Genomic DNA, 72,089 nt, shown 5'->3' on the forward strand with positions numbered 1-72,089 from the left:
GTGCTATGTGGCATGTGTAATAAGGAAAGTGGGTAATAGTGGCAGATTTTAGCTTAATATGTGCCCTCCTACATTCCTCCCTAGTTATCTGGGTCTAATTCAATTGATATGTCCTTTCCCTGCTCTTTGCTAGCCTAATACTCCCCATCATTTTTAATGCTTTGTAAATTAGAGAAGCTTTTTGCTTCCCATTGATACGTCTCATAGAAATTTTTGGCTCTATGAAAAGTTTCATGAAATTGGACCTCTTACAAAGAGGATTTTTAATTCAATCTTTTTAAGTATAGCTATTAATGATAAAAACAGCCAATAGGCACAGGTTTCAAATGTAGCCAATTGCTCACTTATGCTTAGATATCCTAGAATATGGTTGCCAAATGCTTGGGGTGCATCTGTACTTTTGAACATTAGAGGAAACTTTTAATTACAGGAAGGGAGAATGAAAAGATACCACATTTTCATTTATAGTAAATATATGAAATGTTTGAAATTTGGGGAAGTTATTACACAGAGGGATTCCAATTCTTAGCAAAGGGGTCTTCCCACCGGCCCAAAGAAAAAAATGTCACTAATTACATTCAAAACCACTTTGCCTCTTTCCCCCTTACCTCAGCTGTACTGAGCCCATTGGTCCAGCTGAGATATTGGGTATCAGCTCAACTCAAGATGATATTATAGCCATTGGGCAAGATTTAACTCCAATGGTGTGGGGGGACCTACAGAAGCGGCTGCTCTCAGTGGAGGATTCAGTGCTGGTATCATCTTCTTATGGGTTTGGCAGAGGAGAGGTAACTATAAATTCCTCACTGGAGTTCTGCCAGCAGAGGCTCCCAGTGACAGGCACTGAAAAGCTCTTGGCTACCTTCATCCCATTGCCCTCTATTAGGTCTTACATCTAGCATATTTTAATTCTCATTCCAAGTAGTGGGAGACTATTTAACTGGCTCTCCCTGTCTTTAATGATATTAACTATTGTATATGGAATAGTTATTCTGTGTAAAAACTGCAGTATATTGAGCTACAACTCTCATGAGCAGGTAAGGTGACCAGACAGCAAATATGAAAAATCAGGACAGAGGGTGGGGGATAATAGGCGCACATGTAAGAAAAAGACCCAAAAATCGGGACTGTCCCTATAAAATCAGGACATCTGGTCACCCTATGAGCAGGTTTATAGAACAATTTAGTTATCAGCACTTCCAGTGGTAGAATGGCTCTATGAAGTATCAATGTTTGTTTACTTCTATATAAGTTTTACATGTGTGCTTCGTGTGTGTGTGTGTGGGGCTACTGGAACTGTTCTGACCTCCTGGACTGAAGCTGATCAGCACTATCTAATGTTGAGTGAGTATGGGCTAAACTTACACTTAAACTCGCATCAAAACTCATACCTTTGCCTGAGAAAAAGAGGTGTCTTCTTCAACTACGATAATGTCCCCATTGCAGCGTCTGTTGATGTCTTTTTCTGCTCTTCTACTGCCACATATACCTCATGCCCTTAAAGTAAACATTTACAACACAGCAGATTTTGACATTCCTGCAGAAATTCCTATATTTAAAAAAAAAAATAGTGGAAGCATTGTCTAGTAACGAGTGCACTAACCTGGGATTCAGGAGATGTGTGTTCATGTCCCTGCTCGGATCTTTCTGTATAATGTAAGGAAAGTCACTTAGGCCCAGATCCTCAAAAGTACTTCAGTGGTACAATGTTGAGTGGAGAAAATGTCTAACTCCTAGGACCCCTGCTGCACAGTGGAATCCTCAGCCCTGAATTTGACATCCAAGCTCCCCATTCAATACAGTGGGAGATTTAGGTGCCTAAGGAGGGGATCCTCAGAAGCCATCAAGCTGAGCAGGGAACTGCCTAACCTTGCCAGGAGTGAAATACAGAGGGAAAGGATGTCTTAGGGCTCAGATTCACAAAGTATTTAGGTGCCTAGCTGACAGGCCAGAGGGAGGTGTCTATCTCTGCTCAAGATTCTTGTCTGTGAATCCTTTCCTGAAATTAGATGCCTAAGCCAGATCAGCTGCATAAGTAGCCCATTCTGTAGCAGGAAAAAAAACATTTAGACAACACTGAAACGTTTTGATTTTTTTTTTTTTTTTTTGGGGGGGGGGGAGGGCAAAGCAGGGAGAGGTTGGCCAAAGGCCTGGTGATTAGAATCAAGGAGTCCAACCTATGTCTCCCGCATTGCAGTTGGGTGCCCTAACCACTGGACTATAGAGTTACTTTCACTCTCCTTGAGAATATTTAATTATTTATACAAAGTGGAACAGCTCTAATGGGAGAGATTGAGAGAACCAATGCCAGAATCACCAATAGCCCAGTAGTTAGGGCACTTACTAGGAATATGGGACATCTGGTGTGGGTCCCTGGTCTGAGTCAGGCGGTGCAGTGTAGCTTTATCTTTCGATTATGTATTAATTATATTGATTACTTAAGAATTCCCAGTTATCACTTTGAGGGTTGACAGGGTCTCGTCCCAAGATCAGGCCCAATACTATTAACATTTCTGTATAGTTGGGAACCACAATGTGCACAGTTGCAACACTCAGACTACAGGAACCCTTCAAGGTTTACAATAGTTTATTAATACATTTAGCAAAGTCACAAACACTGTAACTCAGTAAGGTTGATAGAGAATGTATATCTGAACATCCATACTCACACCATCCCTTGCAGAACAAACAGAAATGTTAGCCACTATCTTTCCCATTGTCATCACCTTCCTCCTCATCTCCAGTGGCCATCATTCTGGCACCTCCCAAGAGTTACATCTCTCTCTCTCTCTCCCCTGCACACAGACTGGGATAAAACTTTTGGAATATGTTACACTGACGTCACTATGTCTAATGTATGTTCAGTAAGCAGTTTCTGCCTCCTTCCTTATTCGTATTTCCTTGCCCTACTAATGCTGGGGTGCTTTCCTCCTATATGTTAGTGTATGAATGATCTCAGTTTATTATTATATACATCAATTTGTTGCCATGGCACTCTTGTGGTCAGATATCTGCGGATGTTAGCTCATGTTCCTGTGATTGGCTGGTGTCTTCATGGCAAAGTCAGACAAAATTCCCCCTTACATACACTATTCTCAGTTCCCCAAAACTTGGGTGTTATCATTGGGCCATTTATCTGTGCTGAAGGTCACAGGCCTCACGCCTTATGCTAACTGCTGAAGCTAATGTATGACAGGGTACAGACCTGTAGGTTCCTTTTATTACAGCTGAGTATAATAATGGCAGAATATAATGAAGGCAAGGCAGTGAATATAATAAAGGTGAGCAGGGTTTTGAATTTGGGGTCAACTGAGTGCCCTAACCACCAGGCTACCCTCTCCCACAAATAAAACAGTTTAGTCCAAAAAATTTCCAATGTGCTCGCCCCTGGCTTTCTTTTGTATGGGTGCTGTGCTGCTTCCCTAGCTATCAGTTGCCTACATCTGGCTCTCCTGCTATGGGCTCTGACAAGTATCAGGTCTTAGGTGTGATCAGACCATGCCTACAGGATTGAATCACACTGGCAAGACAGATGTTCCACTACTTCGTTTGAGAATCCTGCTCCAGGAACATCTATCCAAGGAGCTTGTTAGCTGTGGGTGGTATCCCTACTTACATTTCTGGAAGTCAGCATTCACAAAGCTACATAGGTTTCAGAGTAGTAGCCGTGTTAGTCTGTATCCACAAAAAGAACAGGAGTACTTGTGGCACCTTAGAGACTAACAAATTTATTACAGCATAAGCTTTCAATGAAGTGGGTTGTAGTCTCTAAGGTGCTGAAAGCTACATAGGTGTGTTGTGGGGTGGTCAGCCGCTCCTGCCCTGAAGGACTTGAAATCAGCCCTCGGAGCGGGCTGAGGCTGCGAGAGGGCTGCTGCTAGGGAAAGCAGAAAGCCTCAGCTGATTGGGGAAACAGCCACAGCTTCGGCCACGCCGTAGTCAGGGCCCAGCTGGCTTTATAAGAGGGCAGTGGGCCAGGCAAACACTGTCTCTCTCTAAATGTTGAGAGAGAGGGGCCTGACTGCTGGGAGCTGTGCAGGGTACCTAAAGTGGAGTAGGGCTGGGGCAAGGCCAGAGGAGCTGGGGAACTCTGGACTGGGAAACCCCCAGGCTGCAGGCCTTGTAGAAGGCCTAAGAAAAGGGTACTGGGGTGGCAGAGGTCAGCCCAAGGGTAGGCAGAAGCAGCAGGTCCAGACCCTCCTTGCTGATGATGAGTGGCAATTATACTGCAGTCCACCCCAGGGAGCGGGGGCTAGGTGGTGACTGGCAGTATCCAAAGACTGAGGCAAGGTGGGAATAGAGGGTGGGAATTCCCTGGGGCTGGGGGGAGACCCAGATATATGGGGGTACTGCCAGGGGGCAGTACCTGGCATGAAAGGGGCACCAGGGTCCAGGAGGGACTCGGGGCCCAGCGACAAGCGGGACACCGGCCTGCAGAAGGCGCTCCAGAGGCTGGAAACACTAATTCCCTGGATGACCAGCAGGAGACACTGCAGGAGTGAGTCATGCCCCGCTACAAGGTGGCTTAGTGGGGGATGGAAACATATATTATTTGTTGGTTTTTTTAATGTATATATTTGTGACCAGAAAAAAGAGTGTCAAAAAATCCCCATACTCAGTGACTCCTTGTTGGAGATAAAATTAAGAACAATAGGATGAATAAACTTATTTAGATATAGATAAAAGCTGTTCTAAAGAGCCTGTACACTCTCAACTTAATAAAGCTTTCACTTTATAAGTTTCCATAGGATTTTAATACCCTTGTGTAAACTGGAATACAGATATGCCACCTAAGAATGGAAAAATACAGGCCCAGCTACAGGTCTCATCACATCCCTTTCTTCAGAACTTTATTTCTAAAAGCATATCCTCAAAACTGGAATGAATTATTTCATACTACCTGATAATAACTACCAAGGCCTCTCCAACTTCAGCTAGCTAGAGAGGAAGAGGAAATGTGTTTCCCATATGGTAGCTTCCTTCGCACCAGCTTCCCCTTTCCTTTTTAATAACCCTGCCAGCATCATCCTTGTTTTAGGAAGGAACACGATAACCCCTTAACTGCCAGAGTGCTCATCATATCTCAGTTCATCTGGAACCAGAAATAGCAAAATATCAGAGAAAGTCTGTTCTCAAGATATTTATGGTCTAGCTCATGTCCATAAATACAATACTAAATGTCTCATTTGAAAGCCAAGTTTCATGAGATTTCTAGCTCAAAAACATTCAGTTAAGGTTAGATAAGCTTTGGAGAAAAATCTGAAAACTTGGATGCTTATCTGCTCTTCATCTCTCAATCATGAGAGTTTAGTCCTCTTATCTTCTGAACCATTTTCTGTGTCTTTCAAATTATTTGTATCTATTATGTTCTTATAATAAAGACTTGGCTTCATCTGGATCTTCTAATAGCACAACAATTTTATCAAAGGAAGGGATCCTAAATTTTGCAGGGCACAGAATTGTTTCCAAACCAGTCTATGAAAAGTGAAATAACTTTCTCAGCTAAATACACTACTTCTTACATTTTCTTCTTGGTCATCACATATCTGGAAACATAAAGGTATATGTCCTTTGGTTTTGAAAACATATTTCTCTTTTCTACTTAAAGAACATTGTGCTTTTCAAATATATTGCAAGTCCACCAACAGAATCTTCATCACTTTTGTTTCTGGTTAAAGGAGTTGAATTTCTTTTGGTTATTTGTTGAGATACAATATGCTTTATCAATTGCAGAGACATTCTGCCTTCAAATTTGCAGTACAATCTGAAGGAAAGTCTGAAACAAATAAAAAAAGGTTATCATCCTCAAACTCTGGTAGGGAACCCTAGGCAATTGGCTTTTCCTTCTGAATTTTCAACTAGTAATTATGTTTTAAATTGTGAACCTGCTCGTACTCTCATTGAAGTTGACAGTAAAAGTCCAACAAGAGTGACATCAAATTATATCTTCTGTCTTTTATCTTCTAATTTACAGAACATAATAAATTAGGAACAATATTGTGAAGTATTATCCGTAATCTTCAAATTCACGTAACTGAATTTTCATGTATCAAAGCACCATGTGATTTCTCTAGGTTCATAAGATTATCTCCCCGCAGCCCACTTTAGCATTTTCCACCACTTGAAATCTAGCATCAGAAAGCCCAATTATATTTATCACTTATGTACCATTTACCTCTTTTATGTGCTACACAAACTTTAATCTATGAATAAGTCCCTTTGTTTTCAGTTTAAACCAACTTTTACCTGAAAATTCCCAGGTTTCACAAAATATTATTCATTTTTTTTCTGATTTTCACCCTACTTTTGTATCATTTAAATATATGAAAAATAACTTGTCTTATTAGGAAAATACAATACATTACATGAGGTATATGTATTACAATACTACATTAGTCTGTGTATATGCAAAGCTGCCTGTTGAAGTAAGGTCATGTATTAGTCTAGAAGATACACACAGTAAAGAGGCATGCATACCTGTTCTGAAGTGCATCTGAATGTACTGATGAATCTCACACCCACAACATACACATTTCAGGCTGTCTGGAGATACCAGTTTAAAGATTTGACATGCTAAAATGAGAAGAAAATGAAAATCTGAATCAGAATACATTTCAGAACACAAAAAAGTATTCAAAAGTTTTTAAAAAAACAAACAGGAGAAAAGGATGAAGTTGAGTATGCGCTGCAAATCGTGTGGCCTAATTGTTAAATGTAAATATTTATAGGCTAATAGTTCTAAGTCTACAACAGTTTATTTGTGAATTAGCGATATATTGTTTTCTTAAACTTAGAGGTGGCATTGTATTTTGAGTTTTTTTAGTTCTGCAGCAAACCACAGTGATGAACGGAATTCAAAGCATTAATCTACTGAATACCTTTTCCCTGTCTTTCCATCCACTAAAATAAACCCCTATATTTACCCAAAAAAGTTATTAATAGTTTTTTGCACTGATTTTCACCTGTTTTTGTTCTTGTGATAAACACTGAAATTCTTGGGGGAAAAATAAAAACTGAAAATGAAGGGCCCTACCTATGATTCATCATAATGCCCCTGTGGAGAATGGAATACAGTTTTCTATAAAAATCATAAAGGGTTTTTTATTCTTCAATTTATGTGAATAATTTCTGGTCTGTAGATTGTTCACAAATTGAATAGTGAATTCTCATAAGAAATGAAGTCCAAAATTCATGCTGTTTTTGACTGGACATACAGGACACATGGTATGTTTCAGTTCTGTGATTTGAAGTCTGTAACTCTCATATTCAGATTTCTGAGAGTAAATACTTCCACTCTGAATTCACTTACTGTGGATAAACTACAATATTTGCTTAAAATTTGCTCAATAATTCCTTAAAATCTTTCCTTTCCTATCACTAATAGGAATTAGTGGGACTAAACTGCAACATTGGCTCAATGAGTTTCATGAAAACCTTGTAGTCATCACTGTGTCCACCCCCCCGCCCCCACTTTTTGCGGGGGGATTAACAGCCTTGTTTTGAGTTTTTAAAGTCAAGTGAACCCATGTTAAAGCACAGAAACCACCACCATTTAAAGTTCTGCTTGGCTTTAGGTTCAATTTTATATATTCAAAAAGGTCAAGAGCGATAACCCAGGTAATTATAGGACATCATTCCCAGGGGAAAATAATGGAAAAACAGATTATTGAATAAATAAAGAATTAAAGGCTGAAAACTAACTACTACCAGTCAACATGGTTTTATGGAAAATGGGTCTTGTCCAACAAACCTGATTTCATTCTTTGATGAGCTTAGTCATACCCTGCTGAAATTTATTTAATACCAATCTCCTGTCTTCTATTGGTCAATTCAGTCAAAGTCATCCATTTTGATGTCTCTAATATAAAATAATTGTGGTTGCCATTTTGGATTTCTAGCTATAAACAATCATTATTACTTATCAAAAGCCTTAAATCTTAAACTAACCATATTTTTATGCAAGTTAAAGTGTTATGATACTGTCACCATCTTTATGATTTTAATTGGGAGAGGTGATTTTCTACAATTTTTTTTGCTCCTCTTTGGCTGTTTAAAGCTATATATATTTGCATGTCTCTGTCCTGGGTGATGTATTTCTTATACAGAACCAAGGAGCTAAAAAGCCTCTTGTATCTTGATTTTGCATAAGGCTTTTGAGATAGTCCTGATACATCATCTCTACTGCTTCTCCCCTAACCACTAGGCCAGTAACCCTGTCAAAGAAGGAAGTTAGGTTGGTTTGGCATGACTTGTGCTTGACAAATCAATGCTAGTTCTTTATATACCTATTATCCTCTAGGATCATACAAATTGATTTAATCATTTGTTCCCCTGTCTTTCCGGTATCCAAGTAAGGATGACCGGTCTATAATTCCCTGGGTCCCCTTTGTTCCCCCTTTTAAAGATAGGTACTATGTTTGCCCTCGCCCAGTCCTCTGGGCCCTCATCCATCCTCCATGAGCTCTTGAAGATAATTGCTAATGCTTCCAAGATTGCTTTAGCTAGTTCCTTAAGTACCCTAGGATGAATTTAACCAAGCCCTGCTGACTTATCCTTGAAAACAATGACTCTGAAGAAGATTTTAGGGGTCATGGTGGAGAAAGAACTCTACATGAGCTTTCAGTCCAATGCTGTGATAAACAGGGCTATGTGATCCTTGAATGTATAAAGAGGGAGTAGGAAGTAGGAGTAGGAAGGTGATTTTACATCTGTGAACAGCATTGGTGAGTTCAATACTAGAATACAGCATCCAGTTCTGGAGTCCATATTTTGAAAAGTGTGTTCAAAAATTATAGAAGATGCAGAAAAGAGCCACAATTACTTGAGGGCAGGATAAAATGCCTTCAGTGAGAGACTTAAAGAGCTCAATCTGCTTAGTTTATCAAAAAATTGAGTGAGAGGTGACTTGATTACAATGTGCAAGCATCTTCATGGGGAGACAATACTGGGTACTAAAGGCCTGTTTAATCTGGCAAAGAAAGCAGAACAAGAACCAGTGGCTTGCAGCTGAGTTTACCTGCCAGGCAAGTTCAAATTAGAAATGTGGCACAATTTTATAACAGTGCAGTGATTAATGATTGAAATAACTACTGAGGAAAGTGGCAGATTCTCCATTTCTTCAAATAAGGCCTTTTTGGAAGATACATTTTTGTCAGACACATTATTGCGTTCTTTACCAAGGTAGCTGGGTGAAATATGCTGCTGTGTCATATAGCAGGTCAGACTAGATGATCTAATTGTCCCTTCCGGCCTTAAAGTCTACAAAAACCAGTTGTAATTAAAGAGTTCAGCATTTTTTTCATTCTAAAAATTAAATTGGCATGGGTTGTTTTGAAGCACAGCATGGATTTGCAAACGACCATATTTTCTGTGAAAGTTTTGGGTTTGTAATTGTGTGTAGGTCTGCTCTGCACTGCCCCCTATTGCTCTCTAGATCAGCAGCACTTTTCCTCTATTCTTCTCTCCCCCCCATTCTCTTCAATATAAAACCAGGACCAGAGTAATCAACTACTTCTCAAGTCTAGTTTATTAGCACATAAAATAACTAAAACACAGTCTCTTTTCCCAACCCATCAGTGGGAGAAACACCATCTCTCCCAGTCTCTCTTCAGGCAAACACAGTTCCTCTTTACTGCGGTATCTTAAATCGTCTACAACCAAACATATACTTTAGCTTCCCCAGTTACTTCCCTCGCTCTCGTCCCAGGACCATTTTCCTAGACAACAGTTTCTCTTAGGCTACATCTAAACCAGGGATCAGCAACATTTGGCCCGCGGCCCACCAGGGTAAGGTCCCTGGTGGGTGGGGCCAGTTTGTTTACCTGCTGCATCTGAAGGTTCAGCCAGTTGCAGCTCCCACTGACCGCGGTTCACTGCTCCAGGCCAATGGGGGCTGCGGGAAACGGCAGCCAGCACATCCCTCAGCCCGCGCCGCTTCCTGCAGCCCACATTGGCCTGGAATGGCAAACCGCGGCCTGTAGGAGCTGCAATTGGCTGAACCTGCGGACGCGGCAAGTAAACAAACCGGCCGGGCCCACCAGGGAGCTTTTACCCCAGTGGGCCGCAGGCCAAAGGTTGCCGATCACTGATCTATACTATACACCAGATTCAGTGGAGTGGAGTATATGTGTAGCTATATCCCATAGTGAAAAGCATGCCATGTGCACACTGTGATGTATAGCTAGCTACACATCTCCATGAAAAACTGGCCGCAGCAAAAGGCTTGAGCAACTCCCTGCTGCCAGAGCCTTTCACTAAAGCAACCAAAGGCTCTGACAGGGGTGGGGGACAGCAGGAAAGCCTTTCCCTGCTGCCAGAGTCTTTCCCTACTGGGGGAGACATTACTTGAGACAGGGAAAGGGTCCAGCAGCAGGGACCTGCTGGAGTCTTTCCCTGTGGCCTCTCCAATGCAGGAGTCTTTTCCTGAAGCAGCAGGGAAAGGCTCCAGCAGCGAGAAGCTGCCACAGCCTTTCCCCACTGCCACAGTCCTTACCTGCAGTGAAAGAAGACCCCAGCAGCACTGAGGGAAGGCACCAGCAGCGGGGAGCAGGCAGAGCCTTCTTTCCCCCGACCCCCCTCAGACAGAGTCTTTTCTCACTAGGGGAGTCTTTTCAAGCAACAGGGAAAGTCTCCAGCAACAGGGAGGAGCAGGACACTAACTGGTTAAAAATAGCTGTGCAGACAGGGGGCATGGATTGAGCTAGTAGAAAGCCATGAATGGTACCTACTCATGTATATACTCACACCCTTCAGATATGTCTCTACTGTAGTTGCCTAAATCGTGCCTCAGCAGCTACACTGCTATTTATGTCTATGCTAGTGGGGCTACACGGGTATGTATACTACAAACCATTGAACAAAGCATGCATTATAGACACACCTTAAGTTTCTGGCCACTTCTTGAAGGCTTACCAGACTATTTTCTTTTAGGAGCTCAGTTCAGCCCCAGCAATGTTTTCCTATTATTGACTCCTGATTGTCTTTGAGTTCCTTTTGTCTTTGAGTTTCTAATTCCCTTCCCACAGCTAGCATTAGTTATTATAATTAAACTTCCCTTTCTAGGAGGTGCTCAGCCTCTTATAAAGTCCAGGTGCCCTCTTTTAATCAAACAGATAATTAGTCCAAGTGTACTGCCTTAGCTCCCACTTATGGGCCAGTCACTCTGACACGTAATGGAGCATTTAACAAACCAAATTTTATTTTATTTTGGTTTTCAATTTTATTACAAAATTTTCCACACATCTAGTGCACTACTCAAAACTGTAGCAATCTAAGATTTTAAAGCCCACTTTATCATTAGACACATTAGGTTAAATTCAACCCATGTGTAAGCAAGTATTTTCATCTACTTCCTTCAGGACTGAATTTGTTCCAGCATTAATACTGAATTAACATACTAAGACTGGCAGTCTGCTCTTGGGAGGCATTGGCCATAATATCACGGGGTATGGGCAATAAAAAGATGGGATTTTTTTTTACATATCCGGGACTTTTGTTGGAAAAACCCCAAAATTATTTACCCAGCTCTAGTTATGGGTTAGAAAAACCCACCTGCTGACTTTTCAGACCTCCTAGTACCCCATGGGGTTGTACCAAAGGCATATACAAAAGTCACCAGTCTTGTTTGGCCCTTGTCTGAAATCAAATTGTCTGAAGAGTTTTTGTGTGCTATGGTATAACTGGGAGTGTTAAATCTAGATTATCTTTATGATGGTGCTGTCAACTTAGATTTACCTCAGTGTGAGCACCCTCTGTTTGTGTACAGTATATTTATCACAGAGAGATAAATAGGGCTTGCTGTGTGTGTGACATTAATTACTAGGTTTCCAGCACAACATCACTAAATTATATTTTACTAGTGCAAATCCAAACAGACAGAAAATTTGCCATCAGCAATCTATGAAAAGACTTGGCTCCACTAAAAGTTAAGAAACAACTCTTTTCATGTGAAAATGACATGGTAATTTTTGGTATTCGTAAATTATCAAGCAGCAAACATATTATATACAGTGTTTGCTGTTGTAACTTAGCACATCCCGATTGTGTGCTTGACTAGAAAATGGAGTGTGGCATGCTGAGCCTCAGACAGTGGATGATAGAACATCAGCACCATAGGAATGCAGTATCTGCAGTTGTGGACTATCAACTGTCCCTTGCCCGTAACAGTTGCTCATTCTTTCATGCCGTTTTTCTGCCACTTGTTGAATTTGATAGCATTTATGTTTAAGTTGAAAATCATCTACTATCTTAGAGACTAACCAATTTATTTGAGCATAAGCTTCCGTGAGCTACAGCTCACATGCATCGGATGAAGTGAGCTGTAGCTCACGAAAGCTTATGCTCAAATAAATTGGTTAGTCTCTAAGGTGCCACAAGTACTCCTTTTCTTTTTGGGAATACAGACTAACACGGCTGTTACTCTGAAATCTAATATCTGTATTCAGTGGGGCTCCTGGAGGTAGATCCACTTCATTTAAATGACTTTTAGTGATGCAGTGGTGTTTCTTGCTACTTTGGATAGCTTTCTATATTAACATTTCAAGGCATTTAGCGCTATCTTTCTTAAACCAGGAGACTATATAATTTGCTTTTGCATTTCAAGCCTACCAATTTTTTAATTGTGAGCCCCCTGCTAGTAAATGGGTTAAACTGATTACAGTGAATTCTTGAGTAATTACAAGAAGCTCATTATCAGAAAGTTATGTTATTGATCTTGTTATGCACTATATTCATTAACAGTGTCTCAAAATGACCATTCCCCTGAAGACAATTTGCAGAACTCAGACATGCTTAATTAATTCTAACAGAAGGACAAACTCAGTCAATTGTTTAAAACACAAATCAGAAACAGACGGCGAAATGAGTTGAGATCCTTTTGTTCTGATGATGCAAAACAAGAACCGAGCATTAAAACAACTGTGAAATATCAAACCTACTTTATAAAGACGGAGCTTCCACATTTCATAATTCAAATAAATTAATCCACTGAGAGAAGTGAGTTTTCCTCATATCAGTAAGTCGATGAATTCCAGTCAGTGTTTTGCAGCTGTTATCCTGTCTGATAGTTATAGGCTGCCAACCAAAAAAGCCTGAAAGTAAATCTACTTTACATCTGGCAAATAGCAAAATGTTTGTTTTATTATATTTTTAAGTAACAAAAAGATCATGTGTAATTCACAGAATTAGATGGTCTATTTTGAGCTTTCAGCACTGAGATGTAATAGGGCTACTCCCATTATTTTCCAATCCTTCCATTTGCAGGGACCAAGGTCTGGAAGGTCTTTTCCATCTTTAGTTTCTAAGTTTATGTAATTAATACTAAAGGCAACTGATTCCTAAATCCTGATGCAGGAGACTGACATTTTATCTCTCAAGTGTTGAAAACAAATGGCATAAGAAAAACATGGGTCAAGATTTACATAGCTGCCCTGATTTGACTTAATTTTCAAGAGGACGTCCAGATCCCTTAGGCATCTTTGAAAATCTCAGCCTTAATTTTTGAGACAGCTATACATTTAAAGATGGGAAGGATCAAGTGGCAATATCAGTAACGTGGACTTTCTAATTATGAACTTCAAAATGGCAACTCTGACCACCACAAGCAATGGGTAATACAATTCTTACATCTACCTAACCCTACCACATGATTCCTGATAAATCTAGGGCCTAATCCAAAACCCACTGAAGTTTGGGAGAGTCTTTCCACTGATCAGGCTACTAATCTTTAGTAGAGATTGTGACACTGACAATTTCCTGCAATATCTTGAAGGAACCTTACTGAATTAAATTAAACTTCATAGAATTAGGCTAAGGTCCATTGTATTAAAATGCTACTGTGTATGTGTTGTTGTGGAATTGTATATATTTCCATGGGAAGAGTAACAAGGAAAATTGAAGTGGGTGATTAGATAAAATCACTTAGGATATAACATCTACATTGAAACCACACCCCTGGAAAAGTAAACCAGAAGTCCTGTTCACTTTCTGGATCAGTAAGAAGGCCCTGAGCCATTTTAAAATCTGGCTATTTATCCAAAATCCCATGCTTTGTCTATTCATAGAAACATAGAATATCAGGGTTGGAAGGGACCTCAGGAGGTCATCTAGTCCAACCCCCTGCTCAAAGCAGGACCAATTCCCAATTAAATCATCCCAGCCAGGGCTTTGTCAAGCCTGAACTTAAAAACTTCTAAGGAAGGAGATTCTACCACCTCCCTAGGTAACGCATTCGAGTGTTTCACCACCCTCCTAGTGAAAAAGTTTTTCCTAATATCCAACCTAAACCTCCCCCACTGCAACTTGAGACCATTACTCCTTGTCCTGTCATCTTTTACCACTGAGAATAGTCTAGAACCATCCTCTTTGGAACCACTTTTCAGGTAGTTGAAAGCAGCTATCAAATCCCACCTCATTCTTCTCTTCTGCAGACTAAACAATCCCAGTTCCCTTAGCCTCTCCTCATAAGTCATGAGTTCCAGACCCCTAATCATTTTTGTTGCCCTTCGCTGGACTACACAGTGAGGCAGAGATGTGCAGTCTGGGAATACTCTGGTCAGGAGAGAGATGCAGATCTTCACCCAGAAAGGCACCAGCTGGGGAGCTGGAAGCTGAGCATGGATGCCTTTGCAGGACCACTGAGGGAAATACAGATGAAGTTGCCCTGAACTGTGACAGAGATATTTACTAATAGGTGCTTGAGATGATCTCATACTTACCCTGTGATACTACTGGTGGCCAAGTAAATATTTATCTTTTAAAAATCATATTTCTGGAAGTCAAAAAAATGGAGACAATGCATGAACAGATTTGTTTGAACTCATATTAGTCCCTTTGAGTCCCTTTGTTGTTGAGTATCCTCAAACCAAATTAATTCAATGTGATTTCAGGGTGCTCAAACCTTGCATAATGAGCAGCTTTGTTGTTGCTGTTGCTGTTCAATAATGCTGTGTCCATTGGGATGTTCTGGGGAAGAGGCAAATCCTCTTGGTCGTCGACTGAGCTCTCACTTATTACTGGTTGTGCTTTAGGGGTAGACCAATTTGACACAATGTTTACTTATCAAAATTTGTACACATGTTTAATCAGTGCAATTATAATTAGTCTGCTGAGTTTCCTTAATGAAGCCTGTACACCTTTGAGCATTGTGTTGGTAGTGTGGATATTAGCTGTATAACCCCCTCTTTTAAACCACTCAGATATAAATTAAGCTTGCACTCCAGGGAGTTTTGCATGCTTCAATAACAATATTTTTAAAAACTCATATTTTTCAATTGTGGCAAAACTAAATGCAGTTGGCTGGATTATGCCTTCAGACACAATCCTGTGTAGGAGGTGGTGCATAAAATGTATTGCCCTTAAGGAGCCACCAGGCAGAATTTGGACTTGGTCACACTTTATCACTTGGTCACACTTTATCACCTGTCCCCTCTTGCTCTGGGCCCCACTCCCTCCGTCTCATGCAACAACCAGAAGAGCTGCCTGGGCACACAAGGGGAAGTAAGCTTCAGCTTCTTCGGAATCATGTGTCCACCCATTCCCAGCCCCATCCCACCCACTTTCAGGTGGCCTTCTCCTGTTACAGTTATGCAGGACAGTAAGTGACAAAGCTTTTTACAAACTGGCCCAATGTTAGTAAGTGCTACAACTCAGGATTATGCAGTAAATAATGCAGTAAGTGATGCAATAAATTATTCTAAAAAAATGACAGCTGAAAATGGGATGAAATTTGCATAACTATGAATTTATAATAGTAGCAAATTTCATGTCCTAAAACCTTGAGAACATTCCTTCAAAATGAAACAATATTTTTTCAAGCCCAGAGTACAGTCATGGACACATCACATTTTGGTGACTTAATATTTCAACAATTTGTTGTAGATAGAATACTTTAAAAGAATGAGTAGAACTTTGAGAATGTTCAAAGAACAAGCAGCAAAAACTTCACTGCAGTAATTCATTCTCTCTCTCTCTCTCTCTGGGTTTTATATGGCTGCCCATCACTGCAATATCTGAGCACCTTCCATGGAAAATGAATAGCAATAGCAAAGTCCTTCATGGAGTGTCTGGGATTTCTCCCTTTTCAAAGTAAAAACTCTGCTTGTGGTAGGGTTTCCTTTTCTGATCTCTCTCTCTCTCTCACTAACACACACTCATTTTACTTAAGTAACCCTACTGCCCGGTGGAGTCAGCAGCAAAAAGGGCCTGGTTCAATATCTAGGGCAGGGGGGAGTTTCTACATTTCCAAACTACTGTACCCCTTTCAGGAGTCTGATTTGTCTTGCAGACTCCAAGTTTCACCTCACTTAAACTACTTGCTTACAAAATCAGATATAAAAATTCAAAAGTGTCACAGCACGCTATTACTGAAGCATGGCTTACTTTCTCATTTTTACCATATAATTATGAAATAAATCAATTGGAATATAAATATTGTACTTATATTTCAGTGTATTGTATATAGAGCAGTATAAACAAGTCATTGTCTGTAAGAAATTTTCATTTGTACTGACTTTGCTAGTGTTTTTTTCTGTAGCCTGTTGTAAAACTAGGCAAATATCTTGATGAGCTGATATACCCGTGGAAGACCTTTTGCATACCCCCAGGGGTACACATACCCCTGGTTGAGAACCACTGATCTAGGGGTTCCTTTTGACAATACAACACAGAACAGGCTTGAGCCCTGTCAAGGTTCCTTCCCCACTCTGAACTCTAGGGTACAGATGTGGTGACCTGCATGAAAGACCCCCTAAGCTTATTCTTACCAGCTTAGGTTAAAAGTTTCCCAAGGTACAAACTTTTACCTTTTGTCCTTGAACCTTTATGCTGCCACCACCAAAGTGTCTAACAAAAATAACCGAGGAAGTGCCCACTTGGAAACGTCTCCCCTCAAAAATATCCCCCCAAGCACTACACCCTCCTTTCCTGGGGAAGGCTTGATAAAAATCCTTACCAATTTGCATAGGTGAACACAGACCCAAACCCTTGGATCTTAAGAACAATGAAAAAGCAATCAGGTTCTTAAAAGAATCACCTCTGTAAAATCAGGATGGTAAATACCTTACAGGGTAATCAGATTCAAAACACAGAGAATCCCTCCAGACAAAACCTTAAGTTACAAAAAGACACAAACAGGAATATACATTCCATTCAGCACAACTTATTTTATCAGCCATTTAAACAATAGACAATCCAGGAAGTTTTTGGAAAGCATAGGGGACAATTTCCTGGTGCAAGTGCTAGACGAGCCAACTGGGGGGGAGCTTTTCTTGACCTGCTGCTCACAAACAGGGAAGAATTAGTGGGGGAAGCAAAAGTGGACGGGAATCTGGGAAGCAGTGACCATGAGTTGGTTGAGTTCAGGATCCTGACACAGGGAAGAAAGGTAAGCAGCAGGATACGGACCCTGGACTTCAGGAAAGCAGACTTCGACTCCCTCAGGGAGCGGATGGGTAGGATCCCCTGGGGGACTAACATGAAGGGGAAAGGAGTCCAGGAGAGCTGGCTGTATTTCAAGGAATCCCTGTTGAGGTTACAGGGACAAACCATCCCGATGAGTCGAAAAAATAGTAAATATGGCAGGCGACCAGCTTGGCTTAACGGTGAAATCCTAGCAGATCTTAAACATAAAAAAGAAGCTTACAAGAAGTGGAAGGTTGGACATATGACCAGGAAAGAGTATAAAAATATTGCTCGGGCATGTAGGAATGAAATCAGGAGGGCTAAATAGCACCTGGAGCTGCAGCTAGCAAGAGATGTCAAGAGTAACAAGAAGGGTTTCTTCAGGTATGTTGGCAATAAGAAGAAAAAAGGAAAGTGTGGGCCCCTTACTGAATGAGGGAGGCAACCTAGTGACAGAGGATGTGGAAAAAGCTAATGTGCTCAATGCTTTTTTTGCCTCTGTCTTCACTAACAAGGACAGCTCCCAGACTGCTGCGCTGGGCATCACAACATGGGGAGTAGATGGCCAGCCCTCTGTGGAGAAAGAGGTGGTTAGGGACTATTTAGAAAAGCTGGACGTGCACAAGTCCATGGGGCCGGACGAGTTGCATCCGAGAGTGCTAAAGGAATTGGCGAATGTGATTGCAGAGCCATTGGCCATTATCTTTGAAAACTCGTGGCGAACGGGGGAAGTCCCAGATGACTGGAAAAAGGCTAATGTAGTGCCCATCTTTAAAAAAGGGAAGAAAGAGGATCCTGGGAACTACAGGCCAGTCAGCCTCATCTCAGTCCCCAGAAAAATCATGGAGCAGGTCCTCAAGGAATCAATCCTGAAGCACTTACATGAGAGGAAAGTGATCAGGAACAGTCAGCATGGATTCACCAAGGGCAGGTCATGCCTGACTAATCTAATCGCCTTCTATGATGAGATTACTGATTCTGTGGATGAAGGGAAAGCAGTGGATGTATTGTTTCTTGACTTTAGCAAAGCTTTTGACACGGTCTCCCACAGTATTCTTGTCAGCAAGTTAAAGAAGTATGGGCTGGATGAATGCACTGTAAGGTGGGTAGAAAGTTGGCTAGATTTTCAGGCTCAACGGGTAGTGATCAATGGCTCCATGTCTAGTTGGCAGCCGGTGTCAAGTGGAGTGCCCCAGGGGTCGGTCCTGGGGCCGGTTTTGTTCAATATCTTCATAAATGATCTGGAGGATGGTGTGGATTGCACTCTCAGCAAATTTGCGGATGATACTAAACTGGGAGGAGTGGTAGATATGCTGGAGGGCAGGGATAGGATACAGAGGGACCTAGACAAATTGGAGGATTGGGCCAAAAGAAACCTGATGAGGTTCAATAAGGATAAGTGCAGGGTCCTGCACTTAGGACGGAAGAACCCAATGCACAGCTACAGACTAGGGACCGAATGGCTAGGCAGCAGTTCTGCGGAAAAGGACCTAGGGGTTACAGTGGACGAGAAGCTGGATATGAGTCAGCAGTGTGCCCTTGTTGCCAAGAAGGCCAATGGCATTTTGGGATGTATAAGTAGGGGCATAGCGAGCAGATCGAGGGACGTGATCGTTCCCCTCTATTCGACATTGGTGAGGCCTCATCTGGAGTACTGTGTCCAGTTTTGGGCCCCACACTACAAGAAGGACGTGGATAAATTGGAGAGAGTCCAGCAAAGGGCAACAAAAATGATTAGGGGTCTGGAACACATGACTTATGAGGAGAGGCTGAGGGAACTGGGATTGTTTAGTCTGCAGAAGAGAAGAATGAGGGGGGATTTGATAGCTGCTTTCAACTACCTGAGAGGTGGTTCCAGAGAGGATGGTTCTAGACTGTTCTCAGTGGTAGAAGAGGACAGGACAAGGAGTAATGGTCTCAAGTTGCAGTGGGGGAGGTTTAGGTTGGATATTAGGAAAAACTTTTTCACTAGGAGGGTGGTGAAACACTGGAATGCGTTACCTAGGGAGGTGGTAGAATCTCCTTCCTTGGAAGTTTTTAAGGTCAAGCTTGACAAAGCCCTGGCTGGGATGATTTGATTGGGAATTGGTCCTGCTTTGAGCAGGGGGTTGGACTAGATGACCTCCTGAGGTCCCTTCCAACCCTGATATTCTATGATTCTATGATGATTCTAAACAAAACAGAATCTAACACATATCTAACTAGATTGCTTACTAACTCTTTACAGGAGTTCTGACCTGCATTCCTGCTCTGGTCCCGGCAAAAGCATCACACAGACAGAGAGGCCCTTCCCCACCCCCCCAGCTTTGAAGGTATCTTGTCTCCTCATTGGTCATTTTGGTCAGGTGCCAGCGAGGTTATCTTAGCTTCTTAACCCTTTACAGGTGAAAGGGTTTCTCCTCTGGCTAGGAGGGATTTAAAGGTGGTTACCCTTCCCTTTATATTTATGACAAGCCCCAACCTGGTAACCTGGGAAAATTACACACCACCCTGGGTACCTCCAAGAGCCAATACTTCCTCTCTTGCAAGCACCGAGTCTGTGTAGAGAAAAGAAAACTTTAAATACAAGGGGAAAGGAACCCAGCATTAATTTGGGAAAATACTACAAGCATGAGTCAAAAACATATTGACCATGAACACCCACCCCGAGTAGACCAGGCAGTGTCCTTTTCCTCAGTCTCTCACCTTGCTGTATGAAAGTCTGACAAACAAATGTCCTTTTAACACACAACTCCCCTCTCTCTCTCTCTCCTCCACACCCCACTCATAGTTGTTGTACTTGGTGAGCAAAAACCCAGAGATTAGAGGTGCATTTGCATGCATTTGTACCTCCCACCGTTCCACCATTGGCCGTTCAGTCAATCACTCCACCATCACTTCCTCCCTCCACTACTTTCCTCTGTACTGCAATCTCTGGAATGTCTTCAGGTTCTATCACTTAATACAGCTCTCAGTGATTTCAGTAGTTAGTGGGGAAGCCTCATTGCTACTACTGCCTGGGTACTTTTTCACCAGAGCTTAGACCTGGTTATCAGTGATTTCAGCTCCAGTGATTCGCAACTAAAGACTCTCAATTGGGTCTTATTAGCGCTGTCATTGAACAGTGGAGAAGGGAAGGGTCTAATGGTACTTAGCACTCTTAGGGCAGGGCCCACACCACCAGGCACAAAAGCCTAAGTCTAAACCTGCCCCTGCCCTCCCTCTCTCTCTCTCTCTCTCTCTCTCATCTCCACTGGCCTTTGGCACCCTAAACCCCTGCTTGTGAGTGCAGATCAGTTGAGGGTGACTGCCCTCAATCAGGGCATGCCAAGCACAATTCTGCTGCTCTTTTTACTCACACAACAAGAGTAACAACACTTCATCACCCCTGCACCCAATAACAAAGTGCCTTGCCATCCAACGCTAGCCAATAGTGATCATTTGGGTAAAGCAGTCCCATCATGCTGCACACATACACAGAGTAGATGTGTCTATGCAAACAAGGTCAGTTCCTGAAATCTTCTCCCCCAGCTCATCGCTAGATGTCAATGGAAAGCTCATTCATACCCTGCTTACACTTACTAATTGCAATTTAAGAACTTGAAAGTGAATTTGATCACCTCTTAAAGATGACAGTTAAACATAACCATGGGTTAACCCGAAGATCCAATTCAAGTGAGTATGCAAAGGTTCAGATTTTTGTGTAAGCTTTGAGCCCCTCACTTCCTGCCACCCTCTGACATTCATCTAGGGACCCCTTCCAGATACCAACCCTGTCTCTCCAATATATTATTCCCTCCCTGCTATCTTTGATGATCTTTTGGATAGATAAGACAGGTCTAGGCCTTTAAATTCTTCATTCAAATTACCAGGTAATATTCAAGGAGAGGCCCCAAACAACACACTCCTTATCTTCCAGGACAATAACTTAGAGGGAAGCATGTAGCTAATTATTCCTCCCATTTTAAAAGCTTTCTCTCACACATCTTCTCTGCTAGGGCCTGCTGATGCTGAATTTAAACTTTGTATGTTCTATGACTGTAAGTATTCATTTATTTTCATCTATATTGTGCCTGTGCCTCATATTCATGTGAGCATCCAGTTCAGTCATGGTTATGGCCCAATAGAGAAACTGCTTGTCGATCTGGGCTTCAAAAAGGATTGGCAAAAATGTAAACATGGAGTTGAAGAAATTAATCTATTCAAGGGATGAAGTTAGGGCTGCTCTGCTGAGGTGTGTTGGAACATTAGGGTAGGTTGGGAGGAAGGAGCAGCCCTATCAGACCTTCTTAGCTTCCTTCCCAACATCACACTGGGCTTTTATTTAGAGAGTCTTAAAAGAGGTTTGATTTCAGTTTGATGTATAGGTCTAAGTTTGGTCAGTTCACCTATCCTTATTAAAAATGGTTTGCAAAACTTCAATATCTGCACTTTCCCCTTCTCTTGAGTATATCGAACTCTGGTTACAAACAAGGATGATCATTGCTTCCTCTAAAGACTCCAAACAATTGTTAGTATAAAAAGGTAAGATAGCTTTGGTTGTCAACTTATCTCACAAGGGAAATTATGAACAACTTGTCACCACTAAATTATCATTCCTGACAGTCAGAGGCAATTCCATGAAGACACAGTATATATCCTTAAAAGTTTATTACATTATTTTTCCATCAATCAAAAAATCAACATCCTGAGACCTCTGGAAAAATACAGAAAAGAGATGACCAGTGATCTGACAGATTGATTAACATCAGCAACTATTCTCCAAATGATTTAATTTTTGGAGTCCATACAATTTATCAATATGACGTTTTACAAAATGAGTTGGTATTTTTGATTGTCTTAATTTTTTTTATTAAACTGTACCCAAATGTTGGATGGTTCTAAGAAGCAAATTCTATTGAAGCTACTTAGCTGATAGATCTATCTGGTAGCCAACTGAAGACATTCAATTTTATATCAAATTATTTAGTGACACAAATTGTATTTTAATTTGCTAAGTGAACTGTTTGGGTAAATTGAAAAGACATGTCTTTGTTATATTATATGCAGTAAATAAATTAACTAACAGAGAAAATGAAGAAATATGAAAAGCTATTTTCTTGCTTTCATTTGCAATCAGAGAGGCTTTTCTCCTTTATAATCAAGAGGTTTCAAATTCCCCACTGAATTATTGTTTTTTTTTTCTTTTTTGGACTGGGATGTTGACAGCATTTAGATCATGAGACTTTACATCTAGCTGAAGCTAAACTAAAACTTTTAGATACCCTGTGAGTAGACCAGGGATCGGCAACTTTTGGCATGTGTCCTGTCATGGCAATCTGGATTTCTCTGATGGGCCGCGTGCCAAAGGTTGCCGATCCCTGATTTATCGCCTAATCCTAAATTTTAATTACTGGATGAAATAACACCATAGAAATATAGAAACAGTTAAAAATCATTCAAAAAGTGGGGAGAATTTGCTTCAGAAATTAGCATCCAATCATATGCCAATAAAGTGAATGGCAAAATTCCCACTGACTTCTATGGAGTAACACTAGTGTCCCTAGCTCCTTATTTTGCTTTAAAAGGGGGGGGGGGGGGAGGGGGAGATTTTCGGGGGGGGGGGAATTAACTGAAAAAGAGAGCTTGTTGGACACCATGTCCACTTCTATTTCTCCATTATTCCTCCAGTTGTCCGCAGTGTGGGCTGGAGTGTCCCTATGTTTGATCTTCAAGTACCACTAACATTAATGGCCACTTAGCTTGCAGGATCAAGTTCATTGTCACCCAGCAAATCATTGTTCTCTATTTCTAGTTTTTTACCCTTGCCTTTACCTTCATGTCCACAGCATTTGTTCTTTTTTCTGCCTTCTGTTTAACCTATTATACATCTTCTTTTTATTCCTTCATTTTTCTACCATTAAATCAGAGATCACACAACTTCAAAACTGGTCAGAACACTGATGTGTCTAACACTCTAATTCTTGTTCTCCATAGTAATATTATAAACTATAGACTGATTGATAGTGGGACCTTCAGCACCAAACCACAGACTTTTACCATTTGAGCAAAAGGGATAATTCAATTGACTCTTATTCTTTATGCAGATCACCAATCAGAGAACCACATGACACACTTAGCCAGTGTGAAACACACTCCCCCTCAAGGTAAGCACATCCTGGGAATTTGAAGTTTACAGTGATTTAATTTTTTTCAGGGATCACCATTTTATCACAATCCCTTCCAAGGGAATTGAAGCCAGGACTACTAGCACTAAAAAGCACAAGGCTCCACCATGTGGTCTAAAGAAGTAACTTCATTAGCTGTGACCAGTAGCATTCTATTATCTTCTACATGACACATCACACTTATCCAGTACAATACTGTAACAGGCCATCATTTGTAACATCCTATGCCTGTGGAGTTCTTCTGAAAAGACAACTACTTTGATCCCCTCTCTGGAGGCTTGCATCTCAGAGGCACTCCTCCAGAGAATGCAAGCTTTCCCCAGAGGCTGGGTGACAAAGTCTGAACAGCAAACTGAAAAAGTCTTGTATGAAAGTTCAAATACAGAACACAGTTCCTCCCCAGAAGGAAATGAACCATTCTGTACAAAGGACTAGGAAAGAAATCAGGGCAGCACTTCTGATGAACGTGCAAACCACAAATTTAAAGAAGAAACTCTCCAGCTGATCCTAAGAGAAAATCTTAGCAAAAGATTCTTCAGAAGTGATTAGTGATTTTGGTAGCCTTGGATTTTGGGTGCCCCTTAAATGGGCCTGATTTTCTGTGGGTGAGGGCTCATCACTTTTACATTCAGGACCTTTTAAGATATTGCTCAATGAAAAATTGTGGCAGCCAGAACCATTACTCATTTTTTAAACATCTTGGCCTCAGTGTTTATCACTACTGTTCTAGAAGTATATTAGAAAAAGATTCAACGCTAAAAATCTTTACAGCTTTTGGGTAATGTAGCTGGGCAATAAGTACAATAACATTTTTGGGAAACTGGAAGCTCTGGATAATCTGCAACATAATTTTAATTAGAGCTTTTCAAAATTGATCAAACATTTTTAAAAATAAATACTGGCCTTTTATCAGAACTTAAAAAATTCATCAAAAATTGATGAAAACCCACATTTTAAAATACAGTCTTTAAATACAATTGCAATGAGGTGTGTGCACTAATTAGAACAATGGATACCCAAAATAAGATGAAAATATTTAATTTGCCCCCCAAAATATCTACAACTCTTGAATATTCAAAAACTTTAGAATATATTAGTATGAGGTGAGTGACTTATATAAAGACATTTCTAATTATTAAACCCTTGATTTGTGTATCTTCCAGTAGATCTTGTGCTATGGTCCAAACAAGCTAACACTCTGTCCAAGATGGGGTGACTATTAGGTTATGCCATAAATTCTTGATTGGAAGTGAGGCATTACCTAGCAAACAAAAATATCCCATTTTATGTAAAACTTACTTATTTTAAAAGGTAGCACTTGCATTGCTAATTTGTTGGTTTGGGGAACATTCCCTACAACTAAACTCCTTAACTGCTACCAAAACCAGTGTGTGGTCTGTCCTCTTTCCATAGTAGAGAGCAGCAAATACAGGTCCTTCATCTCATTCTCTCAGTCTTCCCTCTCTTCTATCCCTGACAATTTTCTTCTTGTTACCAGACTCCTTTCTCACCCCAGGTCTATTAATTACTGTGCCAGCCCCTAATTCTCCTGTTCCTTCCTCCTTCTCCCCTTCCCACCCCAATTGTTGCTTTTAGTCCAAGCAACCAGTGAGTACTGTACTTAACCTCCCTCTCCTCATGCAATGTGCCATGTCCTACTAAAGTCTACCCTCACAGGTTCTCAATATGTACACTGGGAAGTTGGCAAAACTGCAATAGACAAGTTAACTCCCACAATCTTATTGCAAGTCTTGTGATGGTGTTTTATTAGGGCCTACAATGACAATGGAATAGAGCAGTAGTTCTCGGTACGCAGAGGTCTTCCATGGATTACATCAACTCATCTAGATAGTTGCCTAGTTTTACAACAGGCTACATAAAAAGCACTAGCAGTCAGTGCAAACTCAAATTTCATACAGACAATGACATGTTTATATTGCTCTATACACTGAAATGTAAAGTACAGTATTTATATTCCAATTGATTTATTTTATAATTGTATGGTAAAAATGAGAAAGTAAGCCATTTTTCAGTAATAGTGTGCTGTGATACTTCTGTATTTTCATGTCTGATTTTGAAAGTAAGTAGTTTTTAAGTGAGGTGAAACTTGGGTATGCAAGACAAATCATACTCCTGAAAGGGGTAAAGTAGCCTGGAAAGGCTGAGAGCCACCAGAATAGAGAACCCCTCCAATTCAAAACAGTATTGACTAAATCACCATGGTGTAATCTGTTTGGTGCCCTTGCTGAAGTGGGTTTGTGTCTCATATCCATTGCCAAGTGCATATGTGACAAGAACCACCATTGCATTGAAACTGAATAGGCATGTAGAAACTGAACTACTCATTATGGTATCAAATAGTTCCTCAAGGTCAGGGAGAGGCACACTGGTTCAGGAGATGTGGAAAGCTATGCTATACCGGTTCTGCGCATAGAGGACTTTGTGGGCTCTCATTTTGTACTAGTAACTCACAGGCTTTACAGTGCAGTGTGGGGCTGGTAAGGGTCAGAAAGGAAGGGTATCCAAAGCAAAATAAACATTCAGGTCTTGTTTGTGTTTTGGGCTGGTTCTTATTCCCAAAAACAATTTATCTATCCTTATTCTGTACATAAAAAAAATCTGGCTGCAAGCATGAAACTTTACAAAGACAAGAAAGAGAGGCAAGATACCCAGTCAGATCAAACTAAAACAGGCAATTAGTGTCTGAAGCCTTAATGTATTAACTCTCTGTGGATCCATTTCCCCGTAATTTTCTCATTCAAATGCAGTAGTTACATTCTTATGTGCAAAAACTACATTAAGGCATCAAGATTACAGAATGGCAAGTCTTCATTTTTTTTAACAGAATAATTTCTGTCTGAGCAGTTTCTGGTCTGTGTTCTTCTCTGGTGTAAGCAGTTAATAGAAGATATTAGTAGACTACACAAAACCAGATTTTTGCAGAGGGTGAAGACTTCTACACCTATGGAAAACCAGGATCACATATATAAAACAGGAGTGGAGAAAAGATACATTAGAGAACTTCAGTAACAAAGCGTCATTAAAGGATAGACTTTTAAGGCTGGGTCAGCCATAAATTCCCCACCACAAAAGCAAAATTAGTCTGAAACTAATACATCTTCCCCATTCTTACCCTTAATGATTATATAAAAGAGGTCTTACATCCAGTTTAAGATCACCAAAATGTGTAAATGCAATCTCACTGTTATATTACCTTGTTTCCCCCCAAGCACCCTTGAATTTAGATTTGCATCCTATATAATATCTTTAAACGAAGTGCATATATGGATCATCTTTGTAAGAGCAAACCCCTCTTCTCATACTGGCACTAAAGGCACAGAAGAACACACCTACTCATTCTCCCAGTCACCAGCTCACAAAATTCCCACCCCCGCATTTTTCCAAAAAACCTTCCACTCTAACACTTTATATAAATTCTCATTTTAAAAAAAAATTCTTCTTTAAATCAAGAAGAAGCTTCTCACCATTACCATAAATTATTCCACCAAATGAGTAAGTCCTGTAATAAAGTCAAAAGATCCCTTGGTACTAATAGAAATACAGCTGCCTTACTTAATACCATAATGCCATATGCGCACTGTCAATGGGCTAAGCCCTCCAAAGTGCAGAACTCCCTCACTCTCTCTCTCAGAGCAGAGACAACACTGAGCAGCTGCTTACAGGCCCTCTGGCCTGGTACTACAGATGCCCAAATGAGAAAATTTGCATTCCTGCTTGACCATTTGTTTTCTTGAACCCTTCACATCTAACGGTCTTGCAGTCGGTTTCCTCTGTCTCTTGAATGGTTTGGAGGCAGAGCAGACGGTTGACATTAGGCTGGGTCATAAAACCCCTTTCTCCGGTCTTCCTCCTGCAACAGTCAGACTAGCTGGTACAATTAAAAAAGGAGAAATAAAGACCATAAACTTTCCTAAAATTGTAATGTAAACCAAAGTGATTTTGGATAACTTAATTCTCCTATTCTTTCACTTTTGAGTATCTGTACATTTCCTTATGGTGACCGTGTTTGGAATCAGAAGTGAGGACATACAGCATGGAAATCTGTTTTCATATTATTTCCATCCAGTTCCCTAGTTTTGCAAACCCAAGGAATGTGGATAAATATCTGCATTTTTAGGAGCATAATAAACCAAACAACACCTTTTAACTTTTTCTATTACGAATGTATACCCCATGTTACTGAAGAAAACCTTCCCATACCATTCTGCCTTGGGCTGAAGTTATGATTCCATCCTTAACTGCATGAAGACAAAGGGCACAAACTCAAAGAAAGCTCTCCATGGAGGGAGGAGATGTCACTGCCAAGGAAGCAACTCTATGTGGAAAGATAGGGATAAGGCTCATACAAAACAAGGGGTTACCATGAGGCCCTCAATTATTTTAGGAAAAAGATCAATTCAATCTATATTCACTATGAACAGTAGAATTACCTAAAAGAAAAAACAAGAAGAAGCTACTCGCAATGCAAAGCCCAAATTTAGAAAAGCAGCTTGCTCTCAAACAGGAGGTTTTTCTTCTCCTTTTCTAAATGTTGTTTTTCCTTTGCCAGCAGACATAATACTCCTCTCCTGCCGTGAAGAACTTTCTATATTTAGAGGCAGAAAAGGCTATGCTGTGGATTATTAACTTATTACACAGTAGCTTGTTACCTTTCTGTAACAGAGCCTCTGACTACACTGTTTACTTTAATGAAATGCTAATTAAAGTGGGTTATATAGAGTCAACTCTTTTCTACCCTAATATAGATGGAAAGAGCGGTTGATTATGATTTGTTTTTTCACTACATTAACATGGGCCTCTTGTGTGTCCCAAATAACTATGGCAGAATTTATTTTTAGATTTGATTGATATGTTTCTTTAAAATTGTTCGTTTTGAGGAAGCATTTTGTTTGTTCCAATCCCAGCGCTTTATCACAGCTACTAAGTAACATTAATCACTGTATTATAGCCAGGTTCATGTACTGGATGTTACTATTATAAACTCTGTATTTCAGGGATTTCCAAATCATCAGAGTTGTACATAAACTGTCAGATACAGTGAGTCTTTCCTTTTAATTGTAGTTGAAAAGCACCCAATAAAATACCCCTGTTTGACTATTTCTCCATGGAGACTGCTAGTTTCTCAGAGTACTTTCTTGAGGAAACCGAGACTATGGCCACACACACACACACACACACACACACACACAAAGCCATCGATGGAATGGGGAACAAAACCCCAATTTAGAGACACAAAACCTGGCTTTAAAGCATGGTATGTGTTTCTTCATTAGATCTTCCTCCTGGTGCTTGAATATATGTTATGTTCTATAATATGGGTGCTCATTCTGGGCCTGATTTCTTACTGTCTTATATCTTGTGTCATCACTGGCATCTCTACATCATACCCATTTGGTAGCATTTCCTCCTCCCTCCCCCCACCTGCCCCCAGTGCTCCCTCTTCCCCTGCTCCCAAATGCACACATTTTGCTCCAGAGTAAATGACCACGCAAAATGCCTGGTGACAGAAAATCTGAGGGAGAAACTATCAAACAAACAGTGTCGATTACATTGGAAATTAATGTGCCTTTTAAAATGTTTAAGCTGCAAAATAGAAAAAATATATTTGTATGATTTCTGAATAATCGATTTTGTTTTTAATATAGGTTATTATTGGTGTTTAACCCATCTACTCACTAGCTGTAATTTGAAATTGTGTCTAATCTTTTTTTCTAATATCAGAGTGAACCAACTCTCAGTTTTGCATCAGATCTGCACACATTTTTGTAGCATTCAGGATAATAGGATATTCACTCGCCAAAAAGTAGCTTTTTAGCATAATATGCTATAGGCAGGCTAAATTGGAGGGTTCAAGCCTTTTCCTTGGTGATTTAACAGTTTATTGGGTGAAGCAAACTAGTCTGAGTTTACCTGCTTCCTCACTTCATGTAGCAAAAGTCTTTTCTATCACTCATATGTCCTCCCAAATGTGATTCCCTTCTGGGGAAGCAGCTGATGTACAGTCTCTTCTCTTGCTTTTTCTCCCAGAAGGGATGCAGAAAAACCTCATTGGGTTTCCCCAGTAGCAGAATACACAACACAAGTAAAGTGCACTGGGTGTCAGTGGCCGCTGAACCTGCCACAGGTATAACCTTTCATAACTTTGATCCATGCCATGTGACTGCAGTCAAGAAATAGTTATACGTATCTTACCAGCACTCATGTACATTGTGGTTTTATTACATAGGCCTGTTTTCGGACTGTCAGACATTGAGGCATTCTTACTGGTGGAACGCTAGGTGTGGAAAACTTTAGCTGTGATCACTGGTCTGAGACCAAGCGTATGTCCAGGGCTAAATGCAAGAACCATTTCCCTCAGAATCTCCCCACCATGAGCAGTCACTAATGGCAAAGATGGAAAGAAAGGGCAAGAAGAAAATGAACCACCAGAAGAGAGGAAAGAGGAAGAAGAGAAAAGTTAAAAATTAGGAACAGGAATGTAAAGCCTAATTAGAGCATACTCGGTGCTATCTTTCTTTGTACAGAGCTTAGATGTCCTGGTGAGAAGCCTTAGAAATACCCTGGGGATGGATAGATACATACAAAGCAGCTCATTCACTTCAGGCTTTCCATTCACTCAGCAGTTCCTGTCAATGCATCCTGGCACAAATACTCAGCTAACCTGGCTACAGCTTAGGAGTGCACAGCTCAGCTTGCAGGATCCAAATCTGATGGCTTTGCCCCACGTCTAATAAATCCAACAGTTGTTAAAGAGAGTTCCTTTCCCGGCCCATCCGTCTGTGAGCGATGTTAAGATTGTGTAATGGATTGGTGTAGAACAGCGGTTCTCAAACTGTGATTCAGGACACCAAGTGGGTCACAACCCTGTTTTAATGGGGTCACCAGGGCTGGTTTAGACTTGCTGGGGCCCGGGACGGAACCTGAAGCCCGAGCCCCACTGCCCGTGGCTAAAGCCAAAGCCCGAGGGCTTCGGTTTTGGCCACGGGTGGCAGGGCTCACGTTACAGGCCCTCTGCCCAGGGCGGCAAGGCTGGGGCTTTGCGCCCTGCCCCCCATCTGGGGTGATGGGATTGGGGCAGGTTCAGGCTTCGGTCCCCCATCCTGGGGTCCTGTAGTAATTTTTATTGTCAGAAGGGGGTCGCGGTGCAATGAAGCTTGAGAACCCTGGTGTAGAGAACACCTTCCCCTTCTCAAGCAGGTAACTCCTTTTTCTACACATGGTCTATGACTTTCTCTCTCCTCCCTGATGTATGGATGTTATTCCTGATCTGGGTGTACTAACTCCAGCTGCCTGCACAGTGAAGCCCCAGATTTGGGGAAAAGGAAAGGTCCAGGACAGGGAGAAGTGATGTCCCCAAAGAAGGAAGAAAACTCACTTTTTAAGCTCTTCTCCCTACAAACAGCTCTGTAACTCCCATACATGTGGGGCACTTTTTTATTACCTACGTCAGTAGGAAGACCTAATGAATACATTAGTTCATCTTTCTGTGCAACCAGTGTTTGCAGCTTTTCATGGTCCAGAAACCCTAGGATTTTTTAACCACATGAGTAGTCAGAATTACAAGGTTTGTGGCGGCAGATGCTTCTCTCTCTCGAGGCCCTCTGGAATTCCCTTCCTCTCCTCATTCACACTTAATGTAACCTTGGCTCTGCATCTTCTGCAGTGGACTCCAGAGCTCATCAGTGCTGCTCTGGTCACTGGCCAGAAGGAGTCATCTGAGCATGACACAGGTGGTCCCTCCCTCCAGGGGCTGAGCCATGCTGCTTCTACAGTACTCACAGCTTGTGGTACATAATCCAATGATAGAGAAACAGCGCTCGCTTCTAAAATTACTTCCACTGCAGTGGTGTTTTGTGAAAACAAGGAGTGCTAGTAAATATCACATAGATATTTTACATCCTTCTTTATGTCCATCACAGCAGACAGAGCCTACATCAGGTGGTATAGGATCAGAAGTAACAAAAGCGCTAGTGGGAATCACAACTTAAATTGTCCTGGCTGTATGGTTGGTGTAATTCTGTCCAGCAGGGGAACAACAGAGATAAAATATTGTTTTTACATCTGAGACCATTTTGTATGTATACATTTGCCTTTGCAGTGCAGTCTAAGGACAAAAATCTTCATGCTTCATGCCAAGGAAGGGTTGATAGATGAACAGATGGAGAGAATACTCCACTGGGTGTCCTATCAGCTGTCTACCATTAGCCGAATGGTGTGGTATAAAGAAATAAACAATACAAATAAACATATTACTATGTTTTCTTATAAACAGCAAGTGTTTTGACCAATTGTGAAATGGCATTGGAGATCCTTTTCCTGCATGTCTCAGAGATTGTTTTTCATTTAAAAATTCCCTATAGAAAAATGCATAAAACTAACATTTTTGGATGCTATAAGCATGCATTCAGTGTAATAGACAGAGCATGATACATGGGAATAACAAATCACGTCAAAGGCAAAGCAACTCAGTCACCCAGAGCTGTCTCATGAATGCCTGCCAGGCAATTATTCAGCTATGTTAAAGCTTTTGGATAAGACACTGGCACTGAATGATTTAATTATCCTAATTGTTGATATGAATCTTAAAATATCAGTGCAATCAAGAAGGAGGTGCACAGTCTGTAAATTTGGTATTTATGTAGTCTTGTGGTGTTCGGTGTTTAGACAGTGTGAATTTGTACCTAAGAATTATAGGGAAGGGAGGTTAAAATGCATGTCATCCTGAAGTGATATCAGTTAGCTTTAAACGGTACGATGATTCACAGAAGTAATAAGTTTTAACTGGTCCAGTTAGAGCATTAGCCTGGGCCTTAGGAGACCTGGATTCAGCTTTTGCTCTGTTACAGGCTTCCTGTGTGACCCTAAGCAAGTCACTTAGCCTCTCTGTGCCTTGTTTCCCAATATGTAATAGGGATGAGAGATCATCTGTACCTCAGGAGTGTTGTGAGGGTAAATACATTCAAGCATGTGAGGCACTCAGATATTGCAGTGATGCCGGCCATATAAGTACCTTAGATAGGTTTCAGAATCGTGAGGCTGGGGAAAGGACTGGTTAGCTCTAACAATCCTAATTTCATTTATAAATTTAACAGTTATACATTTAAAATTCTAATCATCTCTTTCCTCCCAGCTAATCCACTTAAAGGTTGTCCCTACAAAACTACTGTAAAAAACAAGACACCTGTGTGATATGTCACCCTTTGTTAATGTGATTTTTATTATCCTTGGCCTACAACATCAAAGCTTCTTAAATAAATGGATTCCCTGCTGCCTAAACCCTTTTCATGAAAGTGGCCGTATTAATCAAGATTTATTTTAATGAATGTGAGATAGACAACATAGTCCAAGAACAAAGGTGATTTCCTGTTAAAACAAATTTTAATATTCATGTAAGTGAGCAATATTCTAAAGAACAACTCTGAAGAGTGTAATGTAAAAGATACCATTAAAGAGGTGTATTTAGTTGCAATCTTTCAGAAATACAACTTTCTAACTCTGAGCTGTGGTATTCCATGGAGCCTTAGACCTCAATTTGGGCCTTTATTTTTCTGGTTCATCAGCACAGAGTTGTTTAAGGAAACTAAAGTAAATGGGATTGGCAAAAACTCATCATTTCTTAGTATATTTAAAGTCTCTCTTCTTGCTCACAGTTACCACTAACATAATTCTGAATGCCTATATTGCTGTTTCTCCCACAAACCTGTCTCTGTTTAATGCTATGCTGTCCTTTCTGTCTAAGGTATTATAACATAGTATCTGAGCACTTCACAATCACTGAGGTGTTTATCTTCAAGTTATTATCCCTCTTTTACAGATGAAAAATTGAGATACAGAAAGACTACATGATTTGCCGAAGGTCACACGAAAAGTCTGTGGCAAATCAGAGAATTAAACCCAGGTATCCCAATCCTAGGCAAATGACCTCACCACTGGACCATCCTTCCCTACTGTCCTCCATCCACGCCTTTCCTAAATTAAACTGTAATATCCCTATCCTTCTCTGATTCAAAACAAGACTGACTTCTACTGTGCTACAGTGATTTAGCCTAGCAGTTCTTAACCGGGGGATCTGCGCCCCCTCCCCTTTCCCCCAGGGGTGCATGAGCCAGTTTCAGGAGGTCTGCAAAGCAGGGCCGGTGTTAGGCTGACTGAGACCTAGGGCAGAAAGCTTGGAGCGCCGAGCCCTGGTGCCCCACAGCTGAAGCCCGGACACTTGAGCCGTGGCACCCAATGGGGCAGAAGCCCCAAGCCCTACCCACCCCTTGGGGCTAAAGCCCTGAGATCCCAGCCACACTGCCCCGTGGGGCAGAAGGGCCTAGTCCCACCACCCCCACCTGGTGGCTGAAGCGCAGAGCCCTGGCCAATCCCTCCTCCCCTGCTGGGCCCTGGAGTTATTACAGCCTGTTGGTGGGGAAGGGGGGTGCTCAGAGAGAAAAAGGTTGACAACCCCAGATTTAGCCAACCAAGGAGGGCTAGGCAGTTTGTCAGTCAGAGATAGATGATTTTATTATTTTAAATAGATAAACAATGTACTTTGTTTATGACCATCAAATGATAGAATACCTAACCTAATTGTATTCTTATTTTTGCTACCCTAATCTTCCATCCCAATTCCCTCTTTTTTTCTGTGTCATGCTCACTTGTCATGCCTTGTTTCAAATTTTTCTTGTAATTTTTTTCGGGGGAAGAACTGTGTCTGCTTGTGTACCTAGCATGATGAGACCTTGATCCTGTTTGGGGCCTCTAAGTAATGCAAGTAAATAAGAATAATAAATAATAATTATACGTAAGAATCTTTTGCCAGGCCTGTAAAACATTTAGTCACCAGCCACCATGGGCAGAGATTATAGGAGGTCATGTGGGGGACATTGCCCCTCCAACTGGATACATTGTAGAGGTGATGCATGGGGGCAGGAGGTGCCCAGATTTCTACTTCTATTTGGCCCTGCTTCCTCCCTGTAGAGGAACATTGCACTGGGGGGCGGGGGGAGTGGCAACACCAGGTGCTATCTGCATTCAGGTCTAAATTTCCCCACGTGGGCTGCCTAAGGGGAGGTTAGGAAAGCAGTTCCTGATGGTCACAGCAGAGCTCCAGCTTGGGGCCATCTCAATTTTACTAGTCACTCCAGAAACACAGGCATCTAGACATAGGGACCACATTCTAATCAGCGGCAGTAACATTGTAGCAAGTGAACATAAGATCTGAGCAGCTTCCCAAGCATCTGTGCAGTGTACAGCATTGACTGTGTCAAGCCCAGGTGAGTGACAGAGTGAACAGGGAAGGTTAAATGTCAGTGGAATGTGCTTAGGCAGATGGGCAGAGGGGACAGGTTTTAGTGATGGATTTGTTTGATGTGTGCATTGCATGTTTATGTAGCTCTGAAACCAGGGAGACATGATTCATAGTTACATTTAAGTGTTCAGTTCTGTTTATTGAAGAATTTGTTTTTATGCTAACGTTAATTTTTAAGGAGTAGCTGTAAAGATCACAAATAAGTTAAAATAAAAATTTAAGGGTTGTTAAATAATGAATATAAATTGCATTTGTGATTTCAAGTACACGGTATTTTAAGTACCACTAACAGTTGGTAAATGCAGAAGTTAGAGCTATACCTATTATTAATAGCATTAAGCCCTTTGCATCCCCAAATATAAAAGTCAAACTATGTCTATGCAGTCACCCGAAATAGTAATTAGTGGCTCCTCCCCTCCCTACTTCTCCCAACAAACAAAGAACCTGACTCTTGCAATCCATGATTGAACCCATTCTGCACTAACATAACTGAAAAAAGCACAGTTTCAGGTTTTAACTCACTAAATAGGGGAACAACATTTTCTGAACACAGGATATGTCCTCCTTTGCCTGCCCCTGTCTCCCTGTCAGTTTGATAGTAAACCGTGTTTTGCCATGTTTTTTGTGAACACCAGTACACTGGCTACTTGAAGCTCTTGGCCAGTGGAGCTGGTAAAATGAGAGGAACGTTAAGGACTGCTCTTGGCTCATGAATACTTGTAATGATAGCATGACCCTATTAAACTGGAGTAGTTTATTAACACAAATGTTCATTTCTTATCAGTTTTTCAATCCATTCTAATAGACACACTTACATACTTGATTTTTCTTCCACATACAGAACCTGGCAGGAAATGTTGCGTAAAAGGTAGGTGAGGAGTTGTCATGAAGGAGAATTCTTATACAAGCAGAAAATATTCAGCTAGCCAGTAACACAGGCCATAGATTTGAAAGGAGAATCAGACCTCAGGTGCCATATATTCAGAGCTTGCACAGAACTCAAGAGGATGACAGTAGTTTTCTATTTAAAGTCAACATGCTATCCAGCACCAAAGGTGTCAGAGTCATGCTACTTTTCAATTCAGGATACTATGAAGTTAATGTACAGAACCGAGAACACTGTGTTTGAGCGCATGCATTAAACTTAGTAAAAATAATAAGTTTTATGAATGTACATTATGCACAGTGTTTTAAAACATACCCTACAATGTCACTTTTGACCTCATAGGGAATTAGGAAATTATTGAATAAGGAGATCCAACAAAATTACAATTACAAAAGCTTGGAATACACCACATAATTGAATCTATCCACAAGCCAAAAATCAATGCAGTCAGCCAGAAATACACCAAATGTGACCATTCATTTTCTTCTGCTTTATCAAGCCTAACTGATGACTGAGAAGCTCAATAAAAGAAACTGGCAGCCTTATGGCGGCAGTCTCTAAAGATATTCAAGTGGCTGTTTGTAAGGGCTGTAGATAAGTCATATTTTTGAGTGCCTATTGATGATGTGATGGAAAAATTCTCCTGCTTTCATCTACCACTTGCCCCAGCATTAATCTTATTACTATTATTATTTTTCTTCTCCCTACTGGGAGAAGTAACAGGCAAAAATCCATCTACTTGGCACATCTTGACTTAAAGTAGCTCTTGATGTGTCAGTTTGGTTTTGGACTGAAAGCTGATATGCCATAGCTAATGAGTGATGTTTCGTGGCATTTCCTAACAGTATTTGCCATAATGCATATGCATACATAAAATACATGAATATATTCCAACAGCAAAGGGGAATACTTGCATAAAATTAATAAAATAGAAAATGAATCAAAGTAATAATCCAGTCTCCTGCCCCCGATCCCTTATCTAAAATGATGGAATAAGGTCTAAGCCTGTGATAGTAGCAACAATAAGATGTGATCTTTCAATCTCTGAATGTCAAAGAACCTGACCTTTGTCAACAACTGTGAGATACAAGGAGATATTAAAGGTTGCTTAGCTGACATCTTGGGTATAGTGGAAATTATTAACCAATTGGTTTGGTGTTTGAACACTTATGAAAGATCTTTGAAAAATACAAACACTCTTGTAGTCTTGATTGATCACATGGAAGACCTTGCTGAAACTTTCCTCATTCAAACTGATGGCACATTTCTTGATTTAAGATACCTTTTGGCACTGGAATTGTACCGGAATGATGTGCAAACAAGAGAGGGGTATCGTGCCATCTTTGGACAGTTCTAATGTTTCTGTCACCTGGGCTCATTTCACAGTGCCGCTGGTAGATGCCTATCTCCTCCTTCTGGTGGCTAAAGAATATAGCTAGCTGGTGTTGCCTTCCGTGAGACAAGGAGGTAACCACTGTAAGGCAATGGCTACCACACTTGAACTCCCAAATAATTCAAACTCACACAAGCAAACAAACTAAAAACAATAAAAGCACATTAGGTCACATGACCACACACTCCCTAGTGTTCCTAACCAGATGTCTCCCGCCTCAGTACCATCTCAGGCACCCAGGTGGTGCAAGTGGACATGTTGCAGGCCTATAATGAGATGTCCTTAGAAATGTGCTTTATTATACTGGGAACTGGCAGTGCAGGTCTTGATGATCTGGGTAGATTAAAGCCCACACATTCAATGTGCCTTAATGGTGCAAGATTAAACCCTAACTACCAATCTAACTATAATACAGGGTACTCACTCTTCTGGATGAGCGGACTGGAGACTGTGGAGAAGGCAAGTAAATCCTCCCTTGAGATTGCTATAGAGGGACAAACTGCCCTCTCCCTTTTGGATTTGTGTTGACAGTCTTTATAGCTTGGAACCCACACATTCAGATGGAACCACATGAGGTCTCTGGATCCAAAATCCTGGATTCAGTTTGGGCAGGCAGAGGCAGAAAAGATGGTCTGTCTCCTCCTGTTGCTGGCAGACAGGTTGCAGAAGGAGCAGATTGTCCACTCCTGAGGCTTTTCTGCAGGCCGAGGGGCAAGACAGACCACTTGATGGGCCTAAAAGCACTGACCTGGCAGGCAGCCAGGAGACCTTCTCTCCTTTCTGTTCCCCGGCTGGTCTCTGCCCCATAGAGGAAATGCAAAGCTATTTACAGCCTCCCTCCTCCTTTCCCGGGCACCCCGGGCTCTGCACAGGATCAGAGAATGCTTGCAGTGCTGCCAGTAGTCTCTCTTCCTCCCATTGCTTAAGGGAGGAGGGTCACCAGGGTGACTTGGGCATCACAACGCCCCCTTCAGCTGCCCTGGGGAAGTCACTACCACAGGATTTTCTCATGGATACCAGAGGAGCCGTAAGTGGTGTCATTTTTCTTGGGGCACATCTGCCTTGGTAAGTGAAGCGGGGGCTACATTAATATTGTCTGGACCATAGCTTGTGGCATTGGCATTTTCCAGTGAAATATAATAATATTCTTAATATGCAGATCAGCCTCTTTTCATGACTGGTTGACTATAATTCAGCAGCAATATTTGAGGAGACAGCAGTGTGAGCCAATCCCATTTTAAGGGCTATTACCATTTTAAGTATTTTGGCTGGGATTTAGGAGCCCAAATTCCATTGATCAGGGTTTCTCTCACTTGCTGACAGCAGTTTTGACCCTTTGCTGAGCAGCAGTATATGTTATGATCTTGCAGTTCAGTTTCCTTTTGGAGAAAAGTCAGTGTGAGTTTGTCATCCACCTACATACTTCTATAATCCTCATTACCATAGTATCTGAGAGCTGCATGTTCATTAATGAATTTTATCCTCTGACTAAACCTGGGAACAGGAACCTTGGTCCCTGTTACCAAGAAGTACAAATGAACTCATCTCAAAAAAATTAACGGAGTATGAACATTCGTTACAATGTTTTTGGTCATCCTGATAAATAGGGATAAAAAATATAACTGGGAAATTACTGTTCTGCTTTCCTAGAACACTTACAAAACACTGTCTGCTCACAGAAGAGATCCAACCATTTTACCTGCATTATCAGAACTGTTTGGAATGACGTTTGATGTTGGTGTGTCTCAGAACCAGTTCATTCTGAACCATGTGCCACTGAGAATATAGACAAGCTGATTCGGTTTAGCTAGAGGCATTTTGAAATCATCCAGAATCTGCAGACACCACAATCATACACTCCTCTCCAACACAATTGGTATTCCTGATCAGATGGTTTTAATGACTGGCTTATTTTTAGGCTTTCCTTCTTTTGGGGGGCTTCAGCAGTTTGGCCCTGGTACAGACTACAGGGGAGATAAGTAAGAAATAATTGGCACTGCTGAGCTCAGCATAAAAGTGGACTAGACACCTGCAGACTGTTAGTTACCCTTTTCCATCTGCTGTCCTGAGCCTTCCTCTGAATGCTGATCACTCACTCAGCTTGTTTGCAGCTCCTGAATTCCTCACTGTGATCTGTGAGTATAAGTCCCATAAAATGACAATAGGAACATAGCTTTCTTTTTCTTATCTCCTCTCCCCTGAAGAATCATTTCTAGGGAGAATATCACACACAAGAAGAATATGTCACTACCTGCCCATCAACCTCTCTGATTCCCCTCTCTTTCCGGCATGATTTCTGCATTTCCTTACTTCAATTTGACTGATAATCGCAATACCAGTGCTAATTATCAATATAAAGGGTTTGATGGCAACACAACCCTTCCCTCCTTTCTCTTAAATAGCACACCAGCAGTTTTAGCCTTCAACTTGCCTTCCTTTCGGGGGGGTTGCAGCCTTTTATTTCAATGTAAAAGTTTTCAGTTTTTTTACAAATATACATGTTATGACTATGAATTCCAAAAGCCTCACTAACCATGGAAAGGTCTAGGAAAGCTCCAAGCTAATTATATCTCGTAACTAGAAGAAAAGAAAAGAAAAAAAAAATGCCCAACTAGTTCTTACTCAATCACAATACTTACCAGCTTGGAGCCTGCAGCTAAGCAGAGGTGATTAGCTGCTAATTGGAGGCAGTTAAAAAGAATTAATAAATTAATTTTATATTTTAAAATAGCTCAGACTTTTATCTGATTTTTACGAGAGAGAGACTCCTTTGTGTGTATACACCTTCCCTCCCCCCCCACCCCAGAAATATGGGAAGTAACAGGAATGTTTGTTACATGTACAGTAAAGTGCTTGCAGGTTCTAAGTATTTAGGGTTGAAATGTAAATGCATACTTTGTCTGCTAAGGCCACTTTGCACAACATAGCTATCTGCTGGTGGTGACATAGCTACCTCTTCCACCTGCCATACCCTTCCCTGGACGTAAGGGGGGGCATATCAGGAGGGTTCTGAGAGCAGGGAAGGAGAAAGGACAAGGCACAGTCAAGTTAAGCTGGACAGAATCCTTCACTTGTATAAGTCCCAGAGGGGCCTTTGCCAGCTGGGCAAATTGGAGCTGTTCGTGTTCAGCTCTAACTGTTTTAGGGCCAGGTGTCTGCATCAGGAAGCCTCTAGTGGCTACCTGTAGGCCTATCTCTACATCCTCCGAGGGATAGTGAAAAATTGGGACTTCTAGATCATGTTTATCAGAAGGGGCCTCATCTGAAACTCTAATATTGCAGGTGCACTTAGCGGTGTAACTACAGTGTCTAATTTTGCTCTTCAACCAAGCATGGTAGTTAGAATTCTACATGTTTATAAAAAGCTCCAACAAAATGGAGGCACAAAATTGGAGCCTGCTTTGTAGGATCAGGCCTTTAATATTCAATTGTTGACTTGTTTTTAATTCTTTTCAGTATTCTTTTGTTTAATATTTTACTTCTTTTGCTATTTGTTTGGAAACTTAATACTTGTGGTTTGATTTACCAGCCTCTCTTCCTTGGAGAAGAAGTAATGTCTGATTAGCATTAGCTGCTTTGCTTTAAAATTGATTGAGACGGCTGATAGTATTTCAGCTGATGATCACAAGGTGGAAGTGACAGAGATAAGAAATAGCTACAGTTAAACCACCTTCTAACTGAAATTTGAAAGTAAGAATTTTATCTCAGGCTGGCAAATCACATCCTCATCATGCCTAAAGAAAAGTACTGTAGTATATTTCATAGTTAATAAGAATATCATACAGGAGGTGAGTTATATGTGGTAACTGCTAGAATCCCAATCTGAGCCAATATAGGTTCCAAAGATGATCCACAGTCATTGCTTCAAAGTATTATTCCAGGAAAAGATTAGGCTGTGAAAACTGCTTTTGAAATAAACTAAATTGAGTTAGCTAATCCTTCTGATGGGTTGATGCTTGAGACATATAATCTGGTGGAAACACCATTATCAACATTACCAGTCTCAGCGTTGTGACAGTGTTAACACAAATTGTCATCATTATTTCCAGTGCAGTTATGGTGTTTGTACATTAAGGTACCACATGTCAATAGAAAAATGAGAAATATTTGTAAAGAAAAGCATTTTAATTAGGGCTGTCGATTAATCGCAGTTAACTTAATTTTTTAATCACACTGTTAAATAATAGAATACCAATTGAAATTTATTAAATACTTTTGGATGTTCTTCTACATTTTCAAATGTATTGATTTCTCTTACAACACAGAATACAACATGTACATTGCTCACTTTATATTGTTTTTATTACAAATATTTGCACTGTAAAAATGATAAAAGAAATACTATTTTTAATTCACCTCATACAAGTATTGTAGTGCAATCTCTTTATCGTGAAAGTGTAACTTACAAATGTAGGGGTTTTTTTGTTACATAACTGCACTCAAAAACAAAACAATGTAAAACTTTAGAGCCTACAAGTCCACTCAGTCCTCCTTCTCTTTCAGCTAATCGTTAAGACAAACAAGCTTGTTTACATTTACAGGAAATAATGCTGTCTGCTTCTTATTTACAAAGTCACCTGAAAGTGAGAACAGGCGTTTGCATGGCACTTCTGTAGCTGGTGGTGCAAGATATTTACATGACAGATATGCTAAACATCCGTAAACCCCTTCATGCTTTGGCTATCATTTCAGAGGACATGCTTCCATGCTGCTGATGCTTGTTAAAAAAATAATTCATTAATTAAATTTGTGACTGAACTCCTTGGGGGGAGAATTATGTCTCCTGTTCTATTTTACCTGAATTCCGCCATATATTTCATGTTATAGCAGTCTTGGATGATGACCCAGCACATATTCGTTTTAAGAACACTTTCACAGCAGATTTGACAAAACGCAAAGAAGGTGCCAATGTGAGATTTCTAAAAATTGCTACAGCACTGGACCCAAGGTTTAAGAATCTGAAGTGCCTTCCAAAATCTGAAAGGTATGAGGTGTGAAGCATGACTTTCAGAAGTCTTTAAAGAGCAACACTCTGATGCGGAAACTACAGAACCTGATCCACCAAAAAAGAAAATCAGCCATCTGCTGGTGGCATCTGACTCAGATGATGAAAATGAACATGCGTCAGTCTGCTCTGCTTTGGATCATTATTGAGCAAAACTCATAATCAGCATGGACGCATGTCCTCTGGAATCGTGGTTGAAGCATAAAGGGACACATGAAACTTTAGCACATCTGGCACAAATATCTTGTGACGCTGGATACAACAGTGCCATGCAAATGCCTGTTCTCACTTTCAGGTGACCTTGTAAACAAGAAGCAGACAGCATTATCTCCTGCAGATTGTAACCAAACTTGTTTGTCTGAGTGATTGGTTGAACAAGAAGTAGGACTGAGTGGACTTGTAGGTGCTAAAGTTTCACATTGTTTTATTTTTGAATGCAGTTTGTGACAGGGTCAGGTTAGATGGCTATAGGAGAGTAATTTTCTTTGTTTTTACAGGAGAGTAATTTTTTTTTATTTGCATAACACACTTACAAAACAAAACAACAGCATATGCAATGTGTAACACAGAAACTAATCACAATTGTTTCCTCATTAGCTTCAGGGGAGGGAAGTGTTCAAACTTGCCTGGGCCCAGAGCGGGGGGGCTTCCTCGACTCTTGTGGTCTTCCACCCTTCCAAGTTACCTGGTGGTCCAGAGCAAGGGGGCTTCATCAACTCTCAAGGTCTGCCACCCCCTCGAGTTACCTGGCGCCACGCCCGAGTGTCACCAACAATTCCCTCCTCTGAAAGCACCCAACAAGAGGGGCAGGCTGTGGGGTGGACAACCCAGGGGAGGGGGGGCACGTGCACCCACGTGTGAAAGGACCCCTCTAAGGTGGTGGTGTCCGCAGCAGCAATGGCTGGGGCTGGGGTCCCTTACTCTCTCCCCCAATCAAAGGGTCAAAACAAAGGGAGCCGGACGGGGACACCGAACAGAGAGCCTCAGACAGCGCCCACCGCTCCTCAAAAGCATCAAGGGAGCCAGTGGACGCCGCCCAGAGGAACTCCGCCCGGATACATGAACGGACCGAAGATCAGAAAACGGCCCCACAGTCACAGGAAACTCCATCGGCCAACCTCCTCTCTCTGGTTTTATAGATGGCCGTTTTAGCCAGGGCCAGGAGGAGGTTAACTAGGAGATCCCCAGACTTTGTGAGGCCATGGATGGGGAGTGCATAAATAAAAAGGTGAGGGGAAAAATGCAACCAAAAACATAATAAAAGATTTGTGAGGAGCTGGAACAGGGGCTGCAGCCTTGCACACTCCAAATATATGTGCGTCCGGGTTTCCCTCACACCGCAAAAGGGACAAGTATCTGGGATGGGGTTGAACCACGCGAAGTACATGCCCGTGCTCACAGCTCCGTGAAGGAGCTGCCAGCCGATGTCCCTGACGGGCCTCGGAACCAAGGTGGAATATAGGTGGACCCACTGGGGCTGCTCACCCTCCAAACGTGGCAGAAGGTCTCGCCACTTTGTGTCGGGGCAGGACATGAAGGGGAAGGGAGTCCAGGAGAGCTGGCTGTATTTCAAGGAATCCCTGTTGAGGTTACAGGGACAAACCATCCCGATGAGTCGAAAGAATAGTAAATATGGCAGGCGACCAGCTTGGCTTAATGGTGAAATCCTAGCGGATCTTAAACATAAAAAAGAAGCTTACAAGAAGTGGAAGGTTGGACATATGACCAGGGAAGAGTATAAAAATATTGCTCGGGCATGTAGGAAAGATATCAGGAGGGCCAAATCGCACCTGGAGCTGCAGCTAGCAAGAGATGTCAAGAGTAACAAGAAGGGTTTCTTCAGGTATGTTGGCAACAAGAAGAAAGCCAAGGAAAGTGTGGGCCCCTTACTGAATGAGGGAGGCAACCTAGTGACAGAGGATGTGGAAAAAGCTAATGTACTCAATGCTTTTTTTGCCTCTGTTTTCACTAACAAGGTCAGCTCCCAGACTGCTGTGCTGGGCATCACAAAATGGGGAAGAGATGGCCAGCCCTCTGTAGAGATAGAGGTGGTTAGGGACTATTTAGAAAAGCTGGACGTGCACAAGTCCATGGGGCCGGACGAATTGCATCCGAGAGTGCTGAAGGAATTGGCGGCTGTGATTGCAGAGCCCTTGGCCATTATCTTTGAAAACTCGTGGCGAACGGGGGAAGTCCCGGATGACTGGAAAAAGGCTAATGTAGTGCCCATCTTTAAAAAAGGGAAGAAGGAGGATCCTGGGAACTACAGGCCAGTCAGCCTCACCTCAGTCCCTGGAAAAATCATGGAGCAGGTCCTCAAAGAATCAATCCTGAAGCACTTAGAGGAGAGGAAAGTGATCAGGAACAGTCAGCATGGATTCACCAAGGGAAGGTCATGCCTGACTAATCTAATCGCCTTTTATGATGAGATTACTGATTCTGTGGATGAAGGGAAAGCAGTGGATGTATTGTTTCTTGACTTTAGCAAAGCTTTTGACACGGTCTCCCACAGCATTCTTGTCAGCAAGTTAAGGAAGTATGGGCTGGATGAATGCACTATAAGGTGGGTAGAAAGCTGGCTAGATTGTCGGGCTCAACGGGTAGTGATCAATGGCTCCATGTCTAGTTGGCAGCCGGTGTCAAGTGGAGTGCCCCAGGGGTCGGTCCTGGGGCCCGTTTTGTTCAATATCTTCATAAATGATCTGGAGGATGGTGTGGATTGCACTCTCAGCAAATTTGCGGATGATACTAAACTGGGAGGAGTGGTAGATACGCTGGAGGGGAGGGATAGGATACAGAAGGACCTAGACAAATTGGAGGATTGGGCCAAAAGAAATCTAATGAGGTTCAATAAGGATAAGTGCAGGGTCCTGCACTTAGGATGGAAGAATCCAATGCACCGCTACAGACTAGGGACCGAATGGCTGGGCAGCAGTTCTGCGGAAAAGGACCTAGGGGTGACAGTAGACGAGAAGCTGGATATGAGTCAGCAGTGTGCCCTTGTTGCCAAGAAGGCCAATGGCATTTTGGGATGTATAAGTAGGGGCATAGCGAGCAGATCGAGGGACGTGATCGTTCCCCTCTATTCGACACTGGTGAGGCCTCATCTGGAGTACTGTGTCCAGTTTTGGGCCCCACACTACAAGAAGGATGTGGATAAATTGGAAAGAGTCCAGCGAAGGGCAACAAAAATGATTAGGGGTCTAGAGCACATGACTTATGAGGAGAGGCTGAGGGAGCTGGGATTGTTTAGTCTGCGGAAGAGAAGAATGAGGGGGGATTTGATAGCTGCTTTCAACTACCTGAAAGGGGGTTTCAAAGAGGATGGCTCTAGACTGTTCTCAATGGTAGCAGATGACAGAACGAGGAGTAATGGTCTCAAGTTGCAATGGGGGAGGTTTAGATTGGATATTAGGAAAAACTTTTTCACTAAGAGGGTGGTGAAACACTGGAATGCGTTACCTAGGGAGGTGGTAGAATCTCCTTCCTTAGAGGTTTTTAAGTTCAGGCTTGACAAAGCCCTGGCTGGGATGATTTAACTGGGACTTGGTCCTGCTTTGAGCAGGGGGTTGGACTAGATGACCTTCTGGGGTCCCTTCCAACCCTGATATTCTATGATTCTATGATTCTATGATTCTATGACACTAGGGTGAGGGTGTGGAGCACGAGCGTGTATAGATGTTTCCTTGGCGTGGTTTGGAAGCATACTGGCTGCAGTTCATGCAGCTGGCTCACTGTAAGGGGGTGTGGGGGTTGATTGGGTCTACAGGGCAGGGGTCCAATTAAAAGGTCCGGCGGGCCTGGGGTAGAGGGTGGGTGGGGCGTGCCCTCGAGCAGGACCCGATCGAGGTAAGCTCTAGCAGCAGGCGGCAAAGCGGCCTTCACCTCCTGAAGTACGCACCGGGGGGTACGAGGTCTGGAGAACCCCATGTGCCGAGTGAGCGTCCGGGGATCCAGCCAGTCTCCCTGGTCGTAGTCCAGGAGGTCTCCGACTCTCATGACTACTGCCAGGATCAAGCTCTGGTGCACCGAGCGGGACTCCGCCACCTGCACACGGAGCTGGGGGTTGTGTAGCAGGGGCTCCGCGAGGAGATCTGCCCCCTCGGTGGCTGCTACGGACCTGGTCATTAAAAACCATTTCCAAATCCGGAGGAGGTCCTGGTAAAAGACCGGCAGCCCCGAGAGGTCTCGCGGAAGACCTCCCGGACAGAGATAAAAGAGCTGCCAGTCATGTCGGAGCCCTCGGATGCAGCGCAGGATGGCGTGCGCCAGTATGCTCCACGCCGAACTGCCTGCACTATAAAGGAGCCTCTGTAGGGCCTGGAGGCGGAAAACGCAGACCTGAGTGTGCAGACATTTCAGGCCCTGTCCTCCTTCTTTCAGGGTAGATGAAGAACCCCTACAGGGGCCCAGTGCATTCCTGACCAAAAGAACCCCAGAATCGATGTCCGGAGGTTGTTCAGGAAACCCGGGGCCAGGACCACGGTGTTGAGCCAGTACCAGAGCTTGGACAAGACTAGTTGATTAAGCACCAGCGCTCTCCCTCGGAGGGAGAGACATTGGAGTAGTCCCGTCCATTTCCAGAGCCGCTCTATCACCCCGCCCTCTAAATTTTCCCAGTTTTCTGGCGGAGAGGGATGCGTGGCAGAAAGGTAAACACCGAGGTAGAGCAGCGGACCTGCGCTCCACCGGATGGTCTGAAGCGCGGGTGGGAGGGAGCTCGCCTGCCGCCAGTCTCCTACCGCCAAGCCAGAGCTCTTGACCCAGTTGACCCAGGCAGAGGAGGCTGCCGAATAGGTGGCTCGGCAAGCCTCCACCCACGTCAAGTTGCTCGAGTCCTGGACCACGAGGAGCACGTCATCAGCGTATGCTGACAGGACCAGCCACAGCTCCGGCTCCCGCAGCACCAATCCTGTCAACTTCCTGCGGAGGAGGCAAAGGAAGGGCTCGATCGCCAGAGCGTACAGCTGGCCTGAGAGAGGGCACCCCTGCCGTACTCCTCACCCGAAGCTGACCGGTTCGGTCAGGGTCCAGTTGAGCTTAACCAGACACTCTGTGGAGGTGTACAGCACCCAGAGAAAACCCACAAACTGGGGTCCGAAGCCAAATGCTCGCAGAGTGTTCAGGAGGTGCCTGTGATCCACCCTATCGAACGCCTTCTCCTGATTTAGGGACAGAAGGGCGAACAACAGACCATCTCTACGCCTGAGTTCCAAAAGCTCCCGAACCAGAAATAGGTTATCAAAGATGCTGTCTGGGACGGTGTAGGTCTGGTCTGGGTGGATCACATCCACCAGCACAGACCCTAGCCGCAGCGAGATTGCTTTTGCTACGATTTTGTAGTCCGTGCTGAGGAGCGAGATGGGACGCCAATTTCGTAAATCGCGGAGGTCCCCCTTCTTCATCAGTAAGGCGAGCACAGCTTGCCTGCACGAAAGAGGGAGGACCCCGCTCTGCAGAGACTCGGTCCAGACAGTGACTAGGTCTGGGCCGAGGACATCCCAAAACACACGGTAGAGCTCTACGGTCAGCCCCTCCATGCCTGGAGACTTATTAGTGGGCATACGACAGAGGGCATCCGAGAACTCGGTCAGAGTGAGAGGCAACTCTCGCCGGTCTTCGTCGCTCACGCTGACCATAGGGAGCTCCTCCCAGAGCACTCTGCAAGCGCCAGGGTTAGTTGGATCCGGGGAGGAAAAGACTTGCGTAGAAGGCTCGGGCCCTCCCGCACATCTCCACCGGTTCTGTGAGAGGGGTGCCATCTTCTACCAGGAGGCAGGTGATGTGTTTCTTGGCCCCCCTCGTTTTCTCCAGGGCATAGAAGAAGCAGGAGCCGCGATCCATCTCCCGAAGGAGGCGGATGCGGGATCGAACCAAGGCGCTCTGGGCCCAATGGTCCTCCAGGGCCCGGAGGTCCTCCCGCTTCTCCCGGCACGAGAAGCGGGTCCTCGGGGCTGGCGGCCAGGCGCCTCTCCAGCTCTAAGATCTCCCGTTACAACTGCTCTATCGCCGTATTTCTCCGTCGGCTGGTGCCCCGGGTGTAGTCGTGGCAGAAAAGCCTGGCGCACACCTTTCCCAGGTCCCATCATCGCCGCGCCGAGGGAAAGGCAAGCCGCTGCCCTCGCCAGGCCAGCCAGAATTCCCGGAAGGACATCACGAAGCCCTCATCCTCCAACAGGCTGTTGTTAAAATGCCAGTAGGCCGGCCTCTGCCTCTCCGTACAGAGGGAGGCTGTCACGGTGGCTAGTTGATGGTCAGAAAATGGGGCCAGCCGAATGCTGGAGGTGTGGACTCGTGAGAGATGGAAGCATGATTAAATCAATGCGGTCCAACCGGGAGTGGCTTGACCGATGGGCTTCCACCCAGACAAAAGTGAACGTGGAAGTGTCATCCGGGTGGTGGTCGCGCCAGATGTCCACTAGGGAGTGGTGTTCAACTATCTCCCGGAGGGTGTCCACGGCGGCCGGACTCTGCTCGGTCCCCGAGCGGTCCTGTTCCTCGAGGGTGGTATTAAAGTCCCGTCCCAGGACCAGGCACTCGTGAGAATCTAAGGTGCCGAGGAAGGTGGACGCTTGCTGGTAGAATTGCAGCCACTCCGGGCCCGATGTCAGGGCATAGACGTTAAATAGATTAACCACGAGCCCCTCCTTGTGGACCCGGAGATGCAGCAGGCGATCCGGCACGGCCTTGGCTGTAGGTCAGGGGAGAACAGGGTTGTCGGACCGTGGCATGGCTAAAGTAGACCCTTTCCCCCCACTCCAGCCTTCAACTCTCTTCGGCGGTCAGGTCTGTATGGGTCTCCTGCAGGAAAATCAGAGTACCCTCCCTCCTGAAGGAAGGAGAGCACCTGGGACCTGTGGAGAGCCATCCTACAACCCCGGGTGTTCAACGTTGCGAAGGTGAGAGGTGTAATGGGGAGGGTCGGGGGGGTCCTCACTAGCAGGAATGCTCTCATCTCCCAGCGGGCCGCGCAGCAGTCCGTGACCCATCCCGTAGGTGAGTAATTGTTCATGGAAGATGCGGACGCGCCAGTAGGCCACGGCATCCTGCCTCCCCATCCTTTACCTTCCCCCATGAGGGCTCTTGTGGCCCGGAGAATTTGAGAAAAGTCCCCCCATCGCTGGAGAGCAAGTTGTACCTTGTTGCGGGAGCCACGGACATCCTCTAAAAACTTCCGCAGCTCTCCTCGCAGCTCATGGTGGGGTGGGGTTACAGTTTCCCGGTTGTTCCCCGGCGGGGCCCTTGGTGTAGCCCTGTGGTCCACTAAAACGGACAAGCAGGGTGCGGACCCCCGATGGGGTGCCTGATGGGCTGGAGCTTCTAGGCCTGCCTCAAGCTCTGGGGCGATAGGGAGCAGTGGAGGGAAAATAGCAGCTCCTAATGGGTCGGGGTAGGAAAACACAAAAGCTGCTCCCTGGGGGTCATCGGTTGGGAAAGGGAAGGAGACAGCCCGGGGGCGGCAATGACATTACAGGAGGTAAATTGGATAGGGGTAGGGGTAGGGGCAGGGGCAGAGGCAAGGTTCTGGGTTTCGGGAGGCAAGCAGCTGGATGGTGGTGCCTCCCGATCAGGCTCAAGGGTTAAAGGGGTAGGGAGGGAGCTCTCAGTGACACTGGGCACACGTTCTGTGCTGGATTTAGCGGCCACAGCATCAGGAGGTGGATTATCTTCTGTAGGGCCCCAGCCCGGGAAGGAAGTTGATTGTTCCGCACCAACAGGGGGTGCCCCTGCAACTCGTGTCCCGGCCGCGTGGCACCGGCTGTCACCTGAGCAGGCTCGGTGGTCGTCAGCGGGGTGCTATCAGTGGCCGGGTCGGTGGAGGAGTTCAGGGGCTCCTCGGAGGTGGGAGCGGAAGCAGCAGTTAAGGGGGGGGAGCATGGGGAAAAGAGGGGTGAAGTGAGGTCGCCCAGATCGAGATTTGCTGGCAAAAGGTCGTCCTCTCCCTGGGCGACTGGGGTCAGATTTAAGGCCTCAATCTTCTCGAACATGGAGGAGAGGATACTTTCCGCCGCCCCTGGGTTCTCCCCACCGGCACCTGCCACAACGGTTGCCTCGGGGTTGACGGGGTCTTCGGGTAGCGTCAGGACAGAAGGGGCTTCCTCGAGGGTCTCGGAGGGGAGGGTCTCTCATGGAGGGGAGACACTACCCTCCGGTGCTGCCACATCTTTCCTGGCTGACACCGGTGGATGGGACACACTCGTGGGCAAAGCGGAAGGTTCGGCGTCGGTGCCCCCCTTCCTGGTCTTCCGGGGGGCCTCCGCCTCGGGTAGATGAGGCGGAGCTCGAGCCTTCCACTTGCCTCGCTTCCCCTGGACTAGGGCCCAGCCCTCCAGGGCATCATCTGGGGGCTGGTTAGCAGGGGTCGTGTCAGGGGGTAAAGGCAATGGCTCAGGGACTTGTGTGGGGGGAACGGTGGGGCAGCATAAGGGAGGGAGGATTCTCCCTGGGGCAGGCTCTCTCCCATCCCTGGTGGTATCTCTGCCACACCCTCCTCCATAGGCCCCACTAGATTGTCAGCAACGAGGGCGGCGCTGTCCCGCTCATCTGGGCATTGTAGGGGAGGTGCCCCTTGGGCCTTAGTGGGAGTAGCAATGGTCCAAAGAAGAGGGGGGCAGGTTCGGGTACCGGGCGGCCAGGGGCGTTGGCAATGACGGGGCCGATGTCCTGCCGGGTCTCGGGGATCCCAGGTGCCCCTCCTTGCCGGGCTAAGCAGCAGTCCCTCCGGACATGCCCCGACAGCCCAGCAGAGGTAGCACCGGGCTTCCCCCATGGAAAAGTACACCCGGTAACGGGCCCCCTGGTGGGGGACTAGGAAGGACTCTTCGAACGCCATTCCGTCACGCACCGCCGACGGCAGGAAAAGTTGCACTTGCCAGCGGAAGGAAAAAATGTGACAGAGGGTGGGTCCTTGCAGCCCAACGGGAGAGGGCTGATAACAGAAACAGGTTTCCCCAGGGTGGAAAGGGCGGGTAGCAGGGCAGCATTGGGGAGAAAAGGAGGGACAGAAGTCAGGACCAGGCGGCTGCCCAGGTCCTCTAGCGGCTCTAGGGGGTGTGGCCCCTCTCCACCGCCTCCTGGGAGGCAGCCTCCGAAGCTAAGAAAAAAACGACCTTCCCATACATTTTGGAGGCTGCCACAATAGCTGTGCGTCCTACCACCTTCGCCAACGCCTGCACGTATGTCTCCACGTGGGGCGAGGCGGGCACCAGGAGGCAACGGACACTGTGTCTCCTGGTCAAGGTGGGGAAGGGGCCCCGGCCGCTGGTGATGGTAGCGGAGGCAGTGGGTGGGCGAGATGACAAGGCAGCAGGCAGGGGGGAGCCTGCCACCGCCCGGGCATACATCCTGGGGGCCAGGGGAGGGACGTTCGTAGAGCTGGTAGAGGGACCAGCAGGGAGGGACGCCATGGTTGATGATGAGGCCACAGCGGTGGGGGCAGCCCCTGCCATGGAGGTCCTAGTGGTTTTAGCGGGGCCCTTTCCTTTCTTCCCGCCCTGGCCTTTCCGGCCAACTGGGGGGGGGGGGGTTCCTAGAATCTGGAGGGGCGGTGGACGTAGCAGCAGCAGTAATCGCCCCGGTGCCTCCTGCTGCCGGTGCCCCAGTGGGGGCGGTGGCAGGTGTTCTAACAGTGGTGGTTGGGGGGGGGGGCCTTGGGGGTTGGGCAGGGGGGTAGGTGGGGAGGGACAACTGATATTGTTAGAGGGGCCTCGCGCCTCTCATTCCCCACCATTGTGAGCAGGGAGAGACAGGGAGACACCGGAAGGAGGAGGGGGGAGGGGGAAGCAGATTAACCGCTCCTCCCTGCTGGGCTGCAGGCGGGGGGGCGGTGCCAAATGGGTTGGACTGGAAGGGGGGAAAGACAAAAATCGGGGTCCGGTGATAGGGGCAAGCTGTGGGATAAACAGTCCGGGCGGGGTGGGGGGGGTGGACCCACGCACATTTGTCCAAAGAGTCTCGTTTGGTCGGCTGTTATGTCCGGTCCAAAAGGCAAAGTTTAAAGCAAACAGCTGGATCCGAAGGCAGATGGCAGGTTGCCAGCAGGGACGGACGGCGGGGGGGCCGTGACAGTTGTAGTAATGTTGGGGGGGGGGCACCGATGGATTGGGGGGCAGCTCCGTGCCACACCCCCTGTGCCGCCACAAACGCAATTAAACCACAATCAAACTCCCCCCCCACGAGAGTATAATTCAAAGAATTACTCAGTCTTACGGCCCCCTCCAGGATGATTTGTAGCTTCCCTGGGTGATTTCTCCTGTCTTCTAAATCTTCTTCTCCAGCTGTGTTGGCTGCGTACCAAGGCTTCTGGCAGGCCGAGAATGTTGTAGAGATCAGAAAGGAATTCCAAACAGACAGCAAAACGGCTGGGTCTGGGGGTTTCCACTCCCCCCTCTGGATAGCGGATCGGCAATCTCCTCCCCCCCCCCCCGGGGGTTTCAGCTAAGACAAATAGCTGCGCCCGAGAGCAGGTGTGTGGGGGGGTGCTGGCGGCAAGCTGGCGGCCGACCAGCACTCAAACGGCAGCAAGAAAAAACTGCAAAAAAGCAAAACAAAACAAAAAAGCGTCTGGCCCGGTCGGGCGGGGGGAACTAAGGCAGGGTCAAAAGTAAGAAAAATCCAGGCCAGGGGGCTTTAGGAAAGAATAGAAAGCAGATAGCTGAGGAGCAAGCGAGGGAGGTCCCGTTTCCGTAACAGGGAAGGTTCCAGAACAATCAGGAACCTTCTGGAGACAATTAAGACAGGCTGATTAGAACACCTGCAGCCAATCAAGAAGCTGCTAGAATCAATTAAGGCAGGCTAATCAGGGCACCTGGGTTTTAAAAAGGATCGCACTTCAGTTTGTGGTGTGCGTGTGAGGAGCTGGGAGCAAGAGGTACTAGGAGATGAGAGTGAGAATGCGGACTGTTGGAGGACTGAGGTGTACAAGCATTATCAGACACCAGGAGAAAGGTCCTATGGTGAGGATAAAGAAGGTATTGGGAGGAGGCCATGGGGAAGTAGCCCAGGGAGTTGTAGCTGTCGCACAGCTGTTCCAGGAGGCACTCTAGACAGCTGCATTGCACAGGGCCCTGGGCTGGAATCCGGAGTAGAGGGTGGGCCCGGGTTCCCCCCCAAATCTTCCCAAATCCTGGTCAGACACGGGAGGAGTCGACCTGGACTGTGAATTCAGAAAAATGGCCAAGCTGAGGGCTGCCGTGAAGCTCCAAGGTGAGCAAATCCGCCAATAAGCACAAGACCCACCAAGGTAGAGCAGGAACTTTGTCACAAGTTGTTTTTTGTACATAATTCTAGATTTGTAAATTCAACTTTCATGATAAAAAGATTGCACTACGATACTTGTATTAGGGGAATTGAAAAATACAATTTCTTTGTTTTTTACAATGCAAGTATTTGTAATAGAAAAAAATATAAAGTGAGCACTTTACACTTTGTATTGTGTTGCAATTGAAATAAATATATTTGAAAGTAACCCCCCCCAAAATATTTAAATAAATAGTATTCTATTATTGTTTAACAGCGCGATTAGTCGAATGATCATGATTAATTTCTTTAATCACCTGACAGCCCTAATTTTAATGAATATATGATTGTTTTTAAGATCATTATTTTTTTCACAAAATGAAAACTAACTATAGTCACAATTTCTTGGTGACAATAAAGTGTGAACAAGCTGTTTCTATAATAGAGAACTGAACCATGTGAAATGGAGCCAGTTGTACAAAACCAACTTCTGTAAGTAAGAACATAAGAAAGGCCATACTTGGTCAGACCAAAGGTCCATACAGTATCCTGTCTTCCCACAGTGGCCAATGCCAGATGCCATAGTTCAGTGCATCCAAATTAGTTAATCTGAATCCTGCAATTCTATACTTTTTCAGTTGCCATGCCCTCTGGAAACATATCCCTAAATCCCTGAATTTTTCTTTTGACTGTGGGTTTGGCAGACAGTGTTAGCTTCCTCCTTCTGATTTCTCTTCCCTAGTGGAAACAGAACATAAAAAATAAATTAGGCAGGCATTGCATGAAGTCATCATCAATAAGGATGCCCAAAACTAATGCTGATTGGACTGACTGGTGTTTCGTGACTACTACTAATCCATCCCCTTCAACCGGATCCAAAGTATGAGTTCTTATATATTAAAGCATTAGCAGGCCAGTTGGATTGTGCAATTACCATAGATAAATAGTTTTAATTTTCCAACACAATGACTGTTAGTAGCAATAGTTTTAATTTCATTTGGTATTTAAGTGTGTGGGGAATGGCCTTACAATAGAGATTCAGGCTGCCAAGAATCTACTAGACTTTAATTAATGGTTTTGAGACCTAAACCATCACATTTTACTTATGTAATTAAGTGCTGCGTGAGCAATCCTCTAACCTTCAAATCAATGATCCTGAGATTGGAAAAAGGGGAAAGAGTCATACCTTGGATTTTCATTGTGCACCATAATATTTGTAAGGGTGCTCCCAGTTACTAGAGTGGTACATGTTTGGGAAATCAATATATAATAACATTATAACTGATTGTGTATGATCAATTTTGTGTGCAGTGGGGAAACTTCGATACTATTTTTTTCCAATTTTGTACTGTCTAAAATGTTTAATCTTTGCCATGATGTGTCTGTATTTTTATCCAGAATATTACAAGACGCACACCAGCAGAATGTTTATGGAAGCTATGAAAGAAGTTGATTTATGGATGCTCCAAGAGGTACAACATAGAACTCAGTCACCTTTGCACCCTTCCAAATCTATGACGCTCTGGGGACCAAAACAGCGTACGCTGTAAGTCAGCTATCATGGGCTGCTTGTGGCAACAATACAATTATATTCTAGGTGCTCACCCTTCTAGCTCCTGGCCACAGCCTATATGAAACAAGGAATGCAGTTTCAGATTAAACTTAATCAATAGTTTTTATTTAAACAAAAGACCATTTTTACACCATTTCAGATGAATTAAGAGATTGCATTTCAGACATAAATTAAAAAACAAACAACAACTTGTTACCCTCACATGCTCTTTCCTCAAGGTGAACGGTGAAAGGTAATATAGAATACTTCATATGGCTTTCTTGAGTGAGATGGGGTCACCTAAACAAGTTTGAATATTCATTATTTATTAACGAGAGGCCTTTTTCTGATTGCAAATTGTCCATGAAAACATCGTGATTTTCACAACTTTGATCATTATTTGAAATTTGTGCAAAAATTACATTTTCAGGAACATATTTCAGACACAGAAGATTCAAAAGCTCTTAATATCAAATATTCAGTCAACTATATGTAGTTTATAACTACTCACCTTAGGTCAGGTCACATGGTATTATTTCTGAACTAGCCCTTATAAACTACATCAACTTCCACCAAAACAAATATAATTGAGTCATGACACAAACGTTTCTTGAATCGTGTAGGGGCCAGAAAGTTAATGTTTGAGATCATTTGTACACACACAAAACATGCACAAGTGTTTGCAAACAGTGAATAGTAAAAGGGTATAAAAAGGCTGAATTTAGGATGTTTTCTAAAATGTTTTCAAACTCTTCATGAACATCTTTTTATGCTGTTTAGTCAGCTCTAAGCCCAATATATGGGTATTGATCTAAACTTCTCAAAAAATTGTGGAATATTTGATTCTGGTTTTTTTAGTATGAGTCCATCAACACTCTCCAGTCCTTAATTACAGCTCTGCCAATTAAGGATAGGGTAGAATTATAGTTCTATCAAGTAAGGATGGGGAAGAAGCATTCAATATATAGAGCCACTGTGTTACAGGTTTTTTCAAGTAGCAATGGATAAATATTGACTTACCTGAACAAACTTGTTTGCTTCACAAATACTTGAGTTACTTAGGACCATGCATCTTAAATAATGTTAAAATGAAAACTGCTGAGTCAAATTCTCTGTTGGTGCATATGGGCACTGCTCAGTTGAAGTAAATGCAGATGAACCAATTTACATGAACAGAGAATTTGGTCCAAAATGTTTGTGCAGTACATTTTGTAGTTGTATGTGATAGAAAATAAAATACATGCACTCTCAATATGACATACCAATTGACCATTTAAACATATACAATTTTTAAATAGACACAAGCATCACTCTAAGTAGCCACAGTGTAATCACAGGATGCACTTTTATGTATACATATTATATACAAGCTTAAAAAGAAATCAAGTCCTTCATTAGTAAGTCCTTAAACATCCATTTCACTGTATACATACAAACCAATGAAAAAATTATTTCCATCAATAATTAAAATTTGGTGATAGCATTTATCAGTGTTTTTATTTGTTTGAGAACTTACTAGCGTTTGATGTAAGTTTATTTACTTTGTGTATTTTGACATAATGCTGACAATTTGTATTGTAATGGTTAATAAATAATGGTTTAACCTTTTGAATCTCAGTGCCTACTGTCATAAAATTGTCTGATCTCCCCATTTTTCTACCCATCACAATTGCCTTCAACTGAGAAAATACAAAATCAATAAATTTAAAAACTGCTTAAAAATAATCAGTTATGTCAAAATTATAAAAAAGTTGAATTTTGCCAAGCCTAATTACACATACACCCCTTCCTCCCTTGGCTAAATTAAAACTTGTGACAAATTCATGCCCTAGTGTAAGTCTTTTCCAGCTAATCAAGTTACATCAGAGATAAAACTGGGCCTTATTTTTAGCACAGCAAGTATCAGTACTTAATAAAAATGAACAAATCGGTTACTTGAAAAAGTATCCACTGTTGGAAATCCTACTCCAGTGGAAGTCAATGAGCATTTCACTATTGACTCACAAGGGACTAGGATCAGGCCCCATGTCATCAAGATCGCTCCCTACTATTGGGTGTAGTCATATGTCTTTTGCTACATACTGTAATTGTTCCATGGTTATGCATACGCCCTGTGAAACTAAGTGACATTGCAAAATTGATAAATAAAAATGGTAAATGGTAGCTTTTTTGTGTTTTGCACAATCCAGAACATGATGAGATAATAGACTCTTAAGGGAATAAAAAAACCTTCTACAGTTACTGTCTCTGAAGTGCAGGGAAAAGAAAAGTAAGAAAAAAAGGTAGATATACGAGCAAGTATGTCTAAAAAGAGCATGCTAATGCTCTAAATTTGCATAAGACATTTACTGTGAAATCAATGTAGATGAATAAAACAAGGATTTATTATCATGTCTTTTATTCTTTGCTCCATCTTGGCACTACAGGGAACTGATAGTTATAAAATACTTTACCTTTTTTCTCTCCCTCTTCCCCTCTTTTAGGATAACTGGTCCTGGCAAATGTTTCTGTAAGCTTTACGTATGGAAAAGACTAAGTGTGTTTGAAATTGATAAAGATTGTACAGTGATATATTTGCAAGACAGCATTTCTGTGAATATATTTTAATGCAAATCTTATCAAGAAAATGTCAGTAGCAGCCTGGTGATATTTTCTATAGTTGCAATGTGTTCACTGCAGGGCCATAGTAAGCTGCTCACCAGAGATTCAAACTTTAAGCAGAGACAGAAAAAAATATGTACTGTATATTTCAGATAAACAGAGTTGCTTCCTTGGACATTCTATGTTTAAATAAAACTCGGGACTCAACGTTTCATTTAGATACTGTCAGGCAAGGAGCAAATAGATAAATGCATACAGCATGCTGTTGCTCACATAGTTCCAGTTGAAAAAGAAATAGATTGCCTTAGGAACTTAATAAATATAACACATTCCTGCCTATGTCTTATTTTGGATGTGTTCTTTTTCTTGCAAAAGTCATTTATGTGTGGGAGAGCCATAAGCACTGGAAAAAAGTGTCATTAACTAATAAAAGTACTAGACAGAAGATTGCTTTTTAGTTTTTAAATTGCTTTGAAATGTTTCTGTGAATTGGGGGTAGACCAGGATGTAAGATTCAGCAGATAGGAGGGAAAAAAGGAAGAGAGATCGTTATTTTATATTAATTTATATAAATCAAACTAACACTTCTGCTGCTGTGAGGGCTGTATTTTTAGACCTGTCATTCATATGCCTTCTCCCACTTTGACTTTTTTTTTTTTCAAAACAGAGATGGAATGCAAGGCAAATGAAGACAACACTATTGAAGAAGTGAGCATATTTATTTGCAGTTTTTATTAAATTCTCCCCAGGATTTTAAGTTTGTAAAGGCTTTTGTTGGCTTTTTTAACAGGAGAATTTGGGCAATTTCCTCTCCAGGTCACCAGTTGGAACATGGTACATTTCAGAAGTGACTGCCATTTAATTTGTGGCTAACTTGAAATGAATTGGTGGATTCAATTCATAGCAGAGATGTCCAGAGGACTTAAATCCCCATATTTTCAATCTAGCACCATTCACAGAGCTTCAAGACAAATTGTTCAAGACACTGCATTGTTTTTAAAGCCATTTTCATCCACTCAAATTCTCTTGTAAACCAACTATCAACCAATTAAAAATTGATAGGTAAATGTAAATATAAGCACTTATATATGCTCCTCATGGGAGTTGTGGCTAAGAGCCCCATTCTCTTCTATGGGCCGAGCTCCCTGGAGGACTAAATATCTCATGATGCATCATGGATTCCCCTCTAACTAGCTGTCTACTGCATCATGAGAGATGTAGTCAATCCAGGGAACCTAGCCCATTAGGAAGAATGGGGACATCACAATCCTGAAATACAACTGCCATGAGGCAATGCATCACAACAGGGAAATAAAGTTTAATGTTAAAGGGGTCAAAACAACATTTTTGAGTCATTTCAACAAACAACAAAATAAAATTCAGTTTCAGAAATGCAAATGTTTCAACATTTCTAGATCAACACTTTCAAGAATATTTTATTCTGTGGAAAATTTTGATATTTTAACTTTTTGTCCCAAGTTGGGATGAATATAAATGTTGCACTCCTTGTATTTCCTGCAGAATGAAAATTCTGATTTTTTGCTCAGGTCTAGTTTGAATTTATTTGGGAACAAAGCAGGCCCCTTGCATGGAAGGTTCAAAGGTGACTTGTTACTTTTTCTGTGAAACCTACTCTCCTTGTTTTAAAATTTCTGGTTTCCAGCTCTGCACCAGCAATTAGATATGATATGCAGAATCTGTATGCTCCCACTCGCATTGCCAGTAATGTTGGTGCACAATTAAGGAAGTGATTAAAATGAAGCCATGTTATCCTGTTCTTCTAGAGAACAGAATCACAATACAGTTGTGTTAATAAATAGGCTAAAGATGGAAGAATATTTATTTTTGAAATTCTAGAAGGATATTTACAGATGGTGATGACTAAATGAAAAAAAGATACAAATCATAAACAAGTAGTGAACCTGTAAGTCATTTTCATTAAACGATAATTCACATTTATTTATAATATGTCAATTAAGGATTCACAACTTTTATTCCACTCTTGGTTTCCATAGACTGGAGTCATTTTCTACAGAAGACTATAGAATTTGTGTTGTGGCTTTTTTTCTCATCTGAGAGTTCAAGGATACAGTGTAAACATTTTTTAAAATAATATAGGTATCAGAAAATGAAACGCAACACACAGTAATGACCTTCTGATCCTGTATGCTGCTTGACCTGCCTTTAATGGACATGGAGAAAAATTGATCACCATCCTCTTTATAACAGCCCTTAACATATTTTAAAACTTACTAGGTCCTCCTCATTCTCTCTTCCTCAAGACAAAACGTGCCCAGTTTTTTTTAAACCTTTACTCATATATCAGGTTTTCTAAACCTTTCACCATTTGTGTTGCTCTCCTCCAGAATCTCTCCAGTAGAGTCTAGGAAGAGATCTAATAGGAAGGGTAGATATAACCCATATCTGCTCATTGTGCAGATTTTACATGAGAGGATGCTGGACTAGAAGGACTTCAGGTATAATCCAGTATGGTAGTTCCTATGTTTCTTCAACACTTGGCAATTGTTACCATATTGTGGTATTGCAGATAGCACAGCTTTCCCCTATATGTAGAATAGGAAGTGACAGATATAGGATAGGTTTCAGAGTGGTAGCCATGTTAGTCTGTATCAGCAAAAAGAACAAGGAGTACTTGTGGTACCTCTAGAGACTAACACATTTGTTTGAGTATAAGCTTTCATGGGCTAAAACCCACTTCATCGGATACATGCAGTGGAAAATACAGTAGGAAGATATATAATATATATATACACACACATGGAGAACATGAAAAAATGGGTGTTGCCATACCCACTATAATGAGGGTGATCAGTTAAGGTGAACAGACCTAAAAGTCGCAATACTACAACAAAAAAACTTCAAAAACAGACTCCAACGAGAAACTGCTGAATTGGAATTAATTTGCAAACTGGACACCATTAAATTAGGCTTGAATAAAGACTGGGAGTAGATGGGTCATTACAAAGTAAAACTATTTCCCCAGGCTTATTTTTCCACCTACTATTACTCTCACCATGGGAAATGGGCCATCCTGATTATCACTACGAAAGGTTTTTTTTTTTTTTTTTCCTTCTGCTGAAAATAGCTCACCTTAACTGATCACTCTCGTTCTAGTGGATATGGCAACACCCATTTTTTCATGTTCTCTATGCGTGTGTGTGTATATGTATCCTACTGTATTTTCCACTGCATGCATCCGATGAAGTGGGTTTTAGCCCACGAAAGCTTATACTCAAACAAATGTGTTAGTCTCTAAGGTGCCACAAGTCCTCCTCATTAGATATATGATAGTGCAAGATGGGGAAATGTTAGGGACTATATAGGCAAGAAAAAATAAATGTGTACAAACAGAACTGGCACGGTAGAAAAACCACACTTAGGAAAGACACTTGCCTTTGCAAGGTAATACTGGATAACCCTAGCCTGATATGATCTTCATATCAGTGACAGAACCCTTTGCCCAAGTCAGATAAAAACAGATTGACACTTCCGCAGAAGAACTGCTTGACTCCAGTTGCCTGTCTTTACTAGGTGCATATTCAGTAATTCATTAGTGGGGAATGAACTGCCTCAGATAAACATACTAATCTAACCACTCGCCTCAAATTTGAACTGAAGCTGAAACCAATCCTTTTTGAAGTTCATATAAATTAACTTTTTTAGAATCATTTTCCATATTCATCTGTCTCTAGGGCTTCTTGATTCCTGCTGGGATTGGCCATCTATTGAAAGAAAAGCTGATATATAATTTACAGCAAAAATATCCATGATAAATTATGTCAAGACACAAAATATCCTGCAGTTAATGTGGGACCTAATTCCCTTCAAAATATTTATATTATACATCATATTGTATATATGCATGTAAACACATATCTCCAGAATAAAATCACATATATAATTATAGGAATGCATATGATTATGCAAGTGATCTGCACACTGTTCTCCTAGATTTGGTCCACAAGGGTTGTAACAATATATATAATAACAGAAAGAAACAGTACTGAATAATATATCTCTCAGGCTAATTTTAAAATAGTTCTCATGTATTTTATTTGCTTTTGTTAATAAAATATTTTGTAAAAGTTAACATATTTATTGTCCTTTCCCCAAACATGAAGGGGATAAAATATGATCCCTATTTTATTCCCTATTTTAAATGTACTAACATACTCGGGCCCACATCTGTTCTCATTTACACCAATGTTAAGAAGGAGTAAATGTATTGAAGCCAATAGAATTACTCAAATTAAGAACTAGTGACATCCAAATTAGGCCCCTTGTTTACAAAATATTGTATTCTTAACTTTTCTCCCAAATCTAAGATAAAATAATTGTGTGCTTAAAGATGATTTCAAGTAATATTAAAGAACATTTTCAGTTAATTAAGTCTTCAATATTGGGTGCAATTGGTTTTTTAAATGAAAATGTAGACTTTAAATTAAGTTCCATAATATAGCATCAACTTGAGAAAGTTATCAGTTAATTAAAGAAAGAACAAAAACAAAAGTAGCATTAGGTCCACAATTCATATCTTAAACCATGAATTTATAAAACACTGTCTTTTTATTTTACCAAAAATGCTAGATGTCCTTTAAGTCCCCAGTTGTCATTCAATTATACTTTAATGAACTCGGGGAATTAAAGTTTATGGGTTTTTTTTTGCAGTTTTAAAAATCATACATTATAGAAATTACTATTTTAAAAGTACTAAGAGGTAATAAATGGTAATCTTGCTGCAAAATGTTGTGTAAATTAGCACATTATTTTCTTAAATATTAAAATCAAGTAGCATTTCTAGTGAGTTTTAATTATATGATCCAGTTACTTATGTCCGCTATAGTGCTAATATTGATAAATACAATGTTATAGTAGTTATGAAGACACAATTAACTTTGTATTTAAATCCATATGATTTTTTTAAAACTGCCAAATCATACAATCCTTATGTGCAAAACAACTGTCACTGGCATTAGTCAGACATTAAAGCATATAACGGCTGCAGAATCAGCCCATAATACTTTACCATTAGAGAGTAAGTTAGTCAGTATTTTGAACAAGTGTGTCCTAACAGTCATGTAAATATGTTTGCAACAATACTGAATCAGCATAGTATTAAATGACAAGTGTCTTCTACCCCAGAACCCTAACAATAAAACCCATATCCTGAAACAAAACAACAAAGCAGAAAAAAAATCTAAAAAACCTCTACTCTAAGCAGAGTTTTTTTTAATCCCAGAAAGGGAAACCCACTTGCGACTTTTACTACTGACTTATTTCATGTGTAAGGTGGTCAGGTACCACACTGAGAGGAGGCTGCATAAAACCCAAAGTAAGAAAGATAGAGGACATGTGAATGGATGTTACAAAATAGAGCTGCTTGATTTTGTTTGAGGTTTCAAGAAAACTCCAAATAATAAGTTTCACCAATTTTTTTACCATTTTTTTCCAACCCAATCTACTAAAAGTTTTCTCTGAAGTTACCAATGCTTTTGTGACAGCTCACTGGTATCTGCTAGTGAGTTTCAACTGGCCTGATCCCAAGACACTGATGTTATAACCTATATCTAATATCACTAGAAAGCTAGCAACATACTGATCATTAACATTATTGATTGGTAAATGTACAGAGGAGAAATTAAAAATTACAAACATACTGGGAATTATGTTCTTAATGTACATATGCCAGGCTGGGCTGAAGTTACCCCATCCTAGACAAAGGAATGTGGTTCTGCCACCTTGAACGTACTTCCAACGTACATAAGAGATATTCCTACACAGCAGTTAAAACCTGCATCTGGCCCATGCCAGTTGACTCAGGCTTGGGCTAAGGGGCTGTTTTGATGTTTGGGCTCTGCCTGGAGCCCGGGCTCTAGGATCCCAAGAGGGGGGAGGGTCCCATAGTGCTGGCTCCAGCCCTAGCCTGAACATCTATACCTCAAAAAGAAAAGGAGTACTTGTGGCACCTTAGAGACTAACCAATTTATTTGAGCATAAGCTTTCGTGAGCTACAGCTCACTTCATCGGATGCAAACCTGTCATCTATACCTCAGTTACACAGCCCCATAGCCAAGCCCTGCGAGCCCGAGTCATCTGGCAAAGGCCAGCCATGGGTGTCTAATTGCAGTGTAGACATACCCTCAGAGACAGTGGTAATGCAATTTACATAAAAGGTAAAACATACACACCAAGGCAACAAGGGAGGAGACACCCACTCAGCATCACATAGGGGAGGAGATTGCAGGAAAGATCAATTTACATTTAGCAATCATCCATGGGAGAAGAAACCAGCACAAAACTTGCTTGACCATGAGACTCCATGTTGCCTTCCTCACAGCTTGAATGAGCTTTACTGTTGGGGGTAACCTTCAGAAGAATCCATTTCAAAGGTTCACCCGGGCTATAAAACAGAGGCACAAAGAACTCCCAGTTATCTTTCATTTAAGAAGACAAAGGAACCAAGCACTTTGGACTTTGTGGAAGAACCTCACCAGAGCTTTGGTCAGCCGTCTGGCTGGAAAGTAGTGTGATAACAATCTCACCTTGGCCCAAGACTATAGTTTTGTTATGCTTTAGTCCCTAGAAAGCATTTTTCATGTATTTACTTGTAACCATTTCTAGCACTATCATTTATACTCGAACTCACTTGAATCCTATTCTTATTTTGTTAAAAAAAAACGTTTTACTTTTAATCTAAACCAGGACAGTGCTGTGTTTGAGTTAAAGACAAAGAATGCAGTTCTGCCACATTGAAGGTACATTAACAGAGAATAAGAATGCTATTTACAATTACATAGAGGAGCAGATAAGCAGTCTCTGTAGAGGAACAACAAACCTTTTTATTCCTGTGAAGAATCATTGGAGAGGACTGGACACTGTAGAGCACACAGTTTTGAGAAAATTTGGGATGGGGGTATTGGGGGTCACCTTGCCAGGTGTAACCATGTTTATAACGGAGTGTGGGTGTGCTGTAATAAGCAGGCTGCTGGAATTAGAATTCCTGATTCAGAGCTGTTTATCACACAAACAGTACATGCTTGTTTGCAGGCTGTCAGTGTCCAGGCTGTGAGCCACAGCAGCAGAGGATTCAAGGCACCCAGGGTTACAGGGCAGGCAATGACAAACCTTGACTGGATTGCACCCCAGAACTTGACAGCTGTATAAATACAGGAACCATTATGTTCTCTTGGATAAATGTAATGAAATACTCTAGAACAGGGGTGCCCAAACTAGGTGCACATACCCCAGAGACATCTCTGGGGGGGTACATGGAAGAAATTGTAAAATGGTGGATTTTATTTATTTTATTTATTGCATTTTAATAATAGGTTACTCAGAAGAAGCTTTAAAACTCTGTGGGAATTTGTTCTATAAAATATGCTATTTAATTTACTTCAAGATGTACCAATGAGAACACAGATATACAGAGACACTGACATACAGAGCCCTCACCTCCAATCATGTTACAGTGCAGGTTGAGTTGCCCAGGAACTATACAGTCTAACTGAGCTCACAACTTAGTCAGGGTTTTTTTGTTTGTTTATTTGTTTTTGTTTGTATACGTCACACTATAACTATATCTGTACGTAACAGTGAAAGATGCACAGATAGCTAAATATAGGTAGTGTTAAGAAGAACACAGAAAGTATCCGTGATGACAAGGTAAGGGTACATGGGTAGATCTGGAAGGGGGTACACAATAAGAAAAGTTTTGGAGCCTCTGCTTTTGAAGGCATAAGCATTGCCAGTAAGTTTAACGCCATACAATAAAATGAGGAAGACGTAAGCACAGCACCAAGTACTACTATTAATCAGCATTTTGGCAGTGCCTAAAGGTCCCAATCAAAGATCAGAGTCCCATTGTGCTAGGCAGAGAATGGACATAGATGCATACAAATGTATCTATGCACATACACAGCTGGCTGGAAAATTCAAAAACAAGTATACTAATGGAAAACTAAACAAACAAACAAACTGAAAAAACAACACATCCAAAACCTGAACAATTTCTGCTACAAAATATTGCCATGGTGCCTTGTGGGAGTGAAGTTCAGCAGCCCCACGCATTCTCACCCATTGGCTGGGCCTCTTGGTCAGACTATGTATCCCACAATACATCACCATCTTGCCTCCTGGGAATCCCTAACCATGGTGCATCATAGGAGATGTAGTCCAGCTGGGGAACCTATTCCACAGAAAAGGATGAGGGTGGGATATGAGGAAATAGAACTACAATGCTTATGATGAACTACAGCAGAATATTCTAATTGAAATATTTAAATTTTCAACTAAAATATTTTGGTTCAGACATTCAGTTTTGTGATAAAAAAATCCATAGAAAGGAGACATTTTTACAAACGAACAAAAAGCCCCAGAACAAAAAAACGCAACTTTAACACAAGTTCCAACTTCAAAAACTGTTTCAATGGAAAAAAATTGACTAGTCCAATAATAATACAACCAAAATAGGCAGAGAATAGGAATCAGAGGATCCACTGAGTCACCTAGAAGAATTCTCCTGACATGGGTGCACATTGTTATGATTCACAGAACTGAGTTCTAAAGGGAGTTTTAAATGAAGTTGAATGGTGTGTGTCAATGACATATAGAGGCCAGTTTAAGGAAAGGGGGCCATATAAGGGAACACCTGCATTGCATGCTTCTTTTAGCAGGGTGTAGTGTGCACACATGTGCAGACCCCTAGCACAGGTATACAGTTCTATTTAGACCATAAGGCATGGCTTAAGCAAGCAAAGACTTACCTGAAGTGAGTACCAGACTACATACCCTACATGGCTCCCTACTCACCCAAACCAATGCCTCCCCCATCTACACTATTTTTAGCAGTATAGAGTCCCACTGCCTCCCTGCTGCTAGAGCCTTCCCCCACCCACAGGGAGCTGCGGAAGCCTTTCCCTGCTGCAGACAAAGACTCCAACAGTGGGGAATGGCTCTGGCAGGGGGGAGGCAATGTGGAAAGGCTGAGCCTTTCCCCACAGGCTCTGGCAGAGGAAAGACATTCACATACATGTGGAGCTACACACCAAAGGATGGACTCATCCTGCTGTTCACTGCAGCATGTAGCTACACATACCCTACATGCTGCTCCCAGTATTGTGTAATATAGATGTAGCCTAAGACAGAGAGACATGAATGTAAGAGTGGGAGAATAATGTAAAGGAAGAGGTGAGGCAGGTTTAATTGGGGAAGAAATGACCATATTGCTATTTTTGAGCACACTAGCTCAAGCAGAGCTAAAATGAGTCTGTCTATCCACATTGGGAAGCATGTGCCCAGCTGCTTTGTAGACATGCCCGTCAGCAATACAACGGTATTGGTCAAGAATTAATAATCATCTGAAATATGGCAGAGCTAGGAAGCAAGATTGCAGCAGCTGAGATCACAAAGGATTATTCTTCCAAAGTCTCTGGGAAGTTTAATCCATTTAAGGGCTCTTCTGAGTCCCTTTGTAGGCCAAATAAAACAAGTAATAAAAGAATAAATGAAATGTTTCATGTCTCTCATGAACAAAAATCTAAGGAGCATTTGTTTTATAGAATACTAGTTCAGAAATGACAGGCAGCTTAAAAAGGGAGGAGGTATTGCATTATAAATTAAGAATATATACACATGTATCCTGATGTCCTGAATGAGGTAAGAGGCAGACTAGTAGAAAAATCTCTAGGTCAAGATAAAAGAGGGGGGGGGGGAAACAGGGGTGATGTCATGATAGTGGTCTACTATAGACCACCAAATCAGGAGGAAGAGGTGGATGGTGCATTTCTAGAACAAACAACAGAAACATTAAAAACACCTGGAAAAATATTGGAATAAACTGGTAATAATGGGGGACTCCAACTATCCAAACATCTGTTGGGAAAGCAATACGGCAAAACACAAATTGTCCAGTAAGTTATTGGAATGTGTTAGGGACAACTTTTTATTTCAGAAGAGGGAGGAAGTCACCATTTTAGATTTGATTTTAACAAATAGGGAGGAATTGGTTGAGAGTCTACAGGCTGAAGGCAATTTGAGTTGACGTAATCAAGCAATGATAGATGTCATGATTCTAAGAAAAGGAAGGCATGAGAATATGAGAATAAGGATAATGGTATTCAAAAGAGCAGAACAAGCTCAGAAAACGGGTAGATAGTGTCCCAGGGAAAGAAAATGTAAGGGAAAAAGGAGTTTAGGACAGCTGGCAGTTTCTCAAAGAAACAATATTAAAGGCCTAACGGCAAACTATCCTGATGCAAAGGAAAGATAGAAAGAACAGTAAGAGGCCAATATGATTGATTCAGGAACTCTTGAATAACCTGAAAATCAAAAAGGAAGTCTACAAAAAGTGGAAACATGGACAGATTGCTAAGGATGAGTAGAAGAGAATAGCACAAGAATGGAGGGGGGGGGAATCTGAATGGCTAATGCACAAAATGAGTTACAGCTATCAAGTGACAAAAATCAAAAGAAGAAGTTCTATAAATATATTAGGAGAAAGAGAAAGATAAGTGTAGAAACTCTACTTAGGAAGGAAGGGGAGCTAATAATGGACAACATAATAAAGATTGAGGTGTTTAATGGCTGGGATTTTTTTTAAGTCTTCACTAAAAAGGTAAACTGTAACCAGATACTTAATATAATTAATATTAAAAACACAAGCCAAATTAGGGAAAGAACAGTTTAGAGAATATTTAGATAAATTAGATATTTTCAAGTCAGCAGAGCCAGATTCATAGTAGGATACTTAAGGAACTACCTAAAGCAATCTTTGAGAACTCATGGAGGACAGGTGAGGTCCCAGAGGATGGGAGAAGAGCAAACATAGTACCTAACTTTAAAAAGAGGAGCAAAGAGGACAAGGGGAATTATAGACCTGCCAGCCTAACTTTGATGGTGTGTGTGCAGGAGATCAGACTAGATGATCATGATGGTCCCTTCTGACCTTAAAGTCTATGATACCTGGAAAGATACTGGAATAAACTATTAAACAATTTGTAAGCATCTAGAGGATAATAGGGAGTTAGGAATACTCAACGTGTATTTGTCAAGAACAGATCATGCCAAACCAACCTAACTTCTTTCTTTGACAGGGTTACAATCCTAGTGGAGGTGGGGAAGTTCTACCTATGAGATATCTTGATTTTAGTAAGGCTTCTGACATAGTACCACAGGATTTTGTCGTAAGCAAGCTAGGATAATGTGGTCTAGATGACATTACTATAAGGTAGTCACAAAACTGGATGAAAAATTGTACTGAAAGAGTTTCAATGGCTCACTGTCAAACTAGGAGACATATTCAGTGGGGTCCCATAGGTGTCTGTCCTGGGTCCAACGCTATTCAATATTTTCACTAATGAGTTGGATAATGGATTAGAGAATATGCTTATAAAATTTGTGAAAGACACCAAGTTGGAAGGGGTTGCTAGAACTTTGGTGGACATAATTAGAATTCAAAACAACTAGAATTTGTCTGCAAACAACAGAATGAAATTCAATAAAGAGTACTACATTTAGGAAAGAAAAGTCAAATGCATAATTGCAAAATGGGGACTGACTGACTAGGCAGTAGTACTGCTGAAAATGATTTGGGGGTTACAGTGCATTACAAATTGAATAAGTGTCAACAATGTAAGGCAGTTGTGAAAAAAAGGCTAATAACATTCTGGGTTGTATTAACAGGAGTGACTTATGAAAGACATGGGAGGTAATTGTCCCACTCTAATTGGCTTAGAATACCTGACCAATGAGGAAAAGTTTACAAAAAAACCCACAGCCCTGGGCATGTTTAGTCTTGAGAAAAGAAAACTGAGAGGCATTTGATAACAGTCTTCAAATATGTTAAGAGTTATTATAAAGAGGACATTGTTCACCATGTCATCTGGATAAGAGGTAATGGATTTAATTTGCAGCAAGGGAGACTTAGAAAGTTTTTCCTAATCTAACTATAAGATGGTGGTTAAGATATGAAATAGGCTTCCAATGGAGGTTGTGTAATGCCCATCATTGGAGGTTGTTAAGAACAGGTTAGACAAACACTTGGCAGGGATGATATAGGTATACTTGGACTTGCCTCAGCACAGGAGGTTGAACTTGATGGCATCTTGAGATCCTTTCCCACTCTACATTTTGATCATTCTATGTCAGTGCAATCTATGCTGTTTGGAACCACTATTACTTTAGCAGAAAGTAAAGATGAGACATTAAATTGCAAGTAGTAGTAAATAAACAGATGCATTAATTTAAATAAATGAAGTTGTCATTGTAACAAACATGTTTACCATGAAAGTTGTAAAATTGAACACAAGGCTTTTTATTATTAATTATTATTATTATTACTTATAGCTATATAAGAGAAGATATGAAGTATATACCTAAGGGCTTGTCTGCACAAGGAGTTTACTGAGCATTGAGTTGAACCATGGCAGCTGGTGCCCAGTACATAAGCCACTGTAATAGCATACACATGGTACAACTGTGCCCTGTTTCAATTCACACCATTGTGTACACGTGATAGGTGACTGGTGTGCACTAAGCTTGTGGAATTCTGGGCAGGTATCATATGGTCCTTTGCTTCATTTCTGAGTTGTGTGCATTCTGGGATTTTTCTCACAGCTCATTGTCAGATACACAGTGGAAGCCAGGGGGAAGCAAATGGTATTCTGGCACTCACAGAGTCCCATTTCCTCTTTCAGGGGAGAGAAGTGCCATTTTGCGATAAAGTACCATTTTCTGAAGTAAGGAGGTGCAATTCTATTGACTTCAATGGCATTTTGCCTGGTTACACCAGATCTAAATTGGCCTAAAGGCTTTAGAGTCACAGTTTCATCTAAGGAAACAAATATATCATCTTACCGAGCCGCCGGTACACCATTTGATATATCCATAAATAGAGATTATAGGCCCCAGTCCTGCAAGCAGAAGCATGCATTCACAAGGAGCACCAGTGTGTAGTTCTCAACGCCAGGGTAGGAATAAATGGTCAGTTTTCAGAATGGAAAGAGGTAAATAGTGGTGTCCCCCAGGGACCAGTCCTATTCAACATATTCATAAATTATCTGAAGAAAGGGGTAAACAGTGAGGGTGGCAAAATTTGCTGATGATACAAAATTACTCAAGATAGTAAAGTCCCAGGCAGACTGCGAAGAGCTACAAAGGATCTCTCAAAACTGGATGACTGGGCAACAAAATGGCAATGAAATTCAGTGTTGATAAATGCAAAGTAATGCACATTGGAAAACATAATCCCAATTATACATATAAAATTATGGGGTCTAAATTACCTGTTACTACTCAGGAAAGAGATCTTGGAGTCATTGTGGATAGTTCTCTGAAAACATCCACTCAATGTGCAGCGGCAGTCAAAAAAGCAAACAGAATGTTGGTAATCATTAAGAAAGGGATAGATAATAAGACGGAAAATATTATATTGCCTTTATATAAATCCATGATATGTCCACATCTTGAATACTGAGTGCAGATGTGGCTGTCCCATCTCAAAAAAAGATAAATTGGACTTGGAAAAGGTTCAGAAAAGGGCAACAAAAATTATTAGGGGCATGGAACGATGCCATATAAGGAGAGATTAATAAGACTGGGACTTTTCAGCTTGGAAAAGAGATGACTAAGGAGGAATATGATAGAGGTCTATGAAATCATGACTGGTGTGGAGAAAGCAAATAAGGAAGTGTTATTTACTCCTTCTCATAACCCAAGAACTAGGTATCACCAAATGAAATTAATACAGCAGGTTTAAAACAAACAAAAGGAAGTATTTTTTCACACAATGCACAGTCAACCTGTGGAACTCCTTGCCAGAGGATGTTGTGAAGGCCAAGACCATAACAGGGTTCAAAAAAGAACTAGATAAATTCAAGGAGGATAGATCCATCAATGGCTATTAGCCAGGATGGAGAGGGATGGTGTCCCTAGCCTCTGTTTGCCAGAGTGACAGAGGATGCATCAATCGATGACTACTTGTTCTATTCATTCCTTCTGGGACACCTGACATTGGCCACTGTCGGAAGACAGGATACTGGGCTAGATGGACTTTTGATCTGATCCAGTATGGCTGTTCTTATGCAGTACAGGGACCACAGGGGTCAAGAGGTGCACCTGGATGCAGTTTCCCCTTCTATGATATTTCCAGCCCTCTCTGAAACTCCAGGAAAAACTAGAATTTAGATTGCAATTCTAACTCTGGTGCTTTTCCAGACCAAGTCAGCCTTGTCAGACAGAAAGAAGGATGAAGTGCTTCTGATTGAGGCACTGAATTAGGACTCAGGAAATCTGGGTTGAATTCTGGCTCCCTGCATGATCTTGGGAAACCCCTAGTCTCCCTTTGCCTCAGTTCCTGAGGAAATAAGACCTTCAGTAACTAAGTGTTTTATTTTTAGAACTCTCATGGATATGTATAAAATTATATGTACAATGCCATCACTTTATTTAAAAAAATGATGCTAAGTTTCTTTCTGAGTAGTGAGAAATAATGTCTGTTTAATATGTACGGATGAATAAAAGCCTGTTTAAACTTGGGAGC

Source organism: Chelonia mydas, chromosome 3 (assembly GCF_015237465.2).
Source record: "Chelonia mydas isolate rCheMyd1 chromosome 3, rCheMyd1.pri.v2, whole genome shotgun sequence".
Classification (NCBI taxonomy): domain Eukaryota; kingdom Metazoa; phylum Chordata; order Testudines; family Cheloniidae; genus Chelonia; species Chelonia mydas.